The sequence below is a fragment of the Puntigrus tetrazona genome, unplaced genomic scaffold, assembly GCF_018831695.1.
Source record: "Puntigrus tetrazona isolate hp1 unplaced genomic scaffold, ASM1883169v1 S000000233, whole genome shotgun sequence".
Taxonomy (NCBI): Eukaryota; Metazoa; Chordata; class Actinopteri; order Cypriniformes; family Cyprinidae; genus Puntigrus; species Puntigrus tetrazona.
Genome location: NW_025047901.1, coordinates 150,261 through 222,349, shown reverse-complemented (window position 1 = coordinate 222,349; position 72,089 = coordinate 150,261). Strand labels below are relative to the sequence as shown.

General features: G+C 39.0%; 4 protein-coding genes across 7 annotated transcripts in view; 3 read left to right on the top strand and 1 right to left on the bottom strand.

Annotated features, from left to right (window-relative positions):
- The first annotated feature begins 27,922 nt into the window (after positions 1-27,922).
- On the top strand, positions 27,923-34,429 carry LOC122333274 (eukaryotic translation initiation factor 4 gamma 1-like). 2 transcript variants are annotated; one of them, XM_043230822.1, is made up of 12 exons: positions 27,923-28,234; positions 28,792-28,795; positions 29,405-29,946; positions 30,033-30,128; positions 30,749-30,982; positions 31,074-31,215; positions 31,308-31,334; positions 31,452-31,516; positions 31,880-32,245; positions 33,388-33,531; positions 33,776-34,012; positions 34,192-34,429. In XM_043230822.1, the coding sequence occupies exons 3-12, from the start codon at positions 29,407-29,409 to the stop codon at positions 34,315-34,317; spliced, it is 1,977 nt and encodes a 658-aa protein (XP_043086757.1). In that variant the 5' UTR covers positions 27,923-28,234; positions 28,792-28,795; positions 29,405-29,406; the 3' UTR covers positions 34,318-34,429. The 2 variants fall into 2 exon arrangements, with proteins under 2 accessions (XP_043086757.1, XP_043086756.1); XM_043230821.1 differs by lacking the exon at positions 28,792-28,795 and having other exon boundaries at positions 27,925-28,234.
- A 418-nt stretch (positions 34,430-34,847) lies between these two features.
- On the bottom strand, positions 34,848-37,766 carry LOC122333286 (granzyme K-like). 2 transcript variants are annotated; one of them, XM_043230832.1, is made up of 5 exons: positions 37,606-37,766; positions 37,389-37,533; positions 36,520-36,658; positions 36,175-36,429; positions 34,848-36,096 (listed from the first exon to the last, which is right to left on the bottom strand). In XM_043230832.1, the coding sequence occupies exons 1-5, from the start codon at positions 37,667-37,669 to the stop codon at positions 35,926-35,928; spliced, it is 774 nt and encodes a 257-aa protein (XP_043086767.1). In that variant the 5' UTR covers positions 37,670-37,766; the 3' UTR covers positions 34,848-35,925. The 2 variants fall into 2 exon arrangements, with proteins under 2 accessions (XP_043086767.1, XP_043086766.1); XM_043230831.1 differs by having other exon boundaries at positions 34,848-36,429.
- A 2,068-nt stretch (positions 37,767-39,834) lies between these two features.
- On the top strand, positions 39,835-45,696 carry LOC122333280. The gene is made up of 7 exons (XM_043230826.1): positions 39,835-40,069; positions 40,454-40,568; positions 40,671-40,782; positions 43,088-43,286; positions 43,473-43,787; positions 44,222-44,370; positions 44,801-45,696. The coding sequence occupies exons 1-7, from the start codon at positions 39,835-39,837 to the stop codon at positions 44,948-44,950; spliced, it is 1,275 nt and encodes a 424-aa protein (XP_043086761.1). The 3' UTR covers positions 44,951-45,696.
- Positions 45,697-65,186: 19,490 nt separating this feature from the next.
- Positions 65,187-72,089, top strand: part of acvr2ab (activin A receptor type 2Ab) — a 22,541-nt gene continuing 15,638 nt past the window's right edge. The window contains exon 1 of one of the 2 annotated variants that reach the window (XM_043230829.1): positions 65,187-66,030. In XM_043230829.1, the coding sequence (XP_043086764.1) occupies positions 65,976-66,030 (55 nt within the window). In that variant the 5' untranslated portion in view covers positions 65,187-65,975. The remainder of the gene's footprint in view (positions 66,031-72,089) is intronic. The other variant, XM_043230828.1, reaches the window with a different exon arrangement.

The window sequence follows — 72,089 nt, the reverse complement described above, 5'->3', positions numbered from 1 at the left end:
GTGTGCGTGTGTGTGTGTGTGTGTGTGTGTGTGTGTGTGTGTGTTGGCAATTGTGGTTTATGAGTAAGGTGGTTTAGAAGGACACTGCCAATGTCCTCATAATTCAAAAGGCTTACAAAAAAACATACGAAACAGTGTTTGTTTGTATTTTTATCTAAAAATGTCTAGTTTCCTGTAAGGGCTGGGTTTAGGTGTGGGGTTGGTGTAGCATATACAGTTTGTACAGTATAAAAAACATTAATCTATGGAGAGTCCTCATAAACCACAAATACCTACATGTATGTGTGTGTGTAAAAAATAAATAATAATAGTACAGTGTGGACTGCGTGATCATATTTTGCAAACATACAGTAATTTATCATTTTTATATTGATTTTTTCCTGTATATTTCAAGCTGCTGTGTGTGATGTTCATTTCCTCTTTAACTCGCTGAGTGTCAGCTTTACAGTTTTTCCTCATTGCTTTGATGCCGCCGTCGTCTGAAGCTCCACATTTCCAAACAGTTGACACACAGGCCTCAACGGCGGCGCTCGTGGTCAAATGACATTTTCTTTGCAAAAGGCTCTAACCGTGCCAAAACATTTGAAACATGCAACAAAAGCATTTTTTGCCTTCAAACAACACAACTTGCAAACAAGTATATAAGCTCTTTCAATCTTTACACAATGGATAACAAAATACAGAACTCAATGCACCATTGCTTGTCATTGTAGCCTAGTGCCAGTGACATTTGTTGTCTTTCTATATAGGCTGTGTCAAACTTTCCTTTTTGCAAAGAATTGGATCCAAAATAAGAAATGCTTTGATTCATTTTTTCAAACTGTAAATATTACAGAAAATACATGTAAACCAAAATACAGTAAAATCTATTGGAGTATTGGAGATCTTGCTAGTTTCTAATAGTCAGGAATAGATGGCTTCTGTTTGGTTAGCAAAGCTAAAACAATGGAGTTTGGACTGCTTGAATGGCGTCCGTGTTAACTGTTTTGCAGAAGGGTTTGGAAAATGCATCAATCCAGTGAGAAATGGTTTACACATGTACGTGTCTTCTGCTCTCCTGAGATAGTGATCCTAGTTTCTTTAACCAGGGCAAACAGTAATGTTCATTTAAAGCTAAAATCGGACTCTTTCAGAGTATTGATGAGTTAGTTTGAACAGCCAAACATGTCAAATTCTTACTCATCCAACGATATGAGTTTAGGGGTGGGACTATCTGTTTGACTGGCCAATGGCAGACGGGGGAGCGTTATGCAAACTGGAAACCTGTTTGAAAACAGTCATGCAGACATGCAGACATTAGTCGTATTTCGAAACAACTGGCCTTAACAATTTCAAAATGATTTCTACTTCGAGAAGAAACAATTTAATTGTTCAAAAGACGTTTATAAAATTACAAAAGCTTTCTATTTTAGATAAAGTCTGCTCTCTATATTTCTAAAAACGCTACGTTTTCCACAAAAATATGAGCTCAGCTGTTTCTAACGTTGATAGTAATGAGCAATGTTTCGTGGGCAGCAAATCAGAATATTAGAAAGATTTCTGTTTGGCGCTTTTAGTCTTTATTGTGACAGGAAGGATCAGAACTGACAGGAAGCGAAGTGGGAGAGAGACGGGGGGCGGGATCGGGAAAGGTCCTCGAGTCGGGATTCGTACGGGGGACACCCAAAGCACAGCGGCATGTCTGCGTTTTCTAAAGGATCACCGAATGAGGAACGATGCCGAAGATTCAGCTTTGATCACAGCAAAAAAACTGCCATTTGCACAGTTTTTCAATTGTAATATTTCACAAAAAAAATGCATCCTGACTGACCTCAAACTTTCGAACGGAAGCCTATTTTATCGGAGAATTCCTGTGCACTTTCCCTCCTATGAAAACGTGTTTAATTTTACAATAGCGAACGTGAAAGGATAATAACAGAATTACATGCAGGCAGCTCCAGGAGGGTGCGGGGCGGCTGGGTCGCCGGCGTCTCATGATTAATGTGTAACGGGCGTTTCTGCGCTGTCATGCGTGACTGTGTGAGGTGTCTGCTGTCCGCTTCATAATGAGAATAAGGCAGGTAATTGTCACGGTGTTTGAAGAGTCATCTTTTATCAAACGGGCAATTCATCTTCCAGCCGTAAAGCACAAAACAGGTACACTGATTTATTGCCGACTAGCAGAGACCTGATCATTCAGCTCTCTTTATGAAAATCAAGGTGTTTGTTTAAGCAAACCCAGAGGAAAACACGCACATACGCTCTGCGGAAACGGCTTAATATTTCAGCACTGAAGTCGACAACAGAAACGAGAGAGCGATACGGCCTCCCACTACATTATTGTGATGTATTTTACATGTGACATGTGGTACTGGCAGAGATCACTGAGTGTTTTTCTCCGTTACAAAGGAGCATAAAAAGTTTGCGGTTCGTCCCCCGGGGGCCTGGAATCTAAACAGCACCTGGGAGAGCAGATGGGGATCGTGAAAGCGCGTCAGACGGAGGTATTTGTTGCCGTGGTACGCCGATACCTGCTGTGAGAGATACGGCCGCCGTTGTTGTTCCGCTCAGGATGCGTTTAGGAAAGAGTCTCTCTTATTAAACGCCGGAGAGGCACTTGAACTTGCACACGACAGACAGCTCCAGTCATTTCTCTCAGGCTGCGGAGGAAAACCGTGCTAAATATGCCAACGATAAACCGCGCAATCGTAGGCAAAACAGTACCCTACCGAGGGGAGAGAAAACATTAGCCCGTTGACGTCAAAGGCCGTGCGTTTAGTCGAACTCCAAGATATTTTGGGCCAAAAGCATCATTGTGGAAACTAGTCAAATTACAGACAGGAGTCAGCCGAGAGCTCGAAACCAAGACGAGAAAGTCCTAACAAAATGAAATGATGGGATATTATGGCGTAATCGTGAGATTAAAAAAAAATACACGAAAGGATATTTTCTACTTTATGGCTCATCATTTTGACTCTTTATCCAATAACTGTGATTTACCGTGCAATGCTTTATTTTTAGGAAGTTCGAAATCTTTTGTGGCATCAGATTACCAGTTTCATGCACGCTTGCTGAAGAAGAACATCCATTTCCTTTAGAAGTGAAATTTTACACAATCCTACAATATACGCTAAAAACGTATGGCTCGTGCAACTATTTATAGCCACGAAATAAGCGATGCGAGTAACCATGTGAAAATCGGATTTATTGATAATTAACGATTACCTTGCGTGAAAAGGAATACAAGCTGTTGTAGTTTCACCGCCGGTAGTGTTTATTTAAGATGAAAACTGAGGTGAATCTGTATGTTTAGGTGTACTTTTTTAATTTCTTTGAAATAAAATAAAACAAAATGTTGGGCAGAAGCATGTGTTAAGTTAATGTTTAACTTTCAAACAAATATATATATATATATATGTATATATTCATCTTCATCTGGTTCTCTCTCTCTCTCTGACAGTGATCATCTCATTTGAGAACAGGATATAGAAAAGTGAAATAATCGCTAACTGGTTGAGACGCCTCCGTCTGCCTGGTTTCGGGGCTGCTGGACTGAATGCGGTGGGCTCTGGTGTTTGACAGCCGGAGGGAGAGTCGAGGGCAGTCAAACTCTCCGCACATGATGACCTCCCGTCACCGAGGAACCTTTCGCTACAGCGGTTTTCTCCGTTTGAGGGACGGTGACCCCCGGGGGACTTCGGGGTCACGGGGTCAGCAGCAGTGTCACTCACATCACCCCCTCTCTCTCGGTTTCGCTTTGACTCTTTCCTTGACGTTCTTGTGTTCCCGCTATGCTAAACTTTATTCAACTTGTCAGACACTTAAGAATTGACAAAATGCCTTCTCACCCCCAAAAATGTCACACAGTATAATATATATATATATATATATATATATATATATATATATATATATATACACACACACACACACACACACACACAAATGAATTAATCAAAAATAGGCAGTGCCTCCATGTGGCCAGAAAAGCTGGAACAGCGGCACATTACAAATAAAGTGAACAAGCTTTTCGTCTGCAGCCGATCCCTTGCATCTCTTACTTTGAATCATATTTCCTTTTTCGCGCTAATTTCTATTGTCCTTCACTCGGGAGTGGAACGTGAGCTGCGTGCATCGATTCCTCCGTCTGTGGATGCGTTCTCGTGTGATTTGTGTTTAATAATGATTTCCTCGTGTCCTGAGCCGAATGCGACGCCTCAACCTCGCTGGTGTAGGTGTTTGATTCCCGTCCTTCATTGTGTTGAGTCTGACTGAAGGGCGTCTGCTCCTCAGTGTAATGTGTGTGTCTGGCTTTCAAAAGACGTCTGAATGCCAAGTGTTGTCTGGGCCGTCCAGCCTCTCATTCTTCCTCAGTATCTCTCTCTCGTTCTCTCTATCTTTGTCTCTCACACACATTCTGCTCTAATCTTTGTGCTGCTCTGAAGAGGCTTAGAGAGCCGCTTTGTCCAAATGCCACCACAGTACAGTCCACTCTTCAACTATTTGGCCTTCTTTCTTTGGCTGCTTTCTGTCTTTCATCCTGTGTTTCCTTTTCTTTTTTTTTTTTGGTCAAATATTAGCACTCGCCAAACACCAACTGGGAATAAAACTGGATTTGGCAAAGTAAATAAAACAGACTTATTAGCAGCTGCAACGCGGTTTTGTTAAACTCTAATCATTTGACCTACTAAAGAAAACACCTGACACAATTTTAGTATCTTCTAATGATTTTGATACATCATCTGAAAAATTAGCATCAGCTTTTTGTCGTACGATTTTTCCAAAAACGAACAAAATGGACTAAATATGACAGGTGCGTGTTTAATAAGAGCGCAAACCGGACCCTCAATCACTTAATGTTCGTCACTAAGATGCAAAAAAAATATTAATGTAAATTAATTAATTAATTTAATTTTTTTTTTTTTTACAAAAATATTAATGTAGATAAATAAATAAATTAATAAGCAAATTAACATACAAAATAACTTCAGTTCAGTTATTGCTTAATAATATGATCTAATTAACTGCACAATCATTTTAACATAAAATGAAGTTGAAATGGATCATATTAAAAAAACACGATGCCATGACTTATTGATCATATCATTTTTACAATGCAATAGCATTTTTGCACAATTTAAAATGTAATGATAAACGTTCTGGAGCTTGTGTTTTTTTTGGGGTTGTGTTAAATTACAAAGAGAGTCGTCCAGGACGTCTTGGCTGGCTTTCTTCTCGAATCTCTGGAGTTTATGACACAGCACCGGCACAACATCGAGCGAGGCTTCCTTCCTCGAACAAAAGCTCTCGCGCATGAAATCCCAAACGCGTTCGAGTCAGCGCGGGGCAGAGTCAGTCCAAACATCAATAAAAGAAACACACACACACTCACACACACACTTCGGCGTTCAGCGTGAGGTGTGTGTTTGTTTGCGAGGTGTGTGTGTGTGTGTGACGCGCGCCCGGCTCCCCGCGACACATTCCTGCAGTCCATTAGCCAAACCTACCTGATGATCTTTCCTTCTTTATTTATCTTTCGAGTCCTCTCATGAGAGGACGCGCGCTTCCGTTTTAATATCGCGAGTGAAACATGATTATGACCTCTTAATGCTGAAATTACGCAGCCTAGTTGATATTTTTCACTCTTTCTCTCAACGCCGAGAGTTTTCCTGCATCGCGCCCCATGGCATTAACATCTTTATCTCTGCGTGTGTTTCTGCTTTTAAAACCTTTCCCCCTGCTGTTTGAAAAATATTCCTCATTTCCCACCCCTACGGAGCGCAGAAATCCCCATAGGCGACCCATTTAGTGCCCCCCCTCCAAACACTTACGGCCGCCGCACGCGCTCTCGGTGCTGCCTCATTGGCTTTCGCTAAATTATGCAAATAAGGTGATGTTCAACATATAGTTTTTCAGTTTCTGCAACTGCGCAAGTTTACACAGCTTTTCCATCCAACGCGATGCCATTACGCCGCTGCTGCCTGTCAGCAAGATTTATGCATCGATGACAAATTAGAGTGAAAATGCTCTTCAACTGCTAATTTCTTCTCTTTCTCTCTCTCAGGTTCGGCCAACTTCTGCGTTTCGTCTTTTGGGGGCATTTCAAAGGAATCCTGTTTTTGTTGTTGTTTTGGTGAATATCAATGTGCGCTCCTGCTGATATCATGCTGTTGAGCTCAAATGAATTCATTAATCAGGAATGATACACGGCGCTTTCGCCGCGCCGCTGTGTTTTCTGCGTTTGCAGAGAATTCGCTCGGTGCTTTTTGAGTCGGGGTACTGGAAGGCGTCTTCGGTGGGGACGCGTTCGCTGAAATTCGCCGATTCCAAACGCCAAGAAATGCGTCCTGACTGCAGTGGCGTATGCAATTCATAATGCACTAGCGGTTTCTGGTTTATCTGGTTTGTGCAGCAAAAAAAACAAACAAAACCAAAAAACGTGAATTCCGACCAATGGCTTCTGCTCGTTTTGACCAGTTTTACTGTAAAGAAGCACATTTCGGGACGGTGCACGAAAGCCTCGAGAGCGATCACTTCTAGTATCTTCAGCACATCCGTGTAGTAAAAATAATATTTCCTCATTTGCATACAGATCTCATCAGAGGAGATCCAGGGCATGTTCAGTGCGAGGCGCTTTTGCATGCAGGACGTTTCTACTGTAGTCTGGAGGTCAGTCGAAGAGAAACCCGCGTCATCTAACTGCAATGGCCAAAACCGGAAACGACTAAAACGCAACTTTTTTTTTTTAGCGCTTTTCGAAACGAGCCTCGACTTTCGCAGAAACGCATCATCTTTTATTCCATCGAGCGGTGACAAAACACCGTTTTTAAATGTTTTTTAAAGCTTCCCAACTCTGGTGATGACACTCCATTAGACACGCCATTAAGACGGCAAAGTTTCATGAAATTTCACTTTTTCATCTGAGCCGAAAATATCCGACTGGTCACGTGCACGCTGAAGGAAAGTGCGCCCGTCGGACAAATGAGATGGAAAGCACACTTCTTTTGTTAAATGTCGTCTGGCATCGTGCAGCAAGTTTATCAGGAGTCTGTGTATTCATCAGGAGATGCATGCAGTTGCTCGAGAACATGGCCTTTTATAGATAACTAAAACTAAAATGTATTATACTTTATTTTAAGATGTCCACGTCACAAGTATGAGTAATATTAATTAACTACGTGTACTTACTATATGGTTATGGTTAAGACAGGATTAAGGTTTGGCTCAGAGTTACTTGCATTTAATTACGCATTATTTATTTTATGCATATATGTATATTATTTTAGGGTGTCCTTACTATTATAGTAGCATAATATAATTAAATAATTAATAATTGCATGCAAGTAACCCTAAGCATGTCCTAACCAATTGATATTATTCAGTACTTAAATGTATAATTACACCTTTGCAATTTTTTTGTTATTATTTCAGCTTTTTTTGCTCATTTGAATTACTTTAACCTGATGTATTAAATAATTAGTAATATAAAAATATATATATATAAGTTATGCAAAATTACTAAAACTTTTAAAATAAAATTCTAAATATTAATGAACACCACATGAGTTATGCTAAAATATGCAATGATTATTTTGAGGTTATATTGAATTAAGCTTTTAATTTAACCTTTTTCGGAGCAGCAGTGAAGTCGGTATTTACCTGGAGTACAAGAAAAACAAAGATATACACAAGCTACATTCTCTAAAGTCCTGATGCAATTCTGCTTCTTAAAAGCATCCTGTTTTAAAGACGTTTACATCATTCCACTGGAAAACAAGCCATAAATATTAATGAAGCGTCTTGAACGTATCTGTATCCTACAGATCTCCGCAGTCAAACTTTGACGGTGCTAAGGTAGCGCTAATAATAGCGCAAAGAGCGAAAGGCAAAACGGGCGAACGTGGAAACATTTAAACAATTTGCCAGGGGCCTTAATTGTTTTCCGTTTCCCCGACGATCGCTAGCTGAAAAGATGGAGAGTTTCAGTGAATAGATTAGCGCACGCTCCAGCAGTCGTGACAAAATCCCTCTTAACCCCGCCGGCCCGCCATCAGAGCGCCCCGCCGCAGATATCAGTCGCTCCTCAGTGTTATTAAACACAACTTTGCAGATCCAGTCCGCCGCGAGTGCCATTTAGCCGCGTGGAGCAGGAAGGAAGCGTGCGGGGAATTACAGGTTGCCAGCGCGACTGACAGGGGTTGATTTGGGTGTGCGGTGTGTGCAGGCCTCCCTCAGAGTGTTGTGACAGGCGGTCATTACGGAGCCACGTCTCCACACTCAGCTGCACCAGACGCCGCATGCAAATGGACACAAATGGGCTCCACTGTACGCCGGAGCTAATGACACTTTCTGCTGCTTTTCTCTCGCTGCTCCGCTTTAAGGTGGAAGCTGAACGCTCGCGGCTCCGCACTTCATAAATCAGACCGGAGTCTGTCAAACAGCGCAAACAGATAACTCTGACAGCATTAACATCTTACATAGGTAAACTGTTTGTTTGCTTTTATGTGGGTTAAAGATGGAAGGCCGGTGTTTGATACGGAGATAGAAATGATTCCATCTTTGTTTCAAAATGTCGAGCTAAATTCAGTGCCGTGTGTGTGTTTTTTGGGGCTTTTTGAAATCGAGCAATTTCCGAGAGAAAATAGTTCATACGTAGGCCGCTTTATATGTTATAAAAGGTCAAATATTTCTGTCAAAGGTCAAAATAAGCATTCAAATTATTATATTAAATGTACAGTTTTGTATGTCTTATTTCTACACACACACACACACACACACACACACATATATATATTTATCTTTACTTTTGCGTCCTTTTTACCTCTTAATTACTGTTTAAATCTATTTTTTTAACACATTTGGTATCATTGCAAATTGATTTTAAAGTATTTAAGAATGCATGTAAAATTAGTTTACGTAAATGTATTAAAATCAACTTTATTAATAATGATGCAACTATAATAATTACACCGAACACTTATGTTTTGTTTTGTTTTTTTTGAAATGTTATATATATATATATATATATATATATATATATATATATATATATATATATATATATATATATATATATATATCTGTGTGTATATTATGGAAAAATTGTATAATTGTAAAGTTAAAATAGTGAGTTGAAATAACTTTGCGGATTTTAAAACAGGATTAAAATTACAGTCGCCATACAATCAAAGCATGCTGCTCGCGTTTGATATTCAGAAGTTGTTTGTTTTTAGAAGTTTTGAGGGTTTGACCTTCAAGAGATGAAGACGTGTCTCTGTAAGCTGCTAAAGTGGATTTGAAATGGTCAGTTCGCATTTAGGAGCGTCATTCAGAGCAGCAACCATCAGCAAACGGTTTTATTCCAAATATTGGGCTCGACAAAAATAAAACGCGAAAAGCAAAGCTGAAAGCCAAGCCTAATCTAATAAACAGATTTAGAGTTTCGCCGCAGTGTGACGTGATGGATGTGGCTCGCGTGTTTGTGATTAGTACAGTGAGGCCCATTAGAGGACGGGCCCTGGGCAGATCTTTTGGTGGAGAGCCGCAGGAAGTGGAGGAGGTTTGGCCCGGGACGCCTCCGGATTACGAGCGCTTCTGTAAGCCTCCGATTCTTCCAGCTCTATTCTTCCCGCCTGAGACCGCGCTCGATCGGCCAGCCAATGAAAAAAAGATTACGCCCCGGATACCGAGTGTCTCCCATCGGCCCCTCGGGGCCCCTGCTGGACGAGGAACAATGCGCAGCGGCGTTCCAGGCGTTTGGGCAATCGGGGCAGAGCGAGAGCGTTCGGCGGGCTCAGCTGCGGAGGCAGATTGTGGAAGACTCGACAAAGCTGCGCTTTAAAGCGTCAGGGAGCCACACGGAGAGCGGAACGACCCCGGGGCCCCGCGGAGGGGCCGACCGCACAGGGGCTGAGATTACCACACCGACGGGACGCTATACTGGTGAAGACGGGGACTAGAAGTTTAGAAAAGGTGAAGAGTTGGTTTCGCTAAACAAGATCACAGCATCGGGAGTGTTTAAGAGACACTTGCTTTGAAGCCATTAGAGCCTCCTGCTCAGGAAACTAAAACTGTTTCACATTGCAAAAAATGTATAAATGCATTTTATAATCGTGCATAAAGTCGTTAGGGTAGAAAAATCTGCTTCTCAGCTAACGAGCACGTCTCGTTTATGTAAGCTTCTGCTATTGTATTTGTATTATATATATATATATATATATATATATATATATATATAATAACTCTTTAGAACATTGTTTGAAAACGCAGTTCATATTAAAGACAAACATATAGCATCGGTTGGCCATTGACCAATATATCATATATCATATAAATGTATTGTAATGTTTATGGGTAGTTGAAATTGTAGTTGAAAATAAAAATGTTGTGACTAAAAAATTAAAAACAAACAGATAAAATGTATCTTCGTTCTTAGAGTCACAAACAGCATTAGAGAGGTTTATCTTCAATGTTAGGATTTTTTTTATTTATTTTTATTTTTTATAAGACACAAAGATACATCACATTACTTTTTTGTAAAATGTATGCCATTGTTTTATATTCAGATTTTACACACACACACATAATTTTAATAGCATTATGATACTAGTTTTTATTTTCATATTTAGTTTTAATTTTAAGTTAATTTAAGTTTTAGTAATGCTGTTTGGTTTTGTAGTTTTAATTAGTTTTTATGTTTATTAGTAGCATTAAAATTTTATGGCGACTGATATAAAATCTGAATCCTGGACTAGTTTAGGACACCGATTTCAGTCATTTCTGAGATATTTTATTTCCAAGAAGAGATTACTAGATTTTTGTTTTCGTGTAAAAAAAACGTAAAGAGCAAAACACCGTCTAGGAGGTATTGAAGAGATCTTTTTTTTTCGCTTTTGTATTGGGAAAGTCTGTTTAATGTTTCTGGACGTGGAGGTGCAGAGCAGAAACGGTTTCATTCTGACAAAAAAAATGATGGAGAGTCACGAGCGACTTGTGTTTGATCTGAGCCGCAGAGTTTTGGGTCGTTTCTTCAGAGAGCGTGTGGAGCTGCTTGACTACACAAAACACTTCTTCTGAAAATCTCCTTCATGCTATAAATGTTTCATTGTTTAATGCTCTTTAAAGCCAAGTCAAAATAACACTACCAATAATAGGAACATTGATGGCAGTCAATAGATTAGAAATTGAAAACAGCAGAAGATGAAGCAGCTGGCACAGAGAGAGAGTGTGTGTGTGTGTGTGTGTGTGTGTGTGTGTGTGTGTGTGCCTTTCTGTCACAAATCAGGACATGTATTTGTACATAGATACAGGTATTACAGGGTGAAAGGACATCGCCCTCACTTTTCAAAATACTTCTAAATCATGAAGAGTGATTTTTGTCTGGAGATCTAATTTATACAGTATAAAAACCATTAAGCCTATGGGATGTCCCCACCTTTCACAAAAATGAATGTGCGTGTGTGTGCTTGTGTGTGTGTAAGTGTGTGTGTGTGTGTGTGTGTGTGTGTGTAAGTGTGTGTGTGTGTGTGTGTGTGTAAGTGTGTGTGTGTGTGTGTGTGTGTGTGTGTGTGTGTGTGTGTATGTGTGCATGTGTGTGTGTGTGTGTGTAAGTGTGTGTGTGTGTGTGTGTGTGTGTGTGTGTGTGTGTGTGTGTGTGTGTGCGTGTGATTAGTGAGAACGTGTCTCTTTTGTAGCTCACTTGATCTCCCCCCCCTCTGAATTTTCACTTTTCCATGCCGCCGCTGAGAATGCTGGGAAAGCCTCGTGTTATTTGCGATTTCTCACTCTTCGGAGAGTCCGTGGCTCCCGTACGGAGAATCTGAGGAGCCAAACGGCGTCTGAATTAGACCATGAAATTACAGATAACATTTAAAAATAATCTCATAATGATTACAGCGAGGCCACTGAGACATTTCTTAAGGCTCTGAAATTATTCACACTATTTATTGACTTCTTTCCACACTCAACGATAAGAATATGTAATCAGTTTTTCTGGTAATTTGTTGTCGTATCAGTAGGAAGAGTCGAGGAGGGGCGAGTGTTTGTGACGCCGGACAGACGGGTCAGTAACAACTCAACCTCTCCTTTCTTCCTTTCTCTCCAGCTCTTAACTCACTAATTCAGTGGCTTTGTTAACCATCAGATAGTGTTTATCATTTATTCGAGCCTCTCTCTCTCACACACACACACACACACACACACAGTTGTTTTCTTGCTCTAAGTGGGTCAGAAACGCTGTATTGGTGTTACTGATGTGACGTGTGGAACAGAGACAGTCCTGAAGACAGACCTGCTATGAATATCACACACATATTGATGGAAGCATCTCGTGCAATATTTCTATTTAAAAACAATACATTTGCCTTCGAAGGACACTATAAGTGAATTGCAAAAGCTAAAAGGTCATTCAAATAGACATTTTGCCGTTAAGATGCCATCATACTTTATATATATATATATGCATATACAGTATGATAGCATTTCAATTTATATTGAATATTTCTACATTTTCTGCTTAAAATTATTGTAGAGTTATTTTAGCATAACTGAGGTTCTCTCTCTTCTCTCTCTCTCTATATATATATATATATATATATAATTTTATTTTTGTTTGTACATTGTCTACTTTTAAGGTCACAATAAGGTTTTATCTGTGAGCTACATTAGTTAATAAAGAACAACTAAGAAAGATGAATAAATACAGTAACAAATGCCTTGCTCATTATTCATCAGTATTGATGTTAACTAATAGGACCTTATTGTAAAGTCCTATTCATTTTCATTTCATTCTTTTATGTACTGTTTATGGTGTTTCATTTTATTTTAGTGCATTCAATTAAACCCATTTAAAATGAGAAATTTTGCCTATAATCAAATATTTTGGATTATTTTGGGGCAGATAGAGCGACTGAGCGCTGATCTCGTGTGACACCACACACACCTTTCTGCTCCTGCTCCGTCTGTGTGTGTGTGTGTGTGTGTGTGTGTGTGTGTGTGTGTGAGTGACTGATGAGAGGATTCGCTCTGACGGCCGCTCTGATACCTGTCCCAGAAACACGTGACTCACGGGGTTAAAAACAAGAGCAACTTACAGAAGAGAAAGTGACCCACGGGATGAAAAAAGAGGCCGGAGAATTCAGGTTTTTGGATACTGTATGAATCCGTGGGATCAAGTCCAGCACTAGAAAATATCAAAATCAAGCATTTGCAATAAAATGCAAATTTAATTGCATACTTTATTAGCATCATAAGAATGAAATATCATGCACGTTCACAGAAGTCACCGATCTCGTCTGTGCGCAGTTACATTCAGTCTTCTTCTTGATCCAGAAAACTTTTGCATGATACATGCAAGGATCCTAGAAAGGGACCGTAACACTCGTAAATAATTAATAAATAAGGCTCTTTACTTATTAATTCATGTGAAGTGCTTCCACGAATATCTGAGCTTCACATTTTAACCTCACAGCACACAAACAGGCCGTTGACTTTACTGTAAGTGTTACCGGGAAAAAAATGTATATCGAAAATAAATGCTGTTCTTTTAAACGTTCAATTGATCGAAGATTCCTAGAAAATTACAGGCAAAAATATTCAACAACAAACATTGGTTCCTGCATAATGAGGAAAATAAGAACTATTATTGATGCAAATAATAATTGACCATCAGTAAAAATCAGTATATTAGTATATTAGAATGATTTCTGAAAGATCACGTGACATTGAAGATTGAAAAAAAAATCATTTTACAATATATTCAAATAAGTATTCTGATACCTAATAATATTTGACACTATTGCTGTATTTTTGATCAAATGCATGCAGACGGGTCTGTGATGTTAAACACGCAGGTTAAATGGCGTTTACCCTCTGAACATCTCGGGGAGTTTGAAGAGGTCTGGAGACAATCAAGATTTGAGCAGAACAAAAGACTCGGCTCAATTAGGATTCTCTTTGATGCCGCTTTCTTCACATCGGCCCTCGAACTGAACCGTGCGCATTACAGAGAGAAAAACAGTGAGGAATATCAAAATTTATTGAAAGCTGGAAGAAAACAGGAGATTGTTGAGTGCAAGAATGTGCCCGTCGCCCCAGGAGACCAAACACAACAAGAAATCACAGCGGCCGTAAATATTAATGTATGCTCTTTGATGCCTGTGCCGCCCATTAACATGCACACCGAAACATCACATTTGTCACAAGTGAGAGAGACACTGCGCGTGTGTGTGTGTGTGTGTGTGTGTGTGTGTGTGTGTGTGTGTCCGGCAGAGAGGAGGCTGCAAAAGAGCAAAAAAGCCCAATTAAGATTGTTTTAAAAAAGCCAGAAGAGGAGCGAGAGATGGAGAGATGCAGGCAGAAGAGTGCTGAGGAACTGAAAGGAAGGCCAATGTCCAATGAAAGACTGACCTCTAGTGGAGATCACGAGAGAAAGAAAAACCAAGCCCAGATCAGACACAACACTCAATATTTATTCCTCCGCTGCTTTAGTCAAACGAGATTTCTTGCTTAATTATTTAATCATTTTTTTAGTTTGTTCGGTTTTTTTAAGCTTGTTGTATAATGCAGAGTATATGCTCTGTAGAAACCTGCAGCACCGCAACAAAAACAATTTAGCAATGAATTATACTTTAAATAATGAGATACAAAGATGATCGATTTTAAAATACATAAAAAAAAAAAAAAATACAGCAATTTGGGGGCATAATCTTAATTTTTACGATCTAAGAAAGAAGTATAAAGAGCATCATACACTTCCTCAAATACTGATGTTCTGTATGATGTTCTGTATGAGTGTGTGTGTGCGTGTGTGTGTGTGTGTGTGTGTGTGTGTGTGTGTGTGTGTGTGTGTGTGTGTGTGTGTGTGTGTGTGTGTGTGTGTGTGTGTGTGTGTGTGTGTGTGTGTGTGTGTGTGTGTGTGTGTGTGTGTGTGTGCGTGTGTGTGTGTGTGTGTGTGTGTGTGTGTGTGTGTGTGTGTGTGTGTGTGTGTGTGTGTGTGTGTGTGTGTGTGTGTGTGTGTGTGTGTGTGTGTGTGTGTGTGTGTGTGTGTGTGTGTGTGTGTGTGTGTGTGTGTGTGTGTGTGTGCGTGTGTCTGTGTGTGTGTGTGTGTGTGTGTGTGCATGCACCTGGTATTTATCACGTTATGAGGACCAAATGTCCCCACAAGGACAGTAAAACCTAAAATTTTTGACTTCACAAGAGAAATAAGTCAATAAAAAGGCTAAATGAAGTTCTATCTAAAAATGTAAAATTGCAAAAAGGTTTCTCTGATGGTAGGACTGGTGTAGGGCGATAAAAAATACCGTTAGGTCTAAATAAAACCAATAGAGGTCTATCTAAGTTCTCACAAATATAGCAAAACAAACGTGTGTGTGTGTGTGTGTGTGTGTGTGTGACACACATTCAGCTGAGGTTATCTAAAGTGCCTACACACATGTATGAGTGACTTTCTGGATGTGTTTTAAGTGCAGGGTCACTATTAGGACCGAATGGGATTTTGTGTTCCTGCTCTAAAAATGAGCAGCCTTTTAAAAATGGTTTGTAAGTCTGTCATCGTGCCATCATCACTATCATGACATGCGTTCAGCTTGTTTCGAGTGATCTCAGGCCTCATGAAGCTGAGCTTGTGTACCTCTACGTTGTATTTCTGGGAAAAAAAGAAAGCGCTCAATATGTTTTTTGTTTCTTCTTCTTCTTCTTCTCTTAATGCCCTGAAAGCAGATATCTCAGTGTGACCTCTGTCGTTTCTCATCAGATGAGCTGCTGTCTTCACATACTTTGCGTGTAATATTAGCGACTCGTTTGGGCTGGTTTTTATTTCTGCCGATCAACTTTAAATGTAAAATCTCAGAGAAAGCTGATATTTTTTTAAACATCTGAAAGAGCAACCTCTGAGCAATAACATTTTAGCGTTCGATATAATCAGAAGCAGCCTGCGGACCCAACCTATCAAAACACACACACACACACACACACACACACACACATTGTGCGACGTTAGCGCTCACCTCTGAACGCTCTCACTTACAAAGGAACTAATTCAATTGTATCATCTCTCAACAAACACACTTCCCATCAGCACCTCCTAAAAATGCACACACACACACACACACACACACACACACACCAAGAAAGAAAAGTGCAAACGGTGTAATTTTCTCCGCAATTACATGTAATGATGTTGTAATGAGACAGCCACCAATGGACTTGAGTTGGAAAATATAATCACATGCATTAGTTTGTCTAAGCATTTCTCTGATCTGAAATCCATCAGATTTTCAGAGCTGATCTCCGGAGCCATTCATCAGCGTCAGGGCGACTTTACGGAGGAGAACGTGTTCATTTGTTTCAGGCTGGAAGAGAGAGACAGTCTCACGTTCACTCTGCGTCTCCCTCTGCTGAGTGAATCTGACAGCTGCATTACAATCAGAGCATTTACACTCCCTCATCATCGTCTTCAGAGTCCTGATTCAATTACACATCTCAAATATAACCAAAAAATAAACTTTCAAATCAATTAAATAATAATCGGGTTTTTGTGTATGGTTGCATTTAGAATGCAATACTACAGTGAATGCTGTGTAGTATATACTGTGTGTGTGTATATATATATATATATATATATATATATATATATATATATATATATATATATATATATATATATATATATATATATGTATTTTTTTATTGTATTTATTTATTTTTTTCAAAACAGTGAGTGAAATTGCATCGGATTAAGTCATCAACTGAAATAAACCTGGATTTTTTAAATAAAATATATTTTATTTAAGAATGTCTGCACTTAATCAAATACATGGTCACTGATATCAATCAGGTACTACATTTAAAGGAACAGAACGCAAAACAATTCCAAACATAAATCAATTGAGTCAAAAAGGCTTTTTTTTTTCATGAGAACAGATTTGGAGAAATGTCTCACTGCGTCCCCCAGCGATGAATGCTCTTCAGTGAATGGGTGCCGTCAGAATAAGTGCTCAAACAGCTGATAAAAACGTCACAAACATCCACAACACTTCAGTCCATTAGTTAACATCTGGAGAAGATAAAAAATGAAACATCCAGCATTAAGAAGCTTTAAACCATTTTTCTATTAAATAATATTGTTTATTTAGAGAACGTGGTCTGGCCAGCTTTTGATGATGGCTCTTTTTACTGGATTATTATGAACTGAAAAGCCTTGTAAAAAAACGTCTTGGTGGATTTGTTTCTCAGAAGCCTGCAGCTTCTGTCTTCTCCAGATGTTAACGGGTGGACTGGGGCGCCGTGGATCATTGTGATGTTCTTATCAGCTGATTCTGACGGCACCCATTCACTGCAGAGCATCCGTTGAGAGAGCGATATAACGCTTCTTTAACAACCCAGTTCAATCTGACCCGAATCTGTTTACTTACGAGGGCAAAAAGCTTTCCTCGCTGTCTGTCATTTAAAATCATCGAGTATTGTTTGCAAATAACTTTCAAAGCAGATTCTTTTTTTATCCTCCAGCAGCCAGTGGTTTTTTTGGAGGTTTTTTGTGGTGGTGTTTTAGTTTGTCCCTGTCTGCTATCTTTGACATCGCAGCTTTTTTTAGTCACTAATGAATGGTTTGAGACGTCTCATAGTGCCATTAGCCAATCACTGTCATGATGTCATTTCCTGTGGCTACAAAGTGGTTATTTTATTTACATAGAATGATCCTAAATGTGAACATACAATACTTTCTATATAAATACTTGCAATTAACTATTTCATTACAGGAGTCGTGATGCTCATTTGCACATGCAGTTATATTATAATCCATGTTATTATTATTAACTTTTTCATAAACAATGTTGTATTGATTTAATTATACGAGTGCAAAAAGTTGCTCTTGAGATACACATTCATGCTTTTTCAAGTCTGCTTATTCATTTATGATGTGTCCCTCACTTTTGATGTACAGTAGGATAAAAAAGCATGCAATGTCGTATCAAACTCAGATGTGCGTGTGTTTCCTAAACTGCTAGACACCTCTCTCTAGGTAGTAATGCATGTTTGCCATAAGAGAGCTTATGTTGTCGGTTGCCTTCTTGAAAAGGCTTCCCTCTTTTCTCTCTACATCCCTACAATCGCATTACTTACAGCACTTTCGCTGTTTTTCGTGTAAAAACCTGCTGGATGCATTTAGTCAAACGTAAAGCACAACCCCTAATGAAATTCTCCCAGCATTCAGACCTACTCGCTTCAGAAATGCAATAAAACAAGGTTGGAAAAGCTTTGAAAAGTTGAGAATCTAATTTTCACCATTAACAGGCTTTAGTCCTGCATGCAGGACCGCGGCATTTAATTGGTCACGAGACACAAGTCCACCGGTGGGAGAACATTTACTGTAATTGCTTGTAAGAAGCCGATGAGTGTGTCCAGACACTCAAAGTCTAATGCACATCAAACACACACACGCTGGCTTGTGTCTTCTTATTGGGTTACACACCACTTACTGTGCAACCGAGCCCGTATATTTACCTAACAACAGTGAGATGTCTAGAACTTCAGTGTCATTAGAGCTCAGATGGATTTTGTGGAAAATGTCTTCTCGGGAACGAGGAGGACGAGCGCCGGCTGCAGGCCGAACTTCAAGGAGCAGTTTATCCAAAATGTTCATTTAAAGCATCGTATGATGCACATGATTTTCCGAATTGTAATTAAACTAAAAAGTAATGTTTCATTTAATATGTTGCATGCAATACATGTTTTGAGCACGTTACGACTGTAAATACTATATATATATATATATATATATATATATATATATATATATATATATATATATATAAATAGTGATGTCATTGTATCACATGCTTTAATCAGGGTTTGATATTGCCTCTTTTTTTATTATTTACTATGTTACTATGCACTGTAAATGTTAGGATATGAAATGCATGAAAATTCTCCAGAAATCCTTGTATTGGTTTACGCAGAAAATACAGCTTGCGTTTTTGCATGATGACAAAGGACAACAAAACACCAATTTTAAGGTGAAATGTTCATTTAATGAAATTCCCCACGAGCGTGAATTGACGGAGTGAACCTCTGAACTGGTTTCTGTCTCCCCCTGCTGATGAGAGAACCAAACACACGCCGTGCGAGGAGTCGACGGAGAGAAACGAGATCCGTTCAGAGCAGAAACGTGATCTTATCCCAGAGCTTAATCTGCGCTATCTGAGAGCTCAAATTCACCATCACACGCTAATTTAACAGCAGTTCAGCTAGAATTCAGCGACTAATCAGAGCGTTTCTGCTTCATACAAGTTCCCCGAGGCTCTCAACGCACAGCTGAAGACGAGGAGGATTTCTAGATTAAATTTTTAATCTCCTCGCTATCAGTTTCATAGACTCCTCGGAGTCAGAGAGAAACATGCATCCGAAGAGTTTGATTTGAGATTATCCCGCTCGCATCAGCGATATTAAGCGGCCGTGTCAGGTCCGAGCTCGGCTCCTATCTCCGTCTGATTAGGCCGCTTGTGTTCGCGTATCTCACAGGTCGACATTCGGAAGAACGGATTACCACAGAAGTCCGGATCTGAGAACGATCGGAGATAATCGCGGCCGGGGTGGACACCGACTGCTCTCATTCTGCCAATCAGACCCCGAAACAAACACGAGAAAGAGGGCGCTTCTTCAGAAAGAAACGAGGACTTTATCCGCTGTCAGTTAACGGGAATGGACATGATCGTGATTCTGGCGTTTTTGCAGCACTGTAAAAACACAATAATGTAGTTAACATATATTTAAACTGGACATCTTTGCAGCTTTCAGAGATTTATTTGCTATCGTTTAATCTTGGTGTTAAATAAACAAATAAATCTGTGACTTTTACAGCAAAACACAGAAGCTGCGGTTGCCAGATTGTTACCGCAAGAAGTTTTGCAAACCTATATTTACAGTACAAAAACTATTTTCTTTTAGCTGAAATTATGTTAAAGTACCAAATTATTGCTTCTTACTTTATTATACATTATGGATCTAAATGAATGTGCATTTCATTATTTTGTAGATTATTATGTATATGATATTGTGGACTTTTTGTTATAATTTTGTGTTGCTTTTTCATTGATAGGTTTTACTGCTAGCATTTTATGTTACTGTAAAAGGCCATAATAATAATAAAGGTTTTAGTGTCAAAATTATAATCATTTTTAACTACATGCAATCGAGCGATCTTTAATGTTAATCGAGGGACATTAACAGTTTGTCTTTCAGGTGGAGTAGTGTCAGAGCAGAAGGTCTTTTTGAGGTTTCATCAACCAAGCACTGGTTTCTGAGTTTTAGTTCGTTTGCATGAAGTATTTAGTTTCAGGCCTAAATTGGAGAAGAAAAGTCAACTAGAGAGGAGGGAAACTGTTCATCTGAAATAACTGTTCAAATTAATTCTGGTAAACAACTAAAGTGAAATCTCCAGCTGCCCCTCCATAAACACACACACACACACACACACACACACACACACACACCGCTCACAGCTGCTCGCCACGCCAGCCAGGAATTAAAAACACACTCATTCATTAATACCAATTTTGCTCTTTTAATTTGCATCAAAAGGTGCAGGAGTCAGAGATGAGCAACCTGCTGTAATTAGAGAGAATTCATTTAGTAAAGATCAAAGCTAGAAAATGTGAGAGGCAGGAGGAGTACTGTGTGTGTGTGTGTGTGTGTGTGTGTGAGTGTGTGTGTGAGTGTGTGTGTGTGTGTGTGTGTGTGTGTGTGTGTGTGTGTGTGTGTGTGTGTGTGTGTGTGTGTGTGTGTGTGTGTGTGTGAGTGTGTGTGTGTGTGTCTGTGTGTGTGAGAGTGTGTGTGTGTGTGTGAGTGTGTGTGTGTGTGTCTGTGTGTGTGTGTGTGTGTGTGTGTGTGTGTGTGTGTGTGTGTGTGTGTGTGTGTGTGTGTGTGTGTGTGTGAGAGGGGGTTATTAAATAATGTGAAGAAGTAGAAAATCATTGTCACTATTTTGTTGTTTTGTAACATTCTTTGTGTCACTTCTGACGGACACAAAGACATAAGATTTAAATGTCATTATTAAATTTAGTGTGATACAACAACACCCTGTATATCCTATATATCCCAGTGTTAAAGACCCGCAAAAATGTAAATAAATATGTGTCGGCACCAAATATTCTTATTTATTCTTATTTATAGAAAACAATTAATAAATATTTATATTAAATATATAATATATAATATATATAATATATTATATATTAAATATATAATAATTAATATAAATATTAAGCAATTTTAGGAGTATCAAGATTTTTGCATTGCATTTTCATTGTAATTAAGCTAATTTCTCTCAAATTCTTATATCATAAACTAGAAAATCAAGCAATATTATACTGTAATATACAAATTGTAAACATTAATTCCAAAATGCATGTGAGGAATTATTTAAAATGTAACTATAGAGTACAGAATGGTACTGTTTTTGTACTTTTATGGTGATTTTAATATTAATTTTATGACTAGAACAAATAAAATGTATTTGTCAATTGAGTAACAAAAAAGTAATTCAAATGCAGACTTGAAGGCTTTCTTGTTCTCTGTCAAGAAAGTCTTCAAATATACATTTTTTTTTATTCCTTAAAGAAATAGGATCAAGAGAGAGCTAGTGGTTTCTGCAGCTCTGTTCCCGTCTCGTCTGAACAAACCCGTCCGGCCTGAGGATGAACAGATTTTCATGCAAATGTTTCTATTGAGCTGTTATTTTAATGAGAAAGTGACATCACTTAATGACATCACCCGACAGGAAGTGACACGCAGTAATTATGGGGGGAGGTCAGCTGCGCAGAAATGATTTTGGTTAGCGTTTCTCGGAAATGTTATTTTCTGAAGCGTGTGTCTTCAGGTGTTTCAGTTGCATTTGGTTAATTTTGCACTTTAAATAATTGCTCTGTTGCCGGGGAGAAACAAGTGTGTGTGAATGTCTCTCGCTCGCGTGGAATTAAGAATAAAACCCTCTCTCACCTGAGTTCTGTGTGTGTGTGTGTGTGTGTGTGTGTGTGTGTGGAGATTAGCAGTAAGTCAGATGAATGATTGTGTGTCAAGCGTTTAGACTCTTAAATGAAGCAATCAAAGCGTGTGTGAGAGCGGCTGCGGCTTCATTACGATGTCGAGTGTGTCAGTGAAGTGAGAGCAGCAGTGATTTGTAGCCTATTTGTCAGCTCATTATTTCATGTGCATTTCTGACACACTGGAATGAAGGATGTGGAGCGCAGAGCCGCAAACTCACCTGAAGTGAAGCTTCACACACACACACACACACACACACACACACACACACACACACACTTATCAGAGCCTTGTAGATGAGACTGTCAAGACTAGAGATCAGAATTAAATGATTATGAGAGAATCAGTCGCTGATGAAGCAGATAAATCAGACGCTCAGAAACGCTGCAGAACCCTCTGAAGTTTATTTAAAAACAGTTGTGTGGAAATTGAAGGAAACGCTTATATAAAGTGTTCAGCAGACTTTCAGATATCTCACTTTATCACTTTAGCTTAACTGGTCATTTTTGGTCATTTAAAAAGTGCCACGGTGTGCAGTAAAACATGTCAGACCTGATGGTCATTGATCAACACTTATCAATGTTTGCGCTGCCGAAGAGGCCTCAAACTGTTGCTTCGGTCAAAAATATCCATGGTCCATGATAACACTAACCAGATCAAAACACGTCAAAACTGTCCAGAATTTGCTGAATTTGTTTCTTACAAACGCAAAGTTTTCTACGGATGTCTGGAGTGCTGAGGATCACTGGATTTTTTTCTCAGCTGTTTGGACACTGATTTCCGACGGCACCCATTCACTGTTACTGAGACACTGATTTCTAGATCTGACGAAGAAACAGACTCACTCACATCTATAGGGTGAGTACATATTCAGAAACGTTTAATACCTAAAACTGATCACCAGTTGAAATTTAATTTCCAATGAGTCAATGATTTGTTTAGTTTGTATAGTTTTTTTAGAAATGACACTGAAAAATGGCAATCTGGTAACATCTAAATTAATTGTAATGCAAGTTGAGGATATTATTTAAATCACCGAACCAACCTATACGCATTACTTCATTCTATCCTAAATGAATGATGATTTAAATCTATAAGTAGCTCCCCCGTAGCAACACCAGTGCAGTTTAGCACAGACGCGATTACGAAAATAAGCATAAATGGTCGCTTCTCTATGTTTAGATAAAATAAACTGATAAGATGTGCATCTGTGCCATCAAACACAAGAAACGTCCATTTATGTGTTAAACGGTCTCTCTCAGCCGCTTGATCGCTTAATAAAATATGTGCAGAATCTGAAGTTCGCGGAAAATTGTTTCCTTCGATTCTTAATTCATTAAAAAATAATTTAATCAATCGGTCTGCGCTGGCGCCGGCGAAAGAGGAGGGAAAAAAAGCAATTTGCCAGTTTGCGTTCCACTTTTACCGACGATTGCATCAACACACTGTCCGCTCCGATGAAGAGATTAATCTTGTTTTGATGGAAATATGTCAGTATTAGCCAACGTGATGGACACGATTTATCATTCGGGACAACGGCGCGGCTCGAATATTCTCTCCTGACAGCTCCATCGAGGGGAGCTCGGCCCAAAACGACACCTGTTGTTCACCGAGTGACCTTCTAATTTTCTAATTCAATTTGGTCTGGAGCCGCTCTGCCTCCGCGATCAGCAGCCAGTAATAACAATTACTGTGACCGACTCAACCTGCACCTTCCTTAAATCAGAGCAAGTACGGCTTTATTACTCTGCCCCGTTAAATCAATCTACATCTCGGCATAATAAGACCCTAATCAGGTAGCAGAAAGAATAATAGGTTGTCACGCATGAGGAAAAATAGGCAATCATGAAATGTTTTCTTTAATTAGGCTGTGAGGACTGGAAGGGCATCAAGAGGAGCGGCTGATCATTTATCATCAGCGCGGGGGGAAATTACTTCACTTACTCGGGAAGGGAAGGAGAGAGAGGGGAGAGATTTGTCAAACGATAAAGGTGAGGACGGGCCCCGAGTCCTTCGCCGAGGTGCGTTCGGAGACGAACGTGATGAAATATTCAGCCCAAACTCTTTACTTTAGTTTCTCCGTCGCTTACGCTTTCTACGAAGCGTTTGTAACACGTCATAAGGGTGTTCTCAATGCATTGTGATGAACTCATAATGTAAACGAGCGTAAAAGCAATTAATAGGCTACAGTGTGATATGTACGTATTTGTGATTATGAGTATTAGGAGTAGGATCATTTATAACACACAATGAACACCATATTAAGTCTGTTTCTTCATATTGTGAGATCTGCACGGTACCTTGCATCACCTTGTGAGCGTTTAGGCGCTGAGGCTTATTTGACATTGCAATGTTTATTATAAGAAGCTAAGAGTATTAGTAGACTTTACATACTTGATCATACCACCGTCATCTATCATGAGTTCAGGAGGGGCTGAAAAATAATGTAGCAGTGTAACTTAATATATTTTTTTCCCAAAATAATAAAAAAGATAGTAAAATAAATGTATGCAAATTAAAATGAAATAAAAAACAGTACAATTGCACAAGTATGATCATATTTAATATTCTGTGGCATCTGAAGATTGAAAACGCTTGCTTTAAAATATTTTAGTGCATAATAAATGAGTGCATATATCTGTAGATCTGTCACATTGATATGATAGGGTCCCAAACACGGTTTCTACTTTTGCTGCACTCAACAGAAAATACTGTGCAAAGGACCTGCAAACATATTTATAGACACAATATTTTGCCATGTTAGTTTTACGAAATAAAGTAAAATAACAGAGTGATCTGGAGTGAACGTTCTCAGTCCTGAGATCAGCAGATGACAAAGAAGTGCAGAAGTTGACCGTGACTTTAACTTAGGTTTTCTCTTTGTCTGCACGTCTCTACTCATCTTTAAGAGAATGCTTCCCTGCTGTAGGAATGACAAATGATAAAAATAAGAAGTGAAAGTAGACAGTCTGATTTGATGTCCATCACCAAACTCAAAACAAAAGACATATAGGCCCTGTGAGCTGAAAACAATAAACAAGGACCTTAAAAGTGTCTGTTTGTTCATGTAAAACTGCATTATGAATGAATTCAGGTTTATCATCATTGTTCATGTGGCACGACCCGACACAAACACACACACACAATCCTCGCCGCAACGCTTGAGTGACCAACAAACTCACATCTCAGAGCCAGCGGCAATAAATCATCCCAGCTTTCATCCACTAATATTAATGAATGGGCATTTATCATCTAATCAACACAAAATGATGACCTGAGAAAGAGATCTCAGTCTCTGTCTCTGGCATGATGGATTATATCCTTAAACTGTTATTACACTTTTAATGCTTTCACTTACAGTGACACTCTGATCACTTTCCTTTCTTATTTCTCTCTACCTTAAACATGCACATTCCAACTATAAATACTAAGGTTTCCATGAAAACCGTGATTTCTTCTTAATCGGTCAACATATCTTCATTGTCGCGATTCAGCACAACTCAGCACTGCACTGCGAGCATGATTTCATTGGATTGTGTTTTACAAGGAAATACTATTACTTACCAACAAGTGGAAGACTTTGACCCGGAATGAGTTTTTTTCCGTGCCAGTGGGAAGCTAAAAAGTAGGATACTGGGCAGAAATCAAAGAAAGTACTGCAGGAGGAGTTTCAACCTAGACGCTAACGGATCTTATGTAATTTCTCATTAAAAAAGCTCATCAAAGAGTTACAGGTGAGTAAATATGAGGAGGCAGAGCGTAGGGATCTAAAAATATTATTGAAAAGTGAGAATTCAATTGGGATTTCCTTCATTAGAACAGATTATACCAGAATAAAAATTTAGTATTGGAAATCGAGTCAGGTTGTGTAACTCATCCCATGGTTCCCTGAGACGCTGCGTCCTCTAGGGCTCGCTATAGGGAAGCGTCTTCAGCTTGATCGGTGTCTAAAGCATATCGTCGTCTAAACGCAATGATAACATTGGCCAGCGACAGCCTATGACATCATTACTCTGCGTCATCCACATCTGAAGCTTGCATCCGAAGCATGGCAAGGAAACTAGAGGATGCAGTGTCTTCTTTGGGAACCACGGTTTGATACGTAACCTGAGACGTTCCCTTCCGTAGGAGCTTCGAACTGCGTCCTCTAGGTGTTGTTATGGGGAATGGTATACCCTCACCCCTAAGGGAAATGCCTGAGTACTATGTACCAACTCTACCATAGCCATGGGAGTTGCTTCTGGGATACTTTGATGGCTGTCAGTGACATTAACCCCTTCAGCCAAAGACTGGGCTGCATACCCACAAATACTTACCTGATAAGGCCTGGGCAGACCTCAAAGATTGGAATCAGAAAGAGATTCCTTTAAGGGGATATGGCGAGGTGTCTAGAGCTGACCAGGGGACTACCATCAGGACTGACATGAAAGCTGTAGCTCACTCAGGAAGCAGCAAAAAAGTTCAGTGGGAGACTGCATGCTTAAAGGGAGGCATAGCTTTTGAGAACCCTTTGATTAGGGAGAATATCGTTAACTCGATCGTAACAGTCACAGATCGGACTAGAGAGCATCTGCTCACAGATGCCTGGAAGGAGCAGCATGCTGTCAGACAACACTGTATGGTGAGGGGAGCACAGCTAGTTCACTTAGCGAGCCACCAACCAGGGGGGCAGAGGATGGCCCAGCAATCTGTTGTGGCTGCTCCCCAGAGGTCAAGAGAGCAGAAGCACACTTCAAAGCAGAAGTGGAATCAACTCTCAAACTGTGGAGTGGCGCACTACTCGGCGCATAACAATATAGAGAGTAATCTGACAGGGAGGCAGTGAGGGCTAACGACCTAGGGCTGCTGCTCAGTGGAGTTCAATGGAGCTCAAAGGAGTGAAGGACCCGATGAACAGAGACCTCAAATGCTCAATGGAAGCGGCGTGCTCAAATCTAAAGTTAGAGGAGCAGTGCTACGCTCAACCAACAAAGCAAGCAGCCTAATAGGGAGGCAGGAAAAGGCCACCGACCTGAGGCTGCTGCTTAGTGGACCACCAGGGATCGGAGGACCTGGTGAAAGGAGACTATAGACGCTGAATGGGAGCGGCATGCTCAAAGGTAAGCCTCTAAAGTTAGAGGAGCAGTGCTACGCTCAACCAATCAAAGCAAGCAGCCTAATAGGGAGGCAGGGGAAGAACTACAACCTGTGGCTGCTGCTGAATGGAGCTCCAAGGAGCTCATAGACGACCCTTTAGGATGAAGGCTTGACCCAAAAGGGGACGGCCCATCAGGGGGACAGCGAGTGTCTGACTTGGGCTGACTGTGAGAGACAGGTAAGAAAGAACGGGACGAGATTGAAAACTAGCTTTTTAAAATGAAGTGTATTTTATTTTATTTACAACACAGTACAATTAAAACATACACACTGACTCTCTAAGACACATTCTGGAGCACGTTGATCTAAACGCAGAGACGTGAACAGACTTTGAGTTCTTCCTGAAAATTATATATATATATATATATATATATATATATATATATATATATATATATATATATATATATATATATATATATATTATATATATATTACATTATATAGCGTTATATGTCTATCATTTTGATCAATTTCAAAAAATTGCAGTAGTTACAGTATTGCTATCCATCTTACAGAACATTTAAAAACTATCAGATGAACTGAATGAAACTTTATAATGCTTCACCTGATTATACATTTAGTAACAATAAAAACATCTCTGAGCATGCATCTGTATATGTAGCTTCAAATAGACTATAGTATGATATTTTAGCCATACATAGTCTTACAAAGTCATTTGCGAACAGAGTTTTAATTTTCATTTTGGGGTGAACTAGCCCTTTAAAAAGCATGTAATGTCACACAGCGCCACCAGAGGGAGCAGAGCGCTGCATTAGGTTTTGCTCATTTTAATATTATTGCTAGATCCACGTGGACATTCTTCACAAATGTTCCCGAATAGTCAGGTCTGCTGAAATCCATGATTCATACGCTTTTTTGAAACATCAAGAGACACAGCTGAGGCAGCACACGAACAGAGAGACGAACGAGTGAAAGCAGGAGGAGCTCCACATCACTGGAGATCAACGACAGACCGAAAGTGAAACTAACTTGATCAACAACAACAGCGTGAACACCAGGGACCATCAAACCCTTTAAACAACAGAATACTGAGTGTAGACACGTCTGATACTCACAGGTGAGTGACAGAAAGAAAAGAGAGATTGTCCTGAAGCAATGTTTCTAATCTATTTAGTAGGGTTTATATCGGATCTCAGACGCTTTAGTTGTTCGCTGCGCTTCAGCATCAGTTAACTCTTTTTGTTTTTGCCCATTTTTACTCATACCAAAACACTGATTAATAACGACGCACATAGTGTTTGCCACTTTAAGCCATACCTTCCCTTATTAATAATTACACATCACCTGAAATTGATCGTCATTTTTAATTAATGTGGTTTGTACGGACACCCGAGGGAACCCTCCCCTGAGTACCGACCCCCCGAACTGCATTTCCCATCATGCCCCACACCTAAGACGGATTACCTGCCCAGGTGTAACTCATTACACCCTCTATACAAACTGTGCTCAGACTCCCCTTCAGTGAAGTCTTATCCTTGCTCAGGCTGGTAGTGCTAAGTGTTCGTATCCTACTGTTGCGGTCCCACGTTAATCTTGGACTTTTTATTGTTTGCTGCCTGCCCTTTGACCCCTTGCCTGGATTCCTCGGTCGCTCGCTGCCTGCCTCGACTCAAGCCTGGTACTGTTCATGATTCCGCCTCTGTCTCCGACATTACTGACGCTGTTGTTGACTTCCTGTCTGTTAGATCATTCTCAATAAAGAGCTTGCAAACGTCTTTGACTCTGTCACAATGATAAGAATATTCACTTGCATAACTATATGCAGGCGTTATGTATAATATATGTAACGACTGTATAGTTGTTGTTTTAATGGGGCGTGTATACGTTATTTGAACCTTATCTGAACAGCAGGTCATGGTTCAGATTGGTTTTAAATGAATGTTTCTCACACATGAGATTTAACCAATTTAATATTAATATTTATTTGGCTTTAATGATCAAGAAAAATAGGACATTTGTAATTTTACGAAAAAAAATTTTTTTTTTTTTAAAGAGTCAGAATCTTCACCAACATCAAAAAAAACTTGATCATGCATTATTGAACATGAGTGTATTAATGACTTACTATTCTCAAATGGTATTCAATAAGTAGATAATTAAATAATTTCAACTTATCTCAATATTTGGTAAATGGTCATGAAATGAGCTTTTATTTTACAATAAGCTTACTGTACATGATCTCATAACTTTTACACGCACACTGACCCTAAATGATGTCTCTTTCCAGCAATGTCGTCCTCCTTTAGTTCCCTGTGTGAGGATCTTCAGTGCTCCATATGTCTGGAGGTGTTCACGGATCCAGTCTCGACTCCGTGTGGACACAACTTCTGCAAGACCTGTTTGAACAAGTTCTGGGACAGCAGCCAGACCTGCAGCTGTCCGTACTGTAAAGAAACCTTCAAACAAAGACCCGATCTCAAGACTAACACCACGCTCAGAGAGCTCATAGGTCACTGTAAGAAGAAAAGTCCTGAGGTGCTGTGTGACATCTGTGAGGAGAGAAAGCTGAAAGCCCTGAAGTCGTGTCTGGTGTGTCAGAGCTCTTACTGTGAAACTCACCTGGAGCCTCATTTGAGAGTCACAGGTTTGAAGAAACACAGGCTGATGGATCCCGTGAGGAACCTGGAGGACTATGTGTGTCAGAAACACGAGAGACCTCTGGATCTGTTCTGTAGAGATGATCAGACGAGTGTGTGTTCGATCTGCATCGTGAAAGACCACAAGAACCACAACACTGTTCCTATAGAAGAGGAGAGTGAAGAGAAGAAGGTAGAAGTTACCCTAGTCATTATATTGAATGGCTTAAATCATGAGGAATGTTGTGGAGTAATGTGTGTGTGTCGTTCTCTCTATAGACTGATCTGATGAAGACACAGAAAGACATGCAGCAGATGATCCAGAACAGAATCAAGAAGATCGAAGACATCAAGCACTCAGCCGAAGACAGAAAGGTGAGTTTAAAATATTGCAATAAAATACATTTTAGGTAAGTGTTTACCCTCCGAAATGAGAGCTTTGAAGGAATAATGTGCTGTATTACAACATTTCTGTGTCGTCTTGTGACATCTGCTTTGCAAGTTAAACTAAACGAGAGAGAGAAAGTGTCCATCACTTCAATCCTTGAAACCTTTTATTCTGAAGGTATCTCTTTTAAGTGTCAAATAAGGAAGCATTCATGAGTTTAGAGAAGCATCATGTGTATTGGTTTCAGATATTTTACAGCGACTCAGGGTTTAAAGCTGCTGTATTCTGTGGCACAAGCAAGGTGACTGGCAATCATTTGTTTAAAACGTGATTTACTTAACATCAGCTTATTATTTGTTTTATTGAATCACACTGTTGCCCTAAATATCACCATGTCTGGGATTACCTGATCTGATACCTGAGATATCACACCCCTCCTCGACACATGATTTGAGGAATCGATCAGTACAAAAACAACGTTTATACTATAGTTGATGGATTCCCTTAAAAACACATGTATGAGAAGAGAAAAAAAATTGCAATGGTAACACTGATTCTTTTCTTAGAAAAAACATCGAATAATACATGGACTGTCTTGGTTGAGCAGAGAAACACAGAAAAGGAGAAAGCAGCCCGTGCCGAGCTCTTCGCTGATCTCATCCGCTCCATTGAGAGATGCCACACTGAGCTGCTGGAGATGATGGAGGAGCAGCAGGAAGCAGCGGAGAAACGGGAGCGAGAGCTGATCGAAGAGCTGGAGCAGGAGATCGCCGAGCTAAAGAGGAGAAACACCGAGCTGGAGCAGCTCTCGCACACTAAAGATCACCTCCACCTCCTACAGGTCAGTCGTGGTCTCTCTGATCAGTGATAATGCAGCATACGACGCCGTAACACTCCCCACGCTGAAGGATTTCTCCTCTGTCCTGCTGCAGATTCACTCATCCCTGAGCAGAAACCCCTGGAACCCCAGGAACCGGCCTGAGACCAGCGTGAAGACTCAAGAGACTCTGGAGACTCTGAGGAGAGCTCTGACTCAACTGAGGGACACTATAGATGACAAACTCACGCTAACCGGTACAGCAATACATAGAAACATGATGATGCACTCAATTCTTTAAATATAACCTTCAGATCTGCTGATGGTTTTTCTTGTCGTGTCTCTTCAGAGCTGAGGTGGATGCAGCAGTATGCAGGTACAGTGCTTTCATTCATACACTCACTGCTTCATTACTGCTGATTAAACAATGGGTTATTAAAATATCACAAAATATGTGTATTGTGAAGTTGTGACAGATATTCTGTTTTCTCAGTGGACGTGACTCTGGATCCTGATGCAGCTCGTCCTCATCTCGTTCTGTCTGATGATGGAAAACAAGTGAGACGTGGAGACGTTAGACAGAAACTCTCTGGGAAAAAATAAAGATTTGATAAATGTGCCTGTGTCCAGGGAAAGGAGGGATTCTCCTTGACGTATGACAGAGCTTATGTAGTACATTGAGTCAGAAGTCAGCCAAGAAGCATAAGGTGGTTTATCAGGCAATTAGATGTCATCATGTGATCGTTGTTATAACCTCCAAGAAACACTTTATACATTATATAAGGGGCTTTTCCTGCCATTAATGCATAGAACGTTTACTGCACAGGTCAGCAGAGCAAACACTAAAGCATTTATATATATATATATATATATATATATATATATATATATATATATATATATATCTTTCTCTGTCTGTAGCTGTCTGGTCTGAGTGGTCCTCGTCGTTCGGGTCAAGCTCAGTGCTGGAAGATGACTGCGAGTGCGTCCCTCACTGAAGACGTCCAGCTGAAGAAAGCAGAGAAGGTCTGGAGAGCGCCAGTGCTGCGCCGCGTCAATGAACACGACTCTGAGAGCCTGGAGACGCAGGAGCTGTTCAGACGCATGGAGAGCATTTTGAACAAACTGATGCCGCAGACGTTCCAGCCGCTGATGAAGCAGGTGTGCAGACTGAGCATCAAAACAGAGGAGCGTCTGAAAGGAGTGATCGATCTCATCTTTGAGAAGGCCATGTCTGAGCCCCTACGCTCCGTCGTCTTCGCTAACATGTGCCGCTGCATGATGGGGGTGAGTGTGACGCAAACACTGACCACGAGCAGCTCCTGAACCATCTAGATAGTGTTTTATTATCTCTCTCTCTCTCTCTCTGTCTCTCTCTTTCTCTGTCTCTATGTCTCTATGTCTCTCTCTCTCTGTCTCTCTCTCTCTCTCTCTCTCTCTCTGTCTCTCTCTCTCTCTCTCTCTCTCTCTCTCTCTCTCTCTCTCTCTCTCTCTCTCTCTCTCTCTCTCTCTCTCTCTCTCTCTCTCTCTCTCTCTCTCTCTCTCTCTCTCTCTCTCTCTCTCTCTCTCTCTCTCTCTCTCTCTCTCTGTCTCTCTCTCTCTCTCTCTCTCTCTCTCTCTCTCTCTCTCTCTCTCTCTCTCTCTCTCTCTCTCTCTCTCTCTCTCTCTCTCTCTCTCTCTCTCTCTCTCTCTCTCTCTCTCTCTCTCTCTCTCTCTCTCTCTCTCTCTCTCTCTCTCTCTCTCTCTCTCTCTCTCTCTCTCTCTCTCTCTCTCTCTCTCTCTCTCTCTCTCTCTCTCTCTCTCTCTCTCTCTCTCTCTCTCTCTCTCTCTCTCTCTCTCTCTCTCTCTCTCTCTCTCTCTCTCTCTCTCTCTCTCTCTCTCTCTCTCTCTCTCTCTCTCTCTCTCTCTCTCTCTCTCTCTCTCTCTCTCTCTCTCTCTCTCTCTCTCTCTCTCTCTCTCTCTCTCTCTCTCTCTCTCTCTCTCTCTCTCTCTCTCTCTCTCTCTCTCTCTCTCTCTCTCTCTCTCTCTCTCTCTCTCTCTCTCTCTCTCTCTCTCTCTCTCTCTCTCTCTCTCTCTCTCTCTCTCTCTCTCTCTCTCTCTCTCTCTCTCTCTCTCTCTCTCTCTCTCTCTCTCTCTCTCTCTCTCTCTCTCTCTCTCTCTCTCTCTCTCTCTCTCTCTCTCTCTCTCTCTCTCTCTCTCTCTCTGTCTCTCTCTCTCTCTCTCTCTCTCTCTCTCTCTCTCTCTCTCTCTCTCTCTCTCTCTCTCTCTCTCTCTCTCTCTCTCTCTCTCTCTCTCTCTCTCTCTCTCTCTCTCTCTCTCTCTCTCTCTCTCTCTCTCTCTCTCTCTCTCTCTCTCTCTCTCTCTCTCTCTCTCTCTCTCTCTCTCTCTCTCTCTCTCTATGTCTCTATGTCTCTCTCTCTCTCTCTCAGCTGAAGGTCCCCTCCACAGATGAACCTGGAGAGATGCTGAATTTCAGGAAGCTGCTGCTAAATCGTTGTCAGCGTGAGTTTGAGAATAGCACAGATGATAAAAGGTTTGAGAAGAAGCAGAAGGAGCTGGATGCTGCCACCGGGGTATGAACCACACACACACACACACACACACACACACATGAGCAGACTGGTATGTAGTGGTTAAGACATATATAGGTAAATATATTAACAAGAATAATATATTTTAAAAAATATATACATAAGTCAGTTCTAAAGCATGCAATGTATGTGTTCACATAATTATTTATATATTTGTATTTATTTACATAGTACAAATGTTAGACATGTTTTTTAATTTGACTCCTTCCTTTCTCCGCCCCTTCAGGAAGAGGAGAAGCAGAGGTTGAAGGAGGAGCTTGAAGACGCCAAAGACCGAGCCCAGCGACGGTCGCTAGGTAATATTAAGTTCATCGGAGAGCTGTTCAAGCTGAAGATGCTGACGGAGAGCATCATGCACGACTGCATCGTCAAGCTGCTGACGAAGAGGGATGAGGAGAGTCTGGAGTGTTTCTGCTGCCTGATGTCCACCGTCGGGAAAGATCTGGACTTTGAGAAGGCCAAGGTGACACGCTCATTCCATAACTTTAAATTATTATTATTTTTAATTAGTTTTAGTCTATTAAATAAAGACTAATATAAACAATAGACACAAAATCTTTTAAGTTTAACTATATTTAAATGCATTATTTTTTTCAATAATATATCATTGAAGACTTGTATTCTATTATTTTATCTTTTCAGCCCCGAATGGATCAATATTTTAACCTGATAGAGACAGTTATTAAGGAGCCGGAAACCTCTTCCAGAATCCGCTTCAAACTGCAGGATTTGCTTTATTTACGACGGATAAACTGGCAAAATATGTGATTATTTACTCATTTCTTAATTTATTTCTTAAGTTAATTGGGGCACAATATTCCAAATGAAATGTTTGGTTCCTTAATCTTTCATTTAAAAATAAATGAACTCTTTGACCTTAGTTTCAAGCTCTTTTCTGCTCACCATGGCTGCATTTATTGGATCAAAAATGCAGTAAAAAAAATTGTGAAATATTATTATGATTTAAATGTTAAATGTATAAATGTTATTTTTAATGTGCAGTTGAATTTTCAGCATCATTACTCCAGTCTTCAGTGTCACAATCCAATTTTAACACTGCCCAATATTTTAAAGAAATGATTAACTATGACTTTTCCTTCTTAATTTCTTTAAATCTTAATTAGCTGCTTATTAATAGTTAGTGCAGCAGTTACATACCTCCGCTGGATGTACATGATCTTATTACACGGCTTCTTGCCACAAAAGTAAATAAATACACAAAAAAAAAATTTAATATTTGAAAGCAAAGCTTCAGTAAAGAAGCCATGAGTATAAATAATTGTACTCCTAACATTGAATTGAGTTTTAATATTTTATTAGTCAACCAAATGCAGTTTCCAAGAAGAAAAAACGTTCCCTAAAAACAATCTTACCTAAAATTAATGCTTTTATTCGGCAAAAATGCATTCAATTGATTAAAAGTGAGAGTAAAGACCTTTTATAATGTTAGGATCCAAAAATCCTTTATTAAATCACTAGGGACCAATAAAGGCCTGTATTAGAATCACTGAATAACATCAAGCACGTTCATGCTTCATTAATATGCATGCTACTAAAATAATATAATAAACAATTTAACATAAGTTTAACATCTACGTATGCTCATAAAAGAAATATTTACGTCCATCACAAAAGCTCCGGCACAATGAATTAGACTTTTATTTAATGCTCATTTTAAGATGACTTGATCTATTTCGCTTACAGAAACTGTAAATGTACAATATTTTACAGTAGCATTACATGAAATGTCTCATTGGATTTATTAGCTTCTAAACAAATAATTAAGGAGTTTAGCAAAAAAAAAAAAAAAACATTTTACAGGTTAACATGGCATCTTTAGTCATCACATTAAAATTACAATAATTATTCCATCATGTTTTTGTTGTTTTTCTACACTCTTAAGTTAAAGGTAGAATTTATTAGCATGCTTTATGTAAATAGTCTCTGTTGCACAAATCAAGTCACTTCGATGAAGGACGTGATTCTGTTTGCACGCAAAGAATATTCTACAAAGCCAGTGTGAGTTTACATGATGTGCTTCGATGTTACCGTACAATGTGTTCAGTTGAACAGAAGACCAATTAACCAATGCAAGGTCATTAACTAAAGACGTTTTGACCAAAAACTGTTTCAGTTGGTAAACAAACCATAAAAAGAAATATGACTCCATCTTCCGGTCAAAACTATTCTTCACCGAATTATTAATGCATTAACACGTGGATACATTTACACGATTTTCAGTTTGCTTAATTCTTTTACTTGTTTAAAAAACATTGTGTGAAAAAATGCTTTTATGCTTCGCGGCTATTTTTGGTTTATTTTTAGCTACAGCAATTTGAGCTACAACCAAGTCTCTATGCTGTAAATATAAGCTTCTTAAGAGCTCGTGCTGTTGAATTGCTTTTTCAGTATGTTTTTGATCCAGCGGATATGTCTCTCAGAGAGGAAAGTGTACACGGCTGGTTTCTTGGGGTCACCGCACTCTTTTGACCCTGATACCAGTCCTACTATGTTTTTCTTGCATTCAAGTGGTCCGCCGGAATCTCCCTGAAAAACAACACAAGGTGGTTTTCCTTCATGCAGGTCAAAGGATGATTTCCTGAGGAGGCCACAGTGAAGACATACCCAGCAGATGCCTCTCTTTTCTCGCTTGGTTCCCGCACACAGCATGTCTCTGGTGATCTCGGGGTCTCTGTTGTAGAAGCGGTTACACAGATCCCGGTCCATCACCGTCACCTCTAACATTTGCAGTTTGTCCGAAGCTTTCAAGACTTCAGCATTAGCGCTTCCCCAGCCCGTCACGACACACTTAGTGCCAGGGGGAACGTCGTGCTCCTTTTTAGGGATTTTTTTAGCTTTCGCTTTCACTTTTTTGCTTAGCTGGGAGAAAAAAAGTCAAAGAAATGCATGCTGTGAAAAGCTCGGCCGCTCACCGTGTCTAAACAACAAGTACATTCAGCTCATCTTTACCTTAATGAGCATGATGTCATCTTGTTTAGTCGTGGCGTCGAATGTTTTCGGGGATTCGTAGCCGAGGATGCCGACGCGCTGACTGCCTTTACTCAGAGAAAGAGATCCTAACAGAACCGTCACTGATGAAACGGGTTCTCTGAGAGAAGAACAACGGATTGCGTCTTTAATTGTGACGATTATTTTAGTGGGCGGAAAAAATGGAAAACGAAAAATAGACATCACTGATTGCATGCTCTTGTTTATAGATTTAGGTTCTTTCCTGATAGAAAGAAAATAAACGAAACTAAAAAAAAAAATGACTACACACAAAAATCTATAAAAACAAACAATTGTTCATACAGTTATTTTAGGGAAAAATGCATCTCTTTTAAGAGGAATATACTAATATTACGCCATAACAAAATTACTAATATTACGAAAATACAAATTTATAGATTTATATATTTTCTTCAAAGGTTATATTACAAGTAAATAAGACTAGCAAAGAAAAAAAATACAAACAAAAATCAATAAAAAATAATTGTTTATACAATTATTTTAGGGAAAAAATTATTTTTATATAATAATAATAATATATAATAATTATACAATTATTTTTAGGAAAAATCTCTTAAGTGAAAAATACTAATATGCTATTACAAAATTACTAATATTACGAAAATACAAATTTATAGATGTATATATTTTCTTGAAAGGTTATATTACAAGTAAATAAGACTAGCAAAGAAAAAAAATACAAACAAAAATCAATAAAAATAAATGTTTATTCAATTATTTTAAGGAAAAATACATACATCTCTTTTAAGAAAAAAATTATTTATTTTACTCTTCACATTGATTTTTGTTCGTTCAGAGAGTTTTCTTACCGCAGGCAATGTGCTGCAGTTAAGACCCACTGCTCTTGAATCAGGATTCCTCCACACACATGCATCCGGTTCATCTGAATGGACACCATCCACGGCTGAGGTTTTCTGACGTCTTTGCCCCCAACGATGGACGCCTCAAAGCAATCTGCGAAAGAGATTTCAAAGTTGGTTGCGGACTAAATTTTTTCTTAATCAAACCGCACGTGTAAATAATTACCCGCCGCTCTGAAAACGGTGAATGCCAGGAAGCGATACAAGATCAAGTATCTGCAAACATCCATCTTTCTGCCTGTTCTCTCAACCTAAAATGTCTCGGTGTGTTTCTTCGGACTTTAAACTACATCAAATGCAAGGGCGCTGAGGAAATAAGTGCTTTTAATGCTTGTTTTGATTGCTTTGAGGTCAGAGCAGCATCAAAAGGTGTGAGTGTGTGTGGGAGTGTTTGCATGCAATGTGATGCATCCGTGCACATTTGAACAAGTTCACATTTAGGGCCTGCTAAGGCTCTATCAACAGAACCTGTGTGTTTGACCTACACCTCATTGTCACAGAGAACACTGCGGTATTATTAGATCATTTCCTCTTAAAATAAGTAAGAGTTCAGACTTCGCCGAAACAGGAGGCTAAAACGACGTTTTTTCACACCTTCAGAAGCAAAGTGTGAATCACAGCTTAAGATTTAAAACAAAGAATCGGGGGTTGATGTCTGTGCTGCAAACAAGCACTTTTACTTAAAAAAAGTAAAAAGTTTCTATACTTTCTTTGACTTCTTTCTTAGGACTTTCTTGTAAAAATGTAGGAACCCTGATGTAAAAATATTTAGGGGACTGATCGATAATGTTACATTACCGTATTATAATATCATAAAGTAATAATACTTCAGATGACACCAGTAATGCTTTTTTATCTAAGGTGTGTTATAAAAGTTACTTGAATCATGAACCTTCATGTAAGTCAATAACACAGAAAAACGTATGCATATGAATGGATTTTAGCTTTTCTGGGTTCATTGTGCAATATTGTACATGATCTCTTACACATTTGAGTTTCTCCAGTCATCACTCTTTGTATCTATACACTCTTGCATCATGGTGCATCATGGGATTTCATGCACACTAATCATAAATAATGTCTTTTTCCAGCAATGTCGTCCTCCTTTAGTTCCCTGTGTGATGATCTTCAGTGCTCTATATGTCTGGAGGTGTTCACGGATCCATGTGGACACAACTTCAGAAGATTCAAGACATCAAACACTCAGCATAAGTCAGAAAAGCGGGTTAAAAATATTGTAATAAAATACTTTTACATGATCATTATATATCATGTGCTAGATTAAGGAAGGGCTCTGAAGGACTCTTCCCCGTGCCCTAATGCCTTTGAAGGGTTTACCCTCCAGAGTGAGAGCTTTGAAAGAATAAAGGGTGTAGGGGACCAAAAAAGCTGTGCTGTCTTATAACATCTGTGTCACAAATTTAAAAAAAAGATTAAAGGAAATGAAAATTAATTATGAAGAGCCCTTTGAAATGCTTTTTTTGCATGTCAGGTTGAAGCTTCCCTTCAGTATGGCAAGCATAATTGTTCTTACTCTGATTTAGAAATTAGCGGGTACTCCACATTTCTCATTTGTCCATCGTCGTGTCCTTCTCTTGAGTCGTAGCTCTACGGAGGAACTGGAAGAACTTTATAATGAAATATTCACGACTACACAACTTTATAAGCTGCGCAAATCAAAGTTGCAAACCTGCGACTTCATACTCAATAAAATAGACTGCAGTTCCTAATATGGTATATCACTTTTATTCCCTACCACTAGATGGCAGACATGTAGTGATCAAATTCTAGACCAAAAGGTTTTTAAGGATTTAACAGAGCATATAAGTGCCCGTGTCATTGGTGTGGAAGCAAGTCATTCGTGAAATTTGTGAGAGAAAATGACCAAATAGCTAATAAAAAGTTGTACTGTGAGGATGTGTTGCAAATGATCCACCGGTTCTGACTCTGAAGGGAACTTGTTCCTCACCCCCAAATACCCCCCCTCATCAACCGTGTGAAGCCATCAGTGAGGACCATCAAAGTTTGGCCAGCGGGGGCTGACTCCACACTCCAGGACAGGTTTCAACACACAGACTGGAGTATGTTTGCTTCTCAGGCCACCTGTGGCTCTCATACGGATATAGATCACTACGCTTCCTCTGTTCTGGGTTACATCAACACCACCATAGACAGTGTTACTACCCAGAAACAGATCACCACATACCCAAATCAGAAGCCATGGATGAACAAGGAGATGCGCCTTCTGTTGAAAACACGCAACACTGCATTCAGATCAGGTGACGCACAGGCCAACAGCTCTTCCAGGGCAAATCTGAAGAGGGACATCAAAAAGGCAAAGTACTGCTACAAGCTGAAGCTAGAGAAGCACTTTTCCAACTCTGATCTTTGATGCATGTGGCAGGGCATCCTGGCCATCAGTGATTACAAACCCAACCCCTCCACCCCCACAGCACCTAATGTCTTCTTCCTGAACGAGCTTAATGACTTTTACACTCGCTTTGAGAGGGATAATAATGAAACGGTCACCAAGATCACCCCCTCAAGCGACCCACCCATCACACTCACCTCCTCAGAGGTGTACGCTGCACTGAGCCGGATTAACGCGCGCAAGGCTGCTGGACCAGACGGTATCCCTGGATGCGTACTAAGAGCATGTGCAGAGCAGCTCGCTGGGGTATTCACAGACATTTTCAACATGTCCCTTGCCCAAGCAGCTGTGCCAACATGCCTCAAATCCACCTCCATCGTGCCAGTGCCGAAAATCTCAAACCCAGTGTGCCTAAAGGACTACTGCCCTGTAGCACTCACACCCATCGTTATGAAGTGCTTTGAGCGACTAGTCTTGACACATCTGAAGGACTCTCTGCCTTCCACACTGGACCCCCACCAGTTTGCCTATCAAGGCAATAGGAGCACTGAGGACGCAGTCTCCATCGCGCTGCACTTCGTACTCACACACTTGGACAATAAAAACACTTATGCACGGATGCTGTTTGTTGACTTCAGCTCAGCATTCAACACGGTCATACCCTCTAAATTAATTACCAAACTTAGAGACCTTGACATTAACATCTCGCTGTGTAACTGGGTTATGGACTTCCTGACCAACAGACCTCAGCATATTAGGTCAGACCACATCCGCTCCACTACTGTCACTCTCAACACTGCCGTACCACAAGGCTGTGTGCTGAGCCCCTTCCTCTACTCCCTCTTCACCCACAACTGCAGGCCTGTGTTTGGATCTATCTCCATCGTCAAGATTGCAGACGATACTACTGTGATCGGTCTCATCAGCAACAACAATGAGACTGCCTACAGGGAGGAGGTCCAGGATCTGGTGGTGCAAAAGAGATTAATCTGCTCCTTAACACTACCAAAACCAAGGAGCTCATTGTGGACTTCAGGAAGGTGAGAAGAGGCACACATGATCCCATCCACATTAATGGGTTTGCTGTGGAGCCAGTCTCATGCATCAAGTTCCTGGGAACCCACATCTCTGAAGACCTGTCCTGGACCACCAACACCTCCAGCCTGGTCAAGAAGGCTCACCAGCGTCTTTTCTTCCTGAGGAAACTTAAGAAGAACCAGCTGTCCTCAGCCATCCTGGTGAACTTCTATCGCTGCACAATAGAGAGCATCCTAACAAACTGTGTCACAGTCTGGTATGGGAGCTGCTCTGTTGCTGAGCGTAAGGCACTGCAGCGGGTGGTGAAACCTGCCCAGCGCATCACAGGAACTCCACTTCCATCCATTGAGGACATCCAGAAGAAACACTGTTTGCATCGAGCACGCAGCATTCTTAAGGACTCCTCTCACCCTGCCCACAAACTGTTTTCCGTCCTGCCATCCGGCAGGAGATTCAGATTCCCCTGGAGTAGACTGAGGAACAGCTTTTTTACCAGAGCTGTCTCACTACTGAATTCTGCCCCCCACTGATAACCACCCCACCCACCCCACCCCATTAAAAAAAAAAAAAATAAATAAATAATTGCACTGTTTAACATTCACTGCACTCCACTGTACATATCCATTGTACATACTCTTGTAAATTTGTCTATACATATCATGTACAGTATATCCTGTTTGTACAGTTGAATCTAATCTAATCTAATGTTGTTTCCTTATTTGGTCATTTCCTGTTCTAGTTTAGTTTGATTAGTTATTTGTCCCCATGTGTTTCAGTTCTCCCTAATCGTGTCTGTCTGTACTTAAAGTCTTGTCTGCCCTGTTGAGTTTGTCGGCCCTTGATAGTGTTGGGTGCTAAATGCTTGTTAAACATGTGCTGATGGTGTGACACTTGACCTGAAAGACTTTCTGTTGTTTCGTTGAGGGCTGATTTCTACAACCACAGCATTTACAATGACAGTGCGGTGCACCTCACGTTTTAAACCGTGTTCAGTTTGGTTTGAACTAAGTCAATCAAATCGGCTTCTGGAAACTACAACAAATGAAAAATGAGGCTTAGCTACGCTAACAAACTACTAGCTTTTGAAAATCAGTTTAATTCTGAAACCGATACTATTTATGTTGAATTTTAGAAATGGAGCTAATCCCTACTAGTTGGTTTTTGGGGAGATTATCTAGAATGGTGTAGTTAAGACCCCCCTGCAGGGTCTAACTGCCCCGTGCAAACCAGCCGATTGATTTTTACACCTGTACACACAGAGTAAGTTTATTTCTAAGGTTAGGGTCAGGTGTGTAGTACTTATTTTTTTTGTAGCAGAGTGTAGGAAACTAAATGAACATTAATTGATGCAACCAATAAAATCTTTAGAATCAGCAAAGGAGTGGGGCTTGCACTGAAGTTGATTGGAAGGAAAACTTATGTGCCTGTCTGTCAATAGAAGGAAAACACCTTATTTTTTGTATTAGTGTTTTTTGTATTAGTTTACTGAACATCAAGCCGCAAATTTTAGAGCACTCACACAATAAGCCTTGATTAGACCGACAACCAGGACAGCTGATTTGTGGTTGCCTAGCAACATAAACAGCCACAGCACATAAACATAAACAGTGTGGTGCACTGACCTGATGAAAGCGTCCTTTCTGATCGGGGCCTAACTCAAATCAAATCAGCATGATAACTTAATACTGGAAACTATAGCAACGGAAAAAGATTACTAACTTAGCCAAACTTAGCCCAACTAGATAACTAACTTAGCCAAAAATAAATTACAATTACCTGAAACCGAAACCAAGATTAAAATAACTACTTATGTTGGACTTTAGAAATTCAGTTACTCCCTACTAGGTGATTTTTTTAGAGCGGTGTAGTTAGTATCCTCTAAGTAGGGTCTAATGTAAACCAGCCAGTGGACTTTTACACCTGTTCTCAAAGCTATTAAGATGACTTGTTTATTTCGACACAAAGCAAATACTGATCTTTGTTTTATTTTGACAATATTTTGACTGGACACACAGATCAAAAAACTCAAAAATGCACTTAACTTTATACTTTAACTTTAACTTTAGACTAACTTTAGACACACGTAACACCCTAAATAAATCATTAGGAGAGTTCAAACATTCATTCATGATTAGACTGCAATAAGCATTTAAATGTCATGACACTCAATGTTATCATTACCTGTTCACTGTTTTGTAGCCTGTTATTTGAGAATATCACATATAATGTATTTTCTAAGCTCAAGCTAACATGCTGTAAAGCCCCTGAGTTCTCAGCCTACCAAAAAAAAAAACCTCCAAAAAGCTATGCACGCAACCACCACTTCCACAAGATGTTGTTCAACAGAGCTGTGAAGATGGCGTGTGTTGTGAGATATGGTTTTCTGCTGATCGGTATCTGTTTAAGAAGCACTTCATTCGCAAGCTCATTGCTGCAAGGTATGGATATGCATATACATATTTTGTTATAGAGAAATGTTGCATTAGTCGAGACATTTAAGCGCACTCGTGCATATGAAAGGCTATAAAGAATACTTTATATATTAGAATGCTTTCAGATGCACAGTAGCCTGAAATTCAAGTGCATTTAAGATCTCATTGGTGGTTTTTTTTTCTCAAACGCAGTCACATCTTTAATGGAAGCTGTTGGGAACAACATCATCATCCGGTGCTCTGCTGATAAAACCTCCCAAGATGGAGTGTACATGTACAAACAAGTAGGAGCAAGTAAAAACAAGCAGGAAGTCTTCTACTATTACAAAGATGGAACTTTTCAACCTAAATCTATATGGTGTAAAGAAAAAGTCCAATTATATGGAACATATCACGACTTTAATGTCACCGTCTCAAATGTAAACACCACAGACTCTGGGTTTTACTGGTGTGAGTTTAATCTGGAAGACAAAAACAGAATTTTCTCAGTCACATGGTTACAGATAGGTAAGTGTGTCTCACACTTCATATAATGTACAGGTTTGGTGGTATGAGTAGGTTTAAGGGTGGATTTAAGATTAAGGGATTGGTCAGCAATAATTACAGGAATTAGTTACAATTGTATTTACATGCATTATACATTTTAAGTACATGAGTTTCATAATTACATATAAATGCATCAAATCATTATTTTAATTGTAAGTAATATTACATGCTAGTTTAGGCCACCTAATAAAAAGTGGGACCATCATTTTATTATCACATATAGTGTACTGTCATCAATATGATCGTAAAACATGTATGTGTGTTTAGTATGTTAATGGGAAACGTCTATTTAGACGCAGAGATTGAGAAGGACAGTCATTTCCTGATTAATATTGAATGAAAAATTGCACAGATGAAGGCTCTCATTCTCCGGCCTTGATATTTTATTCCCTCAGAAGAATTGGTAGATACAAAAACAAATAAAGCAGAAGAAGTAGACGAAAAAGTGTGCCCTGAAGATGTTCGCCATGAATGGATCCTCGTGTGTGTGATCACTGTGTGTGTTGTCATGCTGTTCATCTCTATCATCTTTGTGATTCTGAAGGTAAGCATTATACACATTATAGTCGCTGTTAAAAAAAAATCTAAAATCAAAACTAAACTTAAAAACAACATTGCGCAGCTACCTAAAATGCTGTTACGTAAACATGCGATGTGCAAACGGTAGCCGCTTGTGACTGATTGTTTTGCAATTCTTGCACTAACTTGTGTTTGTCCCAAGTTACAGCTTTTCTTGTAAAGTTAGTCACGGTGTGTTTACAGACCACAAGTCAAGAGGCCCTACGGTCTGGATACAGCTAATGCCCGCTAACGCACAGATTATAACCAAACATTTATATAGGTTTTCATCTGAGAAACAAAAACATCAGCAACTTTTCAAATAACCAAATGTTTTTCTCCAATCGAAAAAATGCTTTTATATCTGAATGATTTTTTCACTTATTCAACAATTCACTCGTTTTTGTCATCCTCAGGTGAAGGGGTGTCTGATGAGGAAGAAATACAAAACATCAACTCCTCCCTCAGACTCAGTTTACGAAGAGATGAAACAGAGAAATTTGGTCGACCAGCCCAGTGCACTGACTTTCATCAACCCTGAATATCAATCTTGTTTCTCCAATTAATACGTTTCCAGCCGAAATGAACACTACAGGCAGCGTTTTCATACACAGTCACGATTACATCTCCATGTGTTGGGCTCTCCAGTTTAGTCCCCGGTCAGATTGCTTCCCACACATTTGGGTACAAATTACAAATGAAAGAGCTGAAAGATAAGAAAAAGAAGCTGAAATGGTGTGCTCGCAGTTGCATTGTTGCGTGACATTCTCCTTTGTTCACACTCTTGGTGTGTTTAAGAGTTATAGCTCTACTCACTTGGCATTTAAAGTCAGAATTGTGGTGACGGGTACAACACCATAAAAATAGGCCAACAGTAAACTGACTGACAGAATCATATCCCACTCCTCTGTTCATAAAAGCAAAGCTAATTAGTTTTATTGCAAATTTTAAACTATACACTGTAAAAACATTGGGTTAATGTTTGCACAGTATTTGATGTTTGTTTCTAAACTTACTTGGTACTCTTTACCACTTAACCTTTCTTTGCAGTTGTGGTCATGTCTTTCCTCTCAGTAACATTACAATGCATCAAAACAAACCACGCATGAACATGTTTCATGCTCTGACTAACAATTATGAAGTTTAACAAGTATGTTGTGTGTGCAGATGCATAAAATGTGTGCTGTTTTATTATCCAGGTTGTTTGCATTTTTAATGTAATGGTTATATGTATTTGATTTAGTATATCTTGTCTCTGTATCGTTTAAAATAAAATGAAAAGGTACAATTCAACAAAACATTTAATTAACTCATTATTTGGGTTTCTCATACACTAATGCTTTACAGTAATGCACAGTATATTACCAAAATTCTTTTAATTCTCAGAATGCAGTAATTCTCCTATAGCAGTAAGCAGTATACAGCAATACACAATAAAAGCACTATATCGACTCATGCATTTAGCTTGAGACTCACAAAATTCTTATGCTCTCAAGCCACACATCTATTTTTGCACACAGAAAAATGGCCCTGCCTAATTCAGTATCTATTTTCTTGGCGTGCCAAAAAAACAACTGCAGACGGTGCTAGTCAGAGTGCTGTAGATGAGTGACGTAAGCCAATCAAAAACTCAAAGAAGGGCTGGGCTTAACCGTTTCAGCGCCACACACATTTAACTCCGTACCGGACCGGAACCGTTCGACCCCAACCTCACCCCCGTCTAAGGTTTTAGCTTTAAAGAAGCGCATGCTTTCTGGAAGCAAAACACAAAACTTTCTTGTGCTTTCGATCAAATGTGCAACGGCTAAATCACATCACACACATGCTCAAAAAAATAATAATAAAAAATTTAAATATGAGCCTCTACTTCCCATTTATTATTTATGCGCAGTTCTTCACGAAAAAAAAGTGATCACGACAGCAGAGTTACAATATCATGATCAAGTCATTTAACCATCATAACCAAATTAGGCTACATTTATTTTAATATGAAATACTTCAACACGGATATAACAGTCACTAAATGATCTTATCTTCATTTTGGCCTATATTTGTATACTCTCTATACTGTTAACTCTGCTAAACATTAATTAAAACTGGAACTAAACTACGGGCTATGAAATCAAAATAATATACCGTTTATATAGCCTCTCAGAAAACTCCCTGTATTTAGTTGATGTGTGCTGTTATATGTGAAACATGTCAAGAAATGGAAATTGTGGATCATGAGGAAGTGGAGTTGCGTCATGCGTGTGTGTGTTTTTATAGTTGATGCATCGGATATTCGTTGGACAATATGCCATTAAAACAAACATTCGCAGACAACAAAGTAACAAACGTGTACATTTTCTGATACAATATGATTGTTAGATAAGATATTGTGTCCTAGAGTAAATCTAGCAAATATAGCGGCAGTAATGTAACGCTGTGTCAAAATGACAGACAATTAAACGTGACTTAATAAATACAACGTTCAATACTCACAATGCAAAGCGAGTGAACAGTTAGGGAGAACTGGAGGTTTTTCTTCTTAAAGAGAGGAGTCTCAAAGATGGCCGCCGACTGGCATGACTCGTCTTAAAGAGGCTTTGGTGTGATGCAGATGGCACGTTATTTTAAAACATCACAGAGCATTAGAGTTGACATTCAATTGACATTTAAAGTCAGAACAGCGGAGACACGTACAAAACAAAAACCACAGGCACGTTCGTCTGTTCCGGGCAAAAAATGAACTCGTTTCACGTCCAACATGTCATAAAACACACATCTTATGAAAGAGTTCTCACGTGTTTTTATCATGAGATCAGTCTTTAATTAATTCAATGTGAATATCAGGGTTATATATTCGAGATGCTGTATATCAGGAGGATGACTCTAATAGTTGAAGTGGGAAGAAATAAAATATTTCTTTAGTTTATTTTCTGAACTGACCGACAGATTTCACTCCTCTGTTCATAATAATGGCGATCAAATTGCAAATTTTAAACTAACCATCCTCTGATGTTCATTTCTAAACTTAGTTACTACTTTTAACCACCCCTTTGTCATTGTGGTCTTCCTTTTAATATCCTTATTAACCACACTGAGATGTTTCATGCTCTGACTAATATAGAAGTTTAAAAAGTATGCTGTGTGTGCAGATGACGTTTTTTTTGTATTATATCTTGTCCCTAGGTTTATGGGATGTTGCTGTGAAGTATTTTCGGTATAAAAGTACGTGTCAAATTTGTGCTGGTCGGACGAAGCGTGAACATTGAGACATTCGCTAATAAGATTGTTCAGTAAACTCTCTTACTTTTTACCATCTCTTCGTCTCCTACTTCTGCTTTTCTCTGGCTTTTCTCTGTTGGTGTCTTTACCATAGACTGTAAAATGCTGTCTAGTTGGTTTGTCTCTGGACTATCTGATATTTTCTGGTGGGATCTGGTGGATTCTGTACGTTTTTTCTGCTATGGAGACCCGATCTATCAGTTTAGAGATTTCTGAACATACAAAACTATTAATCACGAAGTCTGGTTCAAGTAGACAGCGATTATTAGGAATCACCCAGTAAGTACACACCACTGCATTTTCCCTCAGAAATGAACACTAGAGGCAGTAAAACAGGGCTTGTTACTGTAAAAAAGAGTAAAAGAGCACTTGTTACTGTTTTCATACACAGTCACGATTACTTCTCCATGTGTTTGGCTCTCCAGTTTTGTGCCGAATCCTGACCCGGTCAGATTATTTCCCACACATTTGGGTACAAATGACATGAAAAACATCACTTAATCTAAAAGATGAGAAAAGCTAGCTAAAACCGTGTGCTTGCAGTTGCATTGTTGCATAAATGTTCATACAAAAGTGTTTAAGGGTAGCATTGGAGTTACACAAAACACACATCCACCGACTGGCTGAATTATATCCCACTCCTCTGTTCATAATAACGGCAATCAAAGCTCATTTGTTTCTTTGCAGAAGTTAAGCACATTTGCAGAGCAGGCGTTTAAAGAAAATAATAAAAGTGCAAGTAAAGGTTTTGAATTTTATTGATAAAATGCATCATAATGGGTATCACGTGTAATCATGATCGAATCAAACTTATTTGTATTGCATATTAATTACCTACATTTATATTCATTTAAAATGAATGCTTTATTATTAATGTGAACTAACCTTGTGCAATAATGGTATAGTTATGTATAGAATAATTGTAATACTCTAATTATCTATGATTATTCAACTCAAAAAAAATCAGACGACTCTATCTTAAAAAATGTTTTGCTGGAGCCCTTTAATTTGTGAGAGAGACAGTGTCAGAGACTCTGAGAGAGAATGACGGCCTCTGCTGGACACTTTTGGACACGATTGATTCTCTATTACCGTAAATGTGAGAGCACTCTTAATTATTTGCATGTTTATAATGTGTAAATGAATCTTTCTGTGTCTTCTCATCTTCATCAAACCGTCCACAGCTGCTGTTTTACTGTGAAGCATCAAATCCACCGAGGAGGCCAGAGAAGATCAGGACAGAACGATGACAAATACTTCTAAAAGTTGTTTGATTTGAGTCGTAACAGTATTTTTTAGAGAATTAACGAAATATTTAAGTTGAATATCATTACTTACGTACAATGTATAATGTGGATATTGAAGGAAGATCACTTAGACATATCCAACCAGAAGGGGACCGAGTCCGGTGAACGTCAGGGGTCAGTCGATGCCATCAAAGCCTTCATCATCCAGGAATTGTCTGTTCTCTCTGAACACACAGAGCTGTTATCGTCCTGCTCCTGGAGGAACCCAGAGCAAACTGGGCTGGTTTAGCAGACTGCTAAAATCTCTTCATCACGAGTCCAAAGATCAGTCCAAATACAAACAGACACACGATTACAGGGATGAGTTTCTATGTGTGAACACAGGAGGAGCTCTGACATCACTGCAGTGAGACTCAGAGAAAGTGAAAGTGAAACTTGATCCGCAATAATATGGATGCCTGCAATGATCAGTCTCCATAAACAGCAGAATATTTAGTTGTTTAAAGCCCCTCGTGAACACATCTGATACTCACAGGTAAGGGATAGGAATAAGAGAGATCGTCGTGAACTTATGTTTCTAGTTTAGTAGGGCTTATATCAGACTGGAATATCCCTTTAAAACACTGATGCATGAGCTATAATAACACTGATTCTTACGAGAGGTTTTACACTGAGCTGCTGGAGATGATGGAGGAGCAGCAGAAAGCAGTGGAGAAACGGGAGCGAGAGCTGATCGAAGAGCTGGAGCAGGAGATCGCCGAGCTAAAGAGGAGAAACACCGAGCTGGAGCAGCTCTCGCACACTAAAGATCACCTCCACCTCCTACAGGTCAGTCGTGGTCTCTCTGATCAGTGATAATGCAGCATACGACGCCGTAACACTCCCCACGCTGAAGGATTTCTCCTCTGTCCTGCTGCAGATTCACTCATCCCTGAGCAGAAACCCCAGGAACCCCAGGAACCCCAGGAACCGGCCTGAGACCAGCGTGAAGACTCACGAGACTCTGGAGACTCTGAGGAGAGCTCTGACTCAACTGAGGGACACTATAGATGACAAACTCACGCTAACCGGTACAGCAATACATAGAAACATGATGATGCACTCCATTCTTTAAATATAACCTTCAGATCCGCTGATGGTTTTTCTTGTCGTGTCTCTTCAGAGCTGAGGTGGATGCAGCAGTATGCAGGTACAAAATATCAATATCAGCATGAATGATGTGTTTTTAACAATGTTTGTGTGTGTTTCTGATGTGTTCTGAAGTAAATTAATCTTAATTTTATTAATTAATGCAAGTCTTGGTCTTCTCATTAACCTATCCCATAAAATTCACGCACTTTATACCTTAAGTTGACTTCAGAAAGCCAACTTACTGATCTTCTATTCAAACTACTTTTTATTCTATCGAAGGGATATCAGAGGATTGGAAAAGACACACTGAGAACCAGGAGGAACACGGGTAAGTACAGGAATTACTGAGAGTAATGTCAAAGTGTCCTCTCTTTTTTTTACTTCTTAAACCTTGTTCAGACTTTCCAAACTTTCTGGTCAGGCTTTTTCAAGCCAACTTAAAGTTTGCCTCGTACGGGCCTAGACTTGCTGGTTTTGTTTCACCATTTGAGAAAATGTAATATTTATACAGTTAATTTAATTAACATCCACATACAGTATATTGGTCCCTGAATTAATATTATTTAATATTTTTAATATTATTATTATATTTAATATATAAATTGTGTCTTATTTTAAGTTAATTCAACAGAGTCAAAACATGATACTTGTTATAATCACGTTCTGATTATATATCTTTAGAATGTCTTTGCTTTATTTATTTTACATTCACCACGAATACATGAAATGTTTTACAGTAGCCCTGTTGTTCATCGTGTAACGTCACATCAGCTCCACCAGAGAGCACTGCCTTCAGCATTATCTGTTCACATCAGCCTGAGCTTCAGAGGACGGTGGAGGAGTGCAGCCAGCAGCTCTCAGCTTTCGGTGTGTGGAAACCATCAGAGAGACCAAAATAGAGTTTCTTAGACAGCACATAGATGGCTGATGACATGAACAGGCCCACAATGCCTCTCTCACATATACTGCCCATGCATTCGGGCACCACTTAATGGATAAAAATGCAAAACTTACAATCTCACCCAGTGGCGCTTTCCTTCATTTTTCACTTTGTAAAGAAGGATTTTAAAAGACTCATTTACTCGTTTTAAGTTAAAAAATATCTTAATAATGGACGTGTCTCTTACAAATACACACCTTTTCACTTCTCCAGATGTTAACTGATAGACTGGAGAGGTCTGTGTGGTTTTTGTGATGTTTTTATCGGCACCCATTGAGTGATGCAATGCTGCATTGCTCCAGATCCGATGAAGAAACAAACTCATCTCGGATGGACAAAGGGTGCACACAACTTCAGCGCATTTTCAATTTTGAGTGAACTATTTATTTAGCAGAAGCCAGTCACTTAATGGCATCACCCAACAGGAAGTGACATCATTATGGAGGAAGTATCATCGATGGATTTTTTAATTTTATTATTATTATTATGGGTTGGTTGGTTTGTGTCTCTGTAAAAATCAAATTCTGACACAAATCAAAATGTTATTATTGATTCAATATGTTGATTAATAATACGAAAAGGATAACTAATCAAAATAAATCATCTAATTAATAGTGTTAAAGTATTCTGTACGTGGGCTATACGCTTTTATGCTTCCTATATTAAATGCACATTCATTTAACAAAACAGCATTCAGCTACTTGACGTGCTGCCCGCAATTCATTAGTTCTATGTGTGGACCCGTCTAGAAGCAGATTCATCACAGTATCAGAAGCTCTCAGAATCAGTCGTGAGTCTGATGAATCGAGTCACATCCATAATGAGGAGCTGCAGATGTATTGTGGGATTCTTTATGACTTCTGGGAATGAACACTTTAGAGTATAAACCAGGAATTAATGATCTTTGATCCACATGAGATAAACTTCACCCAGCCAAAACCTGACACAAATTAGCAGTAATTTAATACAGAGCGCCTGTCTGGAACCATAGAAGCACTTTAGACGACTGAAATACGCTGTGTGTGTGTGTGTGTGTGTGTGTGTGTGTGTGTGTGTGTGTGTGTGTGTGTGTGTGTGTGTGTGTGTGTGTGTGTGTGTTTGTGTGCACAATAATTGCCGACTGATTGCTCTCAATGGTCTGTCCAGTGAAGACAACAGAAAGACTATTTTGATCATATCTTCAGTTCCGTGCAGACAGTTTCAGGGTTGATGCTTGTTCTGTATAGGAAGTACACTAATGTAGCTTAGCATTACTAGTAAAGATTATAATATGGCATGCCTTAATGGATTTTATGCAAAAGATTCACATTAAATTACCTTTTTACTTTTCTGCGTGTTTCCTTTATATGCTTTCTCGTGCAAACAGAAGCCTGGCAGGCATTTGATTGCGAAGCAACCTGGAAAACCCAAGCTGTAGAACAGGTTAAATCACCCCACTGACATACTATACATCTCAAGAAAACACTCCGCAGTCGTGCAGAACACCCAAACAATTCCACAGCAATACTTAAGACCACTTTGAACCGTGGAGCAACAGCTTAGAAATGCCCTGGCATAGCAAATAAAACAATTACACCCATTATATGTTAAATCCAACAGGTGCAATGAGATTAACATACTGTATACTGCAATCTCTGAACCATGTGACATCTAACTAAGAGCCACACGAGCAGCAGCATACATTTAGTAAAACGTAAAGCAAGTATCTTTTTTTACAAGCTGCGATGCATGATGGGAACTTGCACAACATTGTGCAATGTAAAATAGTTCATTTGAATAGATCAAAATTGTTCAGATGACTCAGTTAGGTCAACATTTGGACAGGATTTGAACAAATACCTGAGTATCTAAGATCAACCAAACTTTTAAGAGAATTATGTTTACGTTACTTTTGTTCAGTTCATACAAAAGAAAGACTCTTTTTACTAAAAAAACACTTTGTTCAAGTTACTTTCTTTTACACTTGTTGGAAGACCACTATTAGAATGATTATTCAAAGCAGCTTCATGTTAATAAACAGAAAAACATTTTGTAAAATTCATTAACTGTGAATCAAATCAAGACAATAGCGTCATTATTCATCTCAGTTCAGTTCACTATGTCCTCATCCCAGTGCCGTTTAATCAATAATATTACTGATTTTCGTATCATTTTTTATTTTATTGATAGTGAGGTTTGCGTGGCTGAGCTTCTTCTAACTCTTCTTCTGGCCTCCCCAGTGCAAACTATGGAGTGTCTTCAGCTAAAGTGTTGAGATGCACGACATGTTTTGTGTGAAGAGCGTGACGCTCTCGGTGTGGTTGCTGCTGATTGATGACGTGGGAGCTGTTAGCTGCAGAATAATGTTTATCGGCTGGCTGTGGTCACATCCATCTGTGGATAATTCATCTGGAGGGATTCCAGGTCCGGTACAATGATGCACTTAAACCTGTTAAGCTCCAAACGCCAAATCCAGGACACCCAATAGCTCAGAGAGTCCGTCTGATACCTCACACTCCACTGTCACAGCACTCCTCTTTAACTGCGCTCCAGTCAATACAGCGGCGCCACTCGGACAGACCTCCATCACTCATGATCTGACGCTCCGTCTTCTGCCGTGTGTGTAACATTAGACGCTTTTTCCTCTGGACCGGCCTTCCCTTCCCTGCTCTGTGACCGCCTTAACTCCACTGACCTGCTAACCAGTGTACAGATAACAGACCCATCCATCCATCTATCTATCTATCTATCTATCTATCTATCTATCTATCTACATGCTGTTTTTATTGCCTGTTTAAACCTTCAAACTTTTTACAATGGCCTTTTCACTTTCAGATAACTCAAAACCTTGGAAACGACGCTTTCTCAAGCCAACACTCAAAGTTTGGTTTGATAAACTTAGCATTTCTAGTTGCATATGAAAAATTCATATGCAACTATTCAGTTCATTTTAGAACTGCTTCTTACGTCTGAACTGCAATTCGGCATCGTTCGCCACCTCAATCCAAATTCCTGAATTTCAATTTGGAAGTTGAATTGTACTTTAAAATCCAAAGTCCTATGTTGTTGTGTGGTTGCCATGGTGTTGCTATGCAGATTTTGGGTGCCGGGGAGTTTTTGTGCTGTTGCCGTGCTGTTACTAGGCAGTTTTCTGTAGTGAAGAGAGTCTCCTCCTCTCTAATAATCTGCTCTCTACAGTATGTATGGCTTGTTTCCCTCCTTTAATGTAAAATCATTAGTCTGATGACTTCAGTCTGAAAACTGCAGCCAGACGAACGTTGCGAGGAGTGCTCAGAGTTTGTTCAAAACACCGCCTCTCTGTTAGAGCAATATTAATAGTGACGCTTATCTTAGCAAACACCAGTAATAAAGTTGAAGACAATCTGTAAAGTGTCTCTGGCGCGCAGCACAGGTCTGAGCAGCGAATAAAAGCCCCAGGCAGCAGAAGCGCTGGCAGCGAGCCACGGGGCAACTGCCTGATCCCGGGTTTTTTACAGCTTGTCCTGATGTAGGGAAATAGTTTGCATTTTTGGAGTCGAGCCTGGACTGTGTGTGTGTGTGTGTGCGCTCGTGTGTGTGTGAGAAATGAGCCGTGTCCAGAGATGGTGAGATCACCACGCTGGCGCCAGTTATCAGGATACCATCTCAGACTGACCACGATCTTCACACACACACACACACACACACACACACACACACACACACACACACACACACACAAACGTGTTTACCTGGTTATGATAGTCACATAATCCAATATATTGACTTCAGCTTTTATGTTGAAGCGTTTGTAAGTTTATAAGTTGAAGCTGTTTATAAAGTCAAGCGTCTGCATAATGCTTCTTTCCTACTCAGATGGCAGTAGATCATCACAAACACGCTGACAGCCGTCTCGTTCATCTCGACTGCTTGATATTCAGTGATCCCGAGACATACTGAAGTCCCAGCCACATCAACACGTCTGATGGCTCAATCGTCGTGATACTGTGATACGGTTACACCAGCTCAGAGATCGTTCAGACCTCAAAACACATTCTCACTGCAGTGCAGTGCTGTAAACAGACTGGCTTTTTGGCATCAAGAATGAAGAAGAGGAAAGTCTGTGGTTAAACATCTGGGGCAGTGAATGAAAGGTTGTAGGTTTGAATCCCATAAGCGCCTCTCAAGGTGTAAAAGACACTTAACCTCCTCAAGGGTCACGCTCTCTGTAGTAAGTGCGCCGTTAGTCACTCTGTTTAAAGAAAAAACATCAGCTAAAAGGTACAGTTGTGTGTGGTGAAGTAGTGCGTTGGTGTAGGAAGCAGGTAATGAAGAACTATTTTTGAAAATAGATTGTAAATAGATTTGCCTTCATTTAAAAATGTTCCTTTTAAGGACAATAAAATATTTTTAAAATGTAAAAACATTTCCAGTGTTTGTTAAGTTTGGGTTGAAATACTTACACTACAAAAAACTAAACTAAACTAAAACTAATAAATAAATAATAAACCATAAAAACACACAAGGCAAAATTATTTTGAACTTGAGTTGAAGTGCTAAAACTAAAGCTGTAAAACTAAATCATTAAATAAAAACTGAAATAATAAGAAAGCATAATAAAATAGACAAATAAAAAACATGCAACAAAATGATCAAAATTTAAATGAAAAATAAAAACTAACTGAAAATAATAAATGCTATAACTGAACATAATAAGTGCTTATTTGTTTTTTTTGCTTTTAAGCATTGACATTTTTTTCTAGTAAAATTAAAAATAACTAATCTAAAATTTCAATAATTAAAATTTAAATATAAAATAATTAAAACTAAACAAAAAAATATTATTAAAAAAAACCCAAATACTATAATTCTTTACTGATGATGCTACAATAATACATGATGATCCTGTGATCCTATGATCCTGCCATGAAATCATTTTGCATGCAGGTACATCAATCAAAGCAGTTTGTGCACGAGAAGAATATCTCACTTAAAGCTTTATGTATGCAGAAGCACAAGCTGAAAATACAGCCATTCTATAACTATCTGGTCTTTTCACCATCCCTTCGATTGTTGATTAGATTGTGAGAGTGTTTCTGTTCACAGCTTTCATTCGACAGCACTGATCATGTCAGCACACGATTATGTCTGGAATCCGTGTGTGTGTGTGTGTGTGTGCGTGCGTGTGTGTGTGTTTATAAACAGGAATCACATGATGTGTGTGCTGTAGGGGATTTGTTTAAAATCAGATGAGCTTGATCTCTGTCTACGGGTGCCTGACGCCACTGTGACTGGCACATCCCTTTTTATCTGTTGAGTAACACTTACAGGTGTGTGTGTGTGTGTGTGTGTATCTGGTATTTATCACGTTATGGGGACAAAAAGGATAGGAATACCAGTAAATTGTGACCTTGGGGGGACATTTTATAGGTCCCCTTGAGGAAACAAGCTTATAAAACATACAGGATTTAATTTTTTGAACATCTAAAAATGTGAGTAGTGTCCTGTAAGGGGTAGGTTTAAGTGTAGAGCAATAACACACACACAGTCTGTACAACATAAAAACCATCCCGCCTATGCAGCGTCCCCATAAAACATGGAAACACAACATACGAACCCACTAACCCTTTGTGTTTACTTGAAGTAGATGTGAATATTAATGGTAGATGATGTTATTTAAAATGATATTTTAGGAGTGCAGAAGGATGGATGAGGTCATTCTAGTACAGTTGCATTAAAATAACTGCATCTGAGAATGTATGAAGAGGCCGGAGCACCCAGTGAACCTTTCACTACGTGCACGCTCTACACATTTTTGAAAGTCTGTAAAAACTAAAACAGCTCCTCATGTGATTCGGTGTGATGGTCAGTATTTAGTTCTGACTTACATAAGGAGAGTTTCACTTTCACAAACCTTGTGAACTGGACCAAAGCGGCAGCACATTGTGTACTTGCACTTTTTATGCACTATGCAGTGACTCCAAAAGTATTTAGACACTTAAGTCACACTTTAAAGCTGTCTGAATGCATTAGGTGGCGAAATAAATCCAGTCGAGTGGCATTTGATGGAAAGAGAAAAGCACAAGCACACTTCAAGATAAAAAACATTTCACTAAAAGAAGTTTGCTTGACTTAAGACCATTGAAAATGAAGGCAAGAGTTCATATAATAAAAGCTCTGCATTCATGTCAAATGATAAACTGTGTTTCTAAAGGATGCAATTTGAACTCAGTTGAATAACTTTATTGATTAACTGTAAATAATCAAAGAATGTACTGGGATTTATGCAAAGGGAGACATTTAACTAGAAGTTTGTCAGATTTGTCAATTATTAATGGCAGCAGCTGACTGTGTAAAATGTTAATAACTGAATTGATTATTATTTCTTCTGGTGCAGTGTCTAGCAGCAAGGGTTAACTAATCCATGCTAACCAGCCAAACTTTAACCACTTTGATTAACACCAATATGTGTCTTGCATTCACTAAAAGTGTGTATGAAGACCCAGATTGAGTTTGTTTTAGGCCAGCTGTGTTTAGAGCTGTTTTCTAACGACAGGATCGAGAAACTTCACAATTCCTTGCTCTTATTGTCAGTTAAATAGCTAGCATAGAAACCAGCGACCTTGTCTTTTAATGTTTTATGAGTAATAGTCCGATTTCTGAACACCTATTTATGCATTAACAGGTATTTTACGAAACATTTCTGCAGTTTAGTTTCAATTAAGGCTAGTTTTGCACAGGTTTCGAGCCGTAATGGGCTCTAATCTCAAAAGATCCACAGAAAGGCCATGACCTCTGTCACACCCTTCATCGTGAACACACACACACACACACACACACACACACACCCTATACTCCCACATCCAATGGCTGCAGATGGAGGGAGTGGAGCAAAAAAAGAAAGAAAGCAAGAAAACTCCCACATCAAACAGACAAATGACTGGAATTAAATTTTCCAATGAACCCATGACAGAAACGTCCAGAAATGCTGAACGCAAAGCTTTAGGCAAACATTACAATGCAAAGAAATCGATGTGTGTTTAATGACTTGAACACAGAGTTCAGCCCCCGTTAGCTTCATTTCTATCCACTGTTTCTGATGAGTGTGTGAATGTGGTACAGTTAAGAAAAAAAGTTACTAAAAGTGAACAGGTTCAGTCAGAAGACGAGTAAATGTGATTTACATGTTTCTATTTTAGCTCTCAATATAAAAATATAAATCAGTCAAATTTACAGTGAAATACTGGCAAGCTGTGGTTTCTACCGTAAAAAAAATATGGTAGCGATGTTTTACCGTTTTAACTTAAATTTACAATCAAATACCGTATATTAACTGCTATTAAAGTACTGGAATCTGTTTTTCTACACTTGATGAGAAAGTCAACGAGGATCCAAAGCAAATCACAAGCAGCTTTTAAATAGTAACATATACACACAAACACTAAACACCATCGTGCTGAAACTCATTAAACTGAAATATGCAATAAACATTCATTTAACGACATTAGATAATATCTAATAATAGACAATATGGTAACATACAACCCTAATAAACATAACTGATAAGGAGAGCTAAGAACAAACATTGATTTTAAAGAAAAACTAAATTTGAATTTAAATTCTGGAAACGTCAATTTATTTTTTTTAACCTTTAAATTTTACAGGAATTTACCGTTAACCATTTAACAGGTTTTTATCGTAGCATTTTCACAGTTTTTGTCCTGTTATAATCACAGTCCTTTTTTTTACAGTGCTCATAAAGGTTTGCGTGTAAAATACATCCGTCGCTGAGGCTGTCAGTTCAGTGCCTGCAGGACACGTTTCCTAATTTCCTGAATGTGCATCCAATCCAGAATTACCATTAAACCTGAGGCTAATTCCCGTGCTCGGCCAAATGATACGTTTCAGCATATTGCGACGTAAAGCGCCAAATCTGTCTGTGTACTATCTGTAGTATAAATACTTGTACCATGGCCCTGGTTGCTAGGGAGTTCTGGGTGGTTGCTAAAGTAGGTGACTTTCTAGTCCAAGTCAAACAGGCCCAGAGCCAAGACTGATGAGATGATATTCTGGTAACACACACCTCATCTCAACAAGCTGCGTGATTTAAGGAATGGTGCGTGTCAGTAACACACGGGGAATGAATTATTGCTAGTTTTATTACTTAGTGAGGTTGTTCAAAGTATATTTGAGAGTCACGGTTGCTGTTTGAGAGACACTGTGTACGGTACTGTAATGTATTATATTCACACTTTGATTAATTATCACACGACCTACCGGCATCAGCTGCTTCGTGTCTCTCTCATTCATGAATCTTCTCCGTTTGGCCTCATGAGTATGCAGTCGGAGTATTCTGTTGCATAGTAATTTTTACTCAATGCATTGGGTTATAAAATAACTAGTTTGTTGGGTTATTTGGTCAAACGTTGCTTTAACCGTTCTTGTGTTACCAGTAGTAGTAGTAGTAGTAGTGGTGTTTGTGCTTTGTCACTGCTATGCTTCAATAAACGTATTCATCAAGAACTTCTACGTCCTCATCGCTTTTTCATTTACTCCAAATTCATGAGCTGTGCGCACAGTTACTGGTTTTGGCGATTAAAATGAGTTTTACTATTGCTTATTTCAAAGTTATGACAATATTGTATTATTTCAATAATTTGATGCAACATATATATAACATTTTTATTTTAGAATGCATTTGTGTTTTGTGCCTCTAATGCTTTAAAGTAACTGAACACTAAAGTGTCCCCTATTTATGGAAAGCACTGTGTGTCAGCAGTAGAGAAGCAAAATGAGGTCAGTGTGAGTGTCCATTATCTCACTGATTTCTGTGTTTACTCCCTTAAACACACACACACACACACACACACAGGAGGATGATTGTGTACACAAGTATGAGAACATCACTCACTCCTTCACTGTTTGCATCATACGGGATGAAACACAGCATGAAAACTGTGGCCTTGATGGCATCACGAGGACTCATGCAATGGACAGAACTGTGCTTGAAAGATGTCTATTGCTGTGCGACAGGCCTAACGGGCCTTGTTTTCTGACCAGCCGGTTTCACACACAATTTGTGTGTTTTCTCAATCGATACATTAGTGTGACATGTCAGAAAGCACTTAAAACATCATCTCCCATAAATCCGTGGTGCAGAGGCTCGCTCCTGCTCGTTCTGTCAAGGTCAGTGTATTTCATTTGTTTGTGGTTAGAGGCGTTTATGGGTGTAAAGCTCATCTCTGTCACAGCTGAGCATCTGAGTGTGTGTGTGTGTGTGTGCCAGGCTGGTGCAGGCGCTGGCATTCGTCCCAGCTGGCACATTAATCTAAAGAGTGAAGCTAATTATGGGCACAGTACAGACCTCCAAACATGAGGCTGCAGGCTTGTGTCAGAGCAGCACATCTGCTGAACCTGCAGTCACACCACCTCAAAGGTGCATTTTAAACTGATTCGGTGCCCTAATATAGAACAAAACCAAGCTTATTACAGTTCAGTGTCAACATTTATTGGATTTGAGTTTACCTTCCCTTGAGTGTGTAATATAGCTGTTTCACTGGAAAAAACAATAGTTGTTTCAGCTTGAAATATGTAAAATGTTAATTGTCATTTACATTAAGATTAAGGAACATGTTTTTAGACATTTCTGGGCATTTTCAAGTTGAAACAACTATTGTTTTTTACAGTGTTGGTGAGAAATCATCTGCAAAGCACAGTCTATGCCAACTCATAAAGAAAAATTTTTTTGGCCTATATTTCAAAATACACAAAAGTATATATATACACAAAATATATACATATATATATATATATATATATATATATATATATATATATATATATATATATATATATATATATATATATATATATATATGCACATTCATATTTGGGGAAAAAACTTATTTTAAATAATTTAGCATCATATTAATAACATTATTAAATCATTATAATTAAGTTTTGATTTCTAGTCTAGATTTTTATTTTTTTTAATTTTCTCCATTTAATGCATTTTGTCATTTTGTTATATGAAAGTTGCACCTATATATTTTTTTATCCAAAAATATATTAACTGGTTCCAACATGTATATAGCATATTCTAGCAGACCCGAAATATGAAATTATAAACTTAAATTGGTTTATTAAAGCTAAATTAAATTCCGTTAAATTAAATTAAACTTTGGCCTAACTTAAGATAAAACTGACAACTCACTTAATAAAACGTGAACTTCATTGAGTCTTATCAGCTTTGAAATAGAAACAACCGAGCAACAAATCTTTACGTTTTCCATTCAGCCCACTTTCTGTGAGTGTTTCAGCATGCCCAGATCTATGATCATTAGATTACCACTCCCTAGCATTTTAATCGACTCTAATAACACCATCCTGGATCTGTCAGATATTGAAAACAGTGAAAATCTTTGATTAAAGCTGCACTGTGCAATTACTTCGGCGATAGCGGCACCGAACTGTTGGTGACTGTTTTCGAACAGGTTTCCCTAAACACCGTTCCGATGGCTAATAAACATTTTCTACATGCTATTTCATGACAAAATTGCTCATGGCACGTTTGATCTGAGCTGATTTGCACGCTGATGTTAACCTAAAGCATGACGAAGGTGAAGAGAGAAGCAGTTTGACTCTGTCGACTATGAACGGATGAGGTGATGGAGGGATGCTGGAAGAACTGTGACGGTGGTGAGGTCAGCAGCTGTTTATATACTCTTACGTAACGATTGACAGGATTAGATGAACCTTCGTTTAGCACCTCGTTATGTGCTCTTTACAAACACTGCAGTCTGAAATCATATTCAGGAGACCTGTTGCAACAACCCAAATAAATGCATGATTGATGAGTTCCCAGTGTTGATCATACATTAATAGCATTTTGTAATTTATACTTGTTGTATTAACTTGATAAAATTGTCTTGATAGCTTGGAAAATGGAGAAATGGATTTCTAGTTCCCAGAATGCTTTGCAAAGGATCGCATAAAGAGAGTAAATGTTGAGTGTTTTTCATCTGTTGAGCTCATGTTTAGGTTATTGGTAGCAATTATTGTGATAATGTTGGAAATATGTAATGTCTTATGTGTCCAGTACATATTAAATACATAATTACACTTAAAAAACCGAAAAGGTATCAATATGTACTTTTAACACTTTAATATGCACTTGTATGTTACGTATCGGTCATTTTGACTGAAATTTTTGCTATCGTTGTTGTTTTTGAGGTTCATAAGCTCATCAAGGGTTTCAGAAACAACCTTTTTTTGTTGTTCTAATTTCATTAGAATTAGTGAATAGTCGTCGTATTAGTAAGTGTTGCATGGAAAAAACATTTTGTTTTGATTGTGGAAGAGAAGTTTGGAGTACACGACAAGAGAGAGACGAAATGAAATAGTGACATAATGGATAAAAGCGTCTGCTAAATGAATAAACGTAAAATCGAAAAAGACACTGAGCATCAGACGAAATTGCAGAGTTGCATAAAATGTTGCAATGCAAAATAGAAACAAAAACGATTTATGCAGGACTTAGAACAGAATATACGAAATGGCATGATGTTACAAGAAAAAAAAAACATATTTTGGCACTTCTTGCTTGTGCTCCGTGTGCACTGTTAGTTTTATAGCAACGATGAGCGGTCTGCTAGATTTACGAGCGAACAGTAAACAGGCAGCAGACATGTACAGTATTGCATTATTCACGCTTCAGCCGTTTAATCCCGCAGAGATGGATAGATTCATGACCTTCATGAAAACGCTCCCATAACTGCACAGCAAAAGTACATGACAAATCTCCACTGACAATACAGCATGCCAGTGGTCTTAGTGTTAAGAGCGCCAGACCTCCTGTGAGGGATAAATGCGGATATCTCAGTGTGTGTGTGTGTGTGTTTGCGATTTATCGCCCGACACACACCATCCATCAAAATCAGCTGTGAACTATTTAACCTCAATGACTTTAGGAGTGCCGTTCATAACCCTGCGCCATTAAACACAAACACACAGCAGAAATAACCCCAGTCCTGTCCGTCTGTCAGCGCCGGACGCTCAGTACCGATGCTGGTAATATATATTCCTCCCAGAAATATCTCCCATCAGGGCCAAACGGCTTCTGGCACCTTGTTTTATTACAGCGACTAAAAGAAAACACAGAAACATCCTCGTAAAAAGAGATTAAAGTTAATTCAAGAGATTATTTCATTTAAAATTAATTTATTAATAAAATTTGCATTTTGTTTTTTAATTGAGATTCATTTATTGAATAGTTCTGTAAATAAATTATTATTAGTCATTCATTTATGCTCTATTTTTAAGCATTTAAGCAGGTGCATTACATTAAAATGATAAATTACGATCATAAAAAACCCAAAACATAAATTCAGTCAAGCGTGTCTACATGTTTCAACAGGGTTGTATTTATACCGTATAAATGTCTGTGTGCCTTTAATAACTCAGACTTTCATCAATAATAGACTAATTTCAAATGTGTTCGTGTCATATCCAAATATCTGTCTTAAAACAAGTGCAGAGCGTTCATTTGAGTTTATTTATTGAAGGTGTAGTTGTGATCCGTTAAAGGATTACTAAAAATCATTCTGAAATCTTTTAGTCACCGTCATGTCTAAACCTGCATATGACTCTCTTCTGTTCAGCACACATTGTGTATTTTCATTTTACGTGCAATAAAATGAACTATATTCCTAGTCTTCTAAAGCCATATGACGCTTTACGTGAAAGAGACTTAAAAGTTATTAGCTGAAAATAAAATGTATGCTGTAAAAAGTTGAGCCAACTTAAAATTTTAAACTCAAACTCAAAAATCTGATTGCAAAAGTTGGCTTTTTTTTCTTTTCTTTTTTTTTTTTACAGTGAGTTGTAATATGCTATACTGAATGAAGCGGGGGCTTTCTTTTCAGTTTGAGTACCAAATGATGCCAGAATTATTATTCTAGCTGAACCTTAATCACTCTTTCTCAATTTTTGTCAGCACTGAAGAAATATCTGTTGTGAAATACTCTGTTGATCATCACTCAGCGGTGTGTCAGCAACTTTTCCCAGAATTACCCTAAAAAAATGGAGATTGTAATAACGATTTAATACTCATTTATAAAAATTATATTTTTGAGCCTTGCAACCAGTACTGGAACCAAATTATTTATTAATAAATTAGTTAATGGTTAGGATTCATTTGGATCGATTGACTGGGTTCGCAATTAAAATAAAATCAGCTCTATAATAGGCATAATGTGCTCCACGTGTCCAGTTTGATGTTTATTCAGAATTATTAGCCTACAAAGTTTATTAAAAAAAAAAAAAAAGTTTGTTAATAAACCGTTAGCAGCATAACGTTTCCATTCATAGTATAAGAAGGTACTTAAATCAATTTTTAAATTAAAGCGTTGGCTTGTTTTTAAAATGTTTTGTAATGGTGTAGGCTATCTACTGCCAATAAATCTAAACTGGAAAAAAATGAATAAATGCCTGCTTTTTTTAGCCACCTGACAAGTCCCGGGTCACCTGATCACTCTGTGCTCTGATTGGTGAAAGCGTTTTACAAGCGTTCTGCCATTGGTCGGCTGAGCCGTCCATAACGTTCAGTCATCGCGGGATAAGGGCGGGGATTGTAGTAATACGAGCTGGTGTAAAACCTCCTTTCTTTCCATTCGAGCTGTCAATCAAATTACTGATGTCAGTGTTTCGTGTGGAAAATTGGAAATAGAGTAAACGAGTAGAATGGCACGAAGCGTTTGTTACTAAAATAGGACTAGCTGGGTGTAAACAATACTTATATATTCACTGCACTTCTTAAATTCACTGCCTGCTAAGTATTTTCAGTATCATTATTTAGGTGTAAAATGTACACATCCCTGCTGACGCCGGCTAGCGCTGACACGCGATATATGTTACTTTTCTCAGCGCGGATAAGGTTGGACCAATCAGAGTCGTTTATGATTACTAGGTGTTTTTTCTTTTTAAAGATAGCGAGGGCTTTACGTTTTAATATGCGTGCCATCGATACGTCCTTGAGAATAGCTTATGTGGAATATCACACTTTTAAGTTTTCGTATGTTTGCATCAAACCCAAAAGGTTAAAATCGAGATTTGAATGCCGTGCGAGGCAGCAGCGGTTTTTGGGCCACCGAGCGCCCCCTACAGAAACAAAGACTCCTCAACAAGCTCCAGCTGGAAATATCTGCTGTCTGGAAAAGAGAAGGAGGAGTGGATGAAAGGAGGAGGAGTGGAGGAGAGGAAAAAACCAAAACACTCGGTGCTGTTCGCCATGTTGTGTTCAGGACACGCGAGAGAATATATGGACGCCTCCGAGGGTTTATTTCAGCGGATTCACGGCATTTCAACACAGAGAAATGGAGCCGAGACCGTCTCTTCTCGTCTGATCTGATCCGGGATCACTCGCACGAAAAACGCGCTTCAGAGGCGCGTTAGGATTTTACGGAGGAATACGGTTTATCCGACGCTGTAAAACGCAGTATTTATTTGATTCGTTTTAGTTGCTGTGTGTTTAAACCCCGAGCTGGATTTACATTCGCGTGCTCCTGAACGAAGATCGCGCCTCTGATTACCTAAATCAGATTTATTCAAAGCATTTTTCTAAAAGAACCAGAAGATCATATCGGGATGTTTTTGAACTTGACTGAACCATGAATAGGAATTTTCCCCGTGCATATGGCGATGAGCTCGAAACGATCGCTGTTTCTGTGTGAGCCTCGCGCGATCGATGCTGATCGATATTAGTGCATAAGTTTCAGGACCCGCCGCTGTCACTTTCTAATGCAGTATGATTGTATTAATGTTTGATATCTCATCTATGCAAACGGAAACGCGGGCTCTGACCTCCAGGCTGAGGATTTGTCAAATCTCTCAAACGCTAAACCTCTCTTGCAGACTTACACATTGATCCGGACCTGTTTGCTCACAAATAAATGCTTTTGGCAATATTAAAACATTAATTTTAGAGGGAGCGGATTATCAGCTTGGGTGTCGGTGGGATTTATTGCAGTACAAGAATCTGCACCGAAAATGAGGACAGACACCAAACTGGCCTTGGCCATATTCCTCGTATCCTGTTCATCAGGTGGGTAGAGGTTTCTGCGTTACATCCAGTCTGATTTCATGTCTTAAACTGCAGCCTGTTGACCCCGGCGCTGGTCGAGGATTATGAGTAACTCGGATTAATTTAAAGCTTTTGCCAGTGACACAATGAGCTGCTTGTTACAGCCGCGTGTTGACGTGCGTTACGCGTTACAGGATTGCGATGCGGTAACACTTTATTTGAAGGTGTCCCTGTTACGCACGTCGCATGTACTCACTTTCATAACGCGTGATTACACGCAGGTAACCCGAACCATGTTACCCAAAGTACATGTGATGTTACACTGTAACGAGGACATCTTAAAATAAAGTGTAACCTCTGATGTTTGTCATGTGCTGCACTGAAGTCCAGTATGAATGCCTCCGTTTATGCTATAGAACAAGAGGATTTTTAGTTCGATTTTTATATATATATCCGGTAGGAATTTGAGCAAGATTTGAGAATGTTGTAAAAAGTGTTATTTTGAGCTATTGAATCAGATTCGTTACGATCGGTTACATATCTATCTATCTATCTATCTATCTATCTATCTATCATATACATATATACACACACATTCTATTCAAAAGTTGTTTTTTTGCACGTATTTGACTAAAAATCAGCAACATTTTGAAAGAATTACTAAAATAACAATTTTCTATGTAAATATATGTATTCATGTAACAAAGCTGAAGTATTCAGTGTCACATGATCCTTCAGAAGTCATTCTGATTTGCTGATTTGTTGCAAGAAATGCTTTAAGAAAAATGCCGTTGTGCTGCCAGTATTTTTATGGAAACTGATACGTTTGATTTTTTTTTTTTTTCAGAAAGTTTGAAAGAAGAGCAATTATTTGAATTAGAAATAGAAATCTTTTATAATATCGCCTTTACTGTCACTTTCGATGAATTTAATGCTTTTTGCGGTGAATAAAAGCATTATTGTTCTTATTTTCTTTTTTGATTACAAATCTCCAAAGGTTTATGCTATATAGTGTATGCTTTATGCATGTCCGTATAAACATGCTGTAATCATTGAAATGCATCAGTCCTTTAGTGCATGAGGAATCTGCATGGCATTGACATTTGACATCTGATGAATGAACAGTTCTTTGTGGATAGATTTGTCAATTTAAATGTGCAGAGTTTTCATATATTGCTTATTTAATCGTCTAATAATAATTCATTATTTTAGGTGGCAATCCTGTAAGTGATGATTCTTTCATGTAGGATACAGTAAACAAGTCCTTTTATTAACTTATTTATTCTGAACATCTTTTTTAGCACGTTGTGATTTTGTGACTGAATTGTTAGAATCTTGATTGTCATTGGCTTTTTTTTTTAACAAAGTGGGAGGAGCTTTTCTTCTGATCACACAAAACACCTTAGACCAAACTCTGGAGAGGTTTATTGTTTGCTGCTGTGTATGTAGAGACGGATAGATGGATAAAGAGTCTAGGCGATGAGAAGAACACAGTCTGGAGCAGATGAGCTGTGGGGTCACAGACGAGGGCAGTAACATTCTCTCATCAGTCTGGATTTGGTCAGATGCTCACTCAGATAAGACACTATAGCGGTCTTCTTAAAGAACGCTTCTCTGCTCAAGGTTACGGAGTCTGACGCAGAATAACTCTAATGCCATTAAAGACCAGTATGCTTTGTCTATCTGACGTGCAGCGCTGGAGTTTTTCACCAGTGTGTTTTTTACTGTGGTGTATACCCTGAGAAATGACCTTTTTTTTTTAAGGTTAAGTGTGTAATTCTTCTCAGTAGACTCGTCAAAATAAAGGTGCTTATGGTTCTTCGTTTTTGGTTCCACGAAGTACCATCTATTTCTGACTTTTTTTATAATCTTGAGAACCTTCTTTTGCCAGAAGGAACCGTCTTCTTCGTAAGTTAAAGTTGTTGTTTCTTTACGGAATTATTTATCCAAAAAGGTTCAGCTGATATGTTAACCAGTGTCTGATACTACTGTCATATATTTCTAAATGTGTCTAATATTAGTACAAATGACAAAACACTGGTTATAATTACTTCATTCGTAGACTGGAACTTTACTCGGATTGTTTAAAGCAGTCTGACAAGGGAAACCTGTCTGAAAACAGTCATTTGGTAAATCGTGTGACACGAGAAGTTATCAGAAGTGACAGGTGAAGGTGTTTACTAAACTCACACACACACACACACACACACACACACACACACACTCTCTCTCTCTCTCTCTCTCTCTCTCTCTCTTGCTCTCTCTCTCTCTCTCTCTCTCTCTCTCTCTCTCTCTCCTTGCTCAACCAGTCCTGAAGTAGGCCAAAGGTCTGCAGCAGCCCTCATCCTCTTTAGTATAAGCCTGTAGGGCTCACGTAGACTTATGCCAAGGTTACAGCCGCGAGCAAATCCCCGCACCGGCAAACCTCACGCACCGGCTCTAAGAGCAGCTCACCGCCGATCAAAGTCACTCTCAGGCGTCTCAAGATGATGCGGGAATCCCACAGGTCCTGCTCGTTTACTTTTGGGCAAAAAAGATGATTGAGAATACGATTTTTAAGTCAAGTCTACAACTGTAGAAACATAAAGCCTGTTTTAGAACCAGCATTTACTGTATTGCTTTCTTTCTCTTTTTGTTTTAATAAGAAACGTTTTTGGTGTATGTAGTATGTAACCACAGTATAAGTACACATCTGTATTTTTTATAACTACAGACGAGTAACAGACCTCAGAATGACAAGACTTTTTATTCACTTCACTAAATACTAGTGTAACAGGAGTTATATAATGATCTTTTGTAACAACAATAAAATAAGAGGAGCTAGATCTGGAGTTGGTGCACCACTAGCTAGTTTCTTATTTTTATGCGAATTTTGGAATATCTCATTAATAAAAAATACTCCATGTCGATCGGAAAAGTCAAGTAATTGAAGTCATATATGAAAATGATTTAATTCAGTGGCTTCTCCTATATTCCCAGTGATATTTAATGCCATGGTTTACCAGGAAGTGATGATTTTGTTCTCTTTGACTCGTTGGATGGAAATCGTGCTTTTTTTCACATGTTTTATGCGTTATTCAAATGTTTTTGCGCATACGTTTAATTGAAATCTTTGGATGGAAACACAGCTACTGTTAAGCCAGGGTTTTCCTCAGAAACTGTCCAATTAAAATATAAAGCGTAACGCTTTCTTCACACAAGAAAGTTCCTTGCCAAAACGCGTTGTTACCGTTCTGAGGGCTGTTACGTGTGTAGCTGTTGATACTTGTGTGCTTGACCTACATGAACTGAAACAAAAGCCAAACAAATGACATTTAAACAATACTTTCCTAAAACGGCTACAATAATAACTTAAAAAAGTTAGCGTTCAGAATTGTGACGTTATTCCATTATTGAACATTTAGCACATTTTCCTAGAAGTATTTTGCTTTTATTTCTTTACTGTAATGCTGCACAAAATGCTCTTACTTTTTATTACAGTGAGCATAAACGAAACGCACTTAATATCGTTGAGGATTTGAGAGTGTGGATGAGGTGTCTGCCGTTAGTCCTAGTCGTTTCTGTGAGCGTGGAGGCTCATCTGCAGCTCCAGATGGGCAGCCGTCTCTCAGCATGTGGGTGGCGTTGGTGGTTGCGTTCGAGACAGATGTGCCTCTCCGTCCAGCCGCTCTGGCTCCAGCGCGTCCGGAGCAGGAAGGCCAAACTCTGGGAACGCTCCTCTGGCAGACGGAGGACTTACAGACTCTGAAAGCATTTCATTTGATGAATCTGCAGAGAAACTGGAGAAGACAGACAGACCGAGAGAGAGAGAGAGAGAGAGAGAGAGAGATTCAGAAACTCTGTGTGTGTGTGTGTGTGTGTGTGTGTGTGTGTGTGTGTGTTCGAGAGAAGCTGTGAAGTGTTTGAATAGACTGAAAGTCGGAGCGAAGGGTAAAATATGATGCCGGTCGAGAGTCGTGCTGGTTTGTGAATGTAAATATGGGGGCAGTAAACCAGAAGCCTTCGAAGCCTCACATTCTGTTCTACTTATAATATCAGTCAAGGTTTCTTACGCTGAAAAGAGTCTTAAATATATTTTTTATTGCTCTTCTTCCCTCCTGACCCTTACAATAGAGGTGTTCAGTCATGACGTCAATTTACCAGCGAGCCCAGAAGACTAAATCAGCACGGCTTTCCTCAGGAATTTCCTCTGGCTCTTTAGAAGGAGGTCTAGGATTAATACCACTTTATTTGTTCTACAGCATCAACTAAACACACAAATGCCTCAGATACAAGACATGAAACCATTGTTTGCTTTACAAATGGACGTTTCTGCTTAAGCACAGCAACAGCTGTCCGATTTGAGAATATGGAAACTCACGTCTTAGTTTTAGTCCTTGTTAGCAGAAGGTTGTTTCAAAATTCTTATTTAAGGTCTACTTTTGTAATTTAAGATTGAAGTGAAGTGTCTTCAAGTAATTGCAGATCTCATAAAGTTTTTTTTTCTTTTCTTTTTTTTACATTTTGTGTTGGTCTTTTTGTTTGGTTTTTGCTTTTGTCTATATAGTTATTTATTTATTTATTTATTTATTTTTATTGATGTAGAAATCAACTAGCTGAATATTTTTTTATCTACATTTTATTCCAGTAAATGTTTATAGTGTTTTAAGTAAAGCACAAACACACACACACACACACACACACACACACACGCTACAATCACTCAGTCTCACACACACACACACACACACATATATATATCAGGCTCAAATTTTTTTGTTTTTTTTTTGTAATGTCTGTTAGCAATAGAAATCCTTTTCTTCACTGTTTGCTCCACTGAGGCTATTAAGTCCTAGATGTTTTCATGTTGCCAGCAGATGTAAGACTAGAGAATCAGAGACTTGTCTTACTGTATGTCTGTCAATCAAACCAAAAACGCAGATATGAGCTCAAAGGGGTGCACTTACTTTAGCCCATGTAACGTTTATATGCATTGCGTGTCTTGGAAAGTCCCCTTGTGAGCTAATCTAGTTTAACTTGGCATTGTGAGCCATTACTGACATGTATGACGGGTTTCTTGGAAGTCACCGTGCTGAACGTTTCACCAAATAAGGTCGAGTCGGTTGGTTGTGAGATTGCGATAGAAATCCGAACGCTGACTTACATTCACGTTTAAACAAATGCTTGCTCTATTCTCTGTTTGATTACATAATTTAAAAAAAACCCTTACATGTACTGCTTTGAGCTGAGACTTGTTATATATTGACGTATGCATATCATTGCTCTTTCATTGATTTCGATTGCTTCCATTGTCCTCATTTTGTAAATCGCTTTGCTTAAAAGCATCTGCTAAACGACTGAATGTAAATGTAAACATTGATTAAGAGACATGACATGCAAAGCAGTTCAAACAGATTAGCTAGATATTTGCTTTTTTAATGTTCATTTAAAATACGATTGATCAAAATTATTAAGTCATTTCGGACCATGGAACTAGAAATAGCCCTGTTTCCACTTATATTGTCTAAAATAAAATAATAAGTCAAACGAAACAAACTTGAAGAAGAAGAAATGAAATCCTGTGATCTTGTGCTGATGATCATATTGCATTTCAAAAGCATACCAATATTTAAAGTTTTAGGCAGCATTTGAGCCATTTAGATTAAAGTTGATATGTTTATTTCAGCGTAACACTTACAGTACAGTTTGCATTGCTTTAGTTCGTTCAGTCTCTCCATTGGACGCGCCGCTCTTCTTCTGCTCTCTGCAGATGATAAAGCGTTGCTCTCGTTTGTGTCCTCGGTTATTCCTGGGCTGTGAATGTGTGTGGGTTTTAGTGCTGATTGTACAGGATGCTCAGCGTTTGAGGCAGCGCATTGATTTTGTGTATTGGATTTGGCTCCCTGCGAGGTTTCTGCAGCAGTTCTTGTAAATCTGAGTGCCTCCTCCTGCATTGGGCCTGTGATTTACACGTCTGTCCCAGCAGGCCTGGTGTCCGGCGTCATTAGTTCATTACTGAGAGTACGAGCGCTTCATTCAGAGCGCTTCAGAGCCGCCGGAAGCGGCGCACAGCGACTGACACTAATGCAGACAAACCACAT

Bases quoted from the DNA above. Each gene is read 5' to 3' on its own strand.
- LOC122333286 (XM_043230831.1), bottom strand. From the start codon at position 37,669: ATGGATGTTTGCAGATACTTGATCTTGTATCGCTTCCTGGCATTCACC. The intron at 37,534-37,605 runs GTAATTATTTAC...TCTCTTTCGCAG, and splicing joins CACCGTTTTCAGAGCGGCGG to ATTGCTTTGAGGCGTCCATC. The intron at 36,430-36,519 runs GTAAAGATGAGC...TTTTTCTCCCAG, and splicing joins ATGACATCATGCTCATTAAG to CTAAGCAAAAAAGTGAAAGC.
- LOC122333274 (XM_043230822.1), top strand. From the start codon at position 29,407: ATGTCGTCCTCCTTTAGTTCCCTGTGTGAGGATCTTCAGTGCTCCATA. The intron at 29,947-30,032 runs GTAGAAGTTACC...TTCTCTCTATAG, and splicing joins AGGAGAGTGAAGAGAAGAAG to ACTGATCTGATGAAGACACA. The intron at 32,246-33,387 runs GTGAGTGTGACG...TCTCTCTCTCAG, and splicing joins TGTGCCGCTGCATGATGGGG to CTGAAGGTCCCCTCCACAGA.
- LOC122333280 (XM_043230826.1), top strand. From the start codon at position 39,835: ATGTGGCAGGGCATCCTGGCCATCAGTGATTACAAACCCAACCCCTCC. The intron at 40,070-40,453 runs GTATCCCTGGAT...ACTTCAGCTCAG, and splicing joins CAAGGCTGCTGGACCAGACG to CATTCAACACGGTCATACCC. The intron at 43,788-44,221 runs GTAAGTGTGTCT...TTATTCCCTCAG, and splicing joins AGTCACATGGTTACAGATAG to AAGAATTGGTAGATACAAAA.